Source organism: Rutidosis leptorrhynchoides, chromosome 6 (assembly GCF_046630445.1).
Source record: "Rutidosis leptorrhynchoides isolate AG116_Rl617_1_P2 chromosome 6, CSIRO_AGI_Rlap_v1, whole genome shotgun sequence".
NCBI lineage: Eukaryota > Viridiplantae > Streptophyta > Magnoliopsida > Asterales > Asteraceae > Rutidosis > Rutidosis leptorrhynchoides.
The window spans coordinates 180,882,082-180,954,170 of NC_092338.1; the positions used below are offsets into that span (position 1 = coordinate 180,882,082).

At 31.8% G+C, this 72,089-nt stretch overlaps 1 protein-coding gene across 1 annotated transcript; it reads right to left on the minus strand.

The window, feature by feature from the left end:
* Positions 1-49,083: 49,083 nt before the first annotated feature.
* LOC139854280 (ethylene-responsive transcription factor ERF107-like) lies at positions 49,084-59,835 on the minus strand. Its single transcript, XM_071843592.1, has 3 exons — positions 59,259-59,835; positions 49,285-49,382; positions 49,084-49,224 (listed from the first exon to the last, which is right to left on the minus strand). Exons 1-3 carry the CDS (start codon positions 59,833-59,835, stop codon positions 49,084-49,086), a joined length of 816 nt encoding a protein of 271 aa, XP_071699693.1.
* Between the last annotated feature and the right edge of the window lie 12,254 nt (positions 59,836-72,089).

Consider the following 72,089-nt stretch of genomic DNA (forward strand, 5'->3'; position numbering starts at 1 on the left):
AACAAGGAAAAATAAATTTTCCATGTCAGTATGTCATAAAGCAAGCAAATAATAGGCCAACAGTTTAAATCATGTATAACGGTAACTAACATGGCAATAACAGTAATTCGTATAAAAGTAGCATGCAGTCAAAAGCAAGTAGCATCATGCAGTAGTGAAATCATGTAGTAGTATACGGCATATAGCGGAAAAAGTAAGCAGCAGCATGCAGTAAGTTCAGCGGAAACACGTAAACTAGCAAGTTGTAGATTAGTCCTATTAGTGAATCCTACTCGAGTCGGTCTTAGACTCACTAATGCAACCTAATTCCCTACAACCAATGCTCTGATACCAAATGTGATGCCCCGTACAAAACCATCGTGTACGAATCATCAACAACAGGATCATTACAAGGTTAAGTACTATATGCTGTAATTAAAGAAGTTGCATTCACGATAAAAAGGTGATGTCATAACCGACATCAAATGTTTTACATTTCAAAAGCATGCTTCACTAAGTAGAAGCAAATAAATAAGTGTACGTGACCCCAAAGGTCGTTACATAACATAGTTTCAAAAGTAAATAAGTTTGAATGCAAGATAAGTAGTCATGCGATAACAACTCTAAGCAGCGGATTCTACAGCACGACTAGTACACAGCGGAAGCAACCTCAAGCACCTGAGAAATACGTGCTTAAAAACGTCAACACAAAGGTTGGTGAGCTATAGTTTAAGTATAACAGTATGTAAGGTAGGCCACGAGATTTCAGTGCTACAAAGAGCGTTTCAAAACAGTATGATAAAGTATATGTTAACCGTGGGCACTTGGTAACTAACTTAACATTTATACCCCCTGAAAGTACACTTGGCAAGTGCGTATGTCTACAAAGTATTAAACACTCGCTGACTGCTAGCGCGACTAGCCCGAGTGGGGATGTCAAACCCTATGGATCCATATCTAAGATTCGCGTTCACCGGTTCAAAAACCAATGATTAAACGTTACCGCGCTAAAGGGAATGTTTATGCCGTTGTATAACCCACACATATATAAGTTTAAGTACTCGTGCCTAGTATGTAAAACATAAAATCCCCATGTATTCTCAGTTCCCAAAATAAGTTAAAGTAAAAAGGGAATGCTATAACTCACAATGATATGTAGCGGTAAAGTAGTAGTCGGGAAAGGTGTGCAAGTAAATGGTCCGAAGTCCTCAACCTAAGTCAAATAGTACTAAGTCAGTAAATCGTATTAATAGGTTTAAAAGTATTTATTTAAGGTCTTAAGGGTCATCATCAATCATCATTAAACAAAAGGCGTAAAGTAGGTTTCGTTTATGAAAGTAGCTTAAAACAAAGACTGACTTCAGTCAGTCACCATGGCCTCTACCCTTACTGAATTAAGGTGAGACCAGTGGCCATGGCTCCGTCTATGAGTCCCTTAAGTGTGGTAAAATTTACGGAAGCAAACTCGTCTTGGTTTGACCGTGGCGACGGTCTAAGTGCGAGTAGGTCAGAAATTTCTGCACAACGTTAAAGGACATAGTAACGATCGGAGGGCCATAAATCCTAAACCGTAACTCAGATTAAGACGAGTCCTATATGAAAAGTTATCTACTAGAAAAGTTCTATCTAAAAATCAAGGTTAGAACAGCCCAGGTCTAATTCTCTGTTCCAGAAGCATCAGGTCAGTAGGTTTTGGACAGAAGCAGTGAGTTTAAAAGGGTTCCGGTGGTCTTGGTGCTTGATGTTCATCATGGTTCTCATCCTTGATGCATATAGCTTCAAGTGTACAACTCATTTATGTCTCTACATCATCTTAACCAATTCTTGACCATCATAACCCTAGTGCAAGTCTAAGACATGAAGCACAACTCACTTAAGAGTTGTATGAAGTTTGATGAACCAAAGTTGCATCAAAGTCTTAGATCTAACACATACATGGACTTTAAAGCTAATAACAAGTTACAAACTTGAAAGTAAACTAACTAATCAAGATCATAAGATGTAGAACATAGTTCTTTAGTTAGATCTTGAAGATCCAAGACCCAAAAGTCTAGATCAAGCATAAGTATACAAAGTTATTTTTAAAGGAAACTCATTTATACGTTCTTGAACTTTTAAGTTAACTTCAAGTTCCAAGAGATATGAGATCAAGACTAACTTGTAGTACTTGACCAACAAACCAACAAACAAGTAATTTGAAGTGCATAAATGAAGTAGTAAACTTAAATAAACAAGAAAGATTCATGGTTGTTCATACTTTTAAAGATTCAACCAAAGTTGATCTTTAAGTAAAGTAAACTTTAAGTTTACTTCCATGACTTACAAGTATGATTTCAACAACAATGAACTTATAATCTTTTGAAACAAGTAGGGTAGAACATAACTAGATAGATTATGTTCTTGTTGTTCTTGTTATAACAAGATAAAAATGAAGAATCAAACTAGTGAGTTAGATTCTTGGAAGCTAGTAAGTAAATAACAAACAACAAAGTAAGTAAGTAATAATAACAAACAAGTATTCAAGTAACAAAAGATGATGATGATTAATGGGATGTTTGAATTCGGTTTTGTGGCAAGGAAAGAAGAGAAATATTGCTTAAGTTACTTACTAGTTTTAGAGAGAAAGGAGAGCAAATTGCAAGTAAGGTGAAGTGTGAGAAAATGAGAGAGTTATGTGAGTGAGTAAGTAAGCAAATTTGAAAAATAAAACACCCCTTATTGCCATCCCAACCTACGGCCAGCAGCCTCAAAGGGGAGAGGGAAAGAGTTTCATGGTTACTAGTGTGCTAAAGGTTCTAAAGTTGGATAAAAGAGGTGATTACATGGGGATAATGAGCAAACTAGATTCTTATTGATCAAAACAACTAGTTACATGTTCTAAGTACTACTTACACTTTCAAGACATGGGCTAAAGGTCCATTAATAATGTAGGGTGGGCTTGGAAGTCCAATAACATGAGTCCATTACACTAACAAGGCCCAAGTTCAAATAAATTACAAGTTAAACCAATTAAAGCCCAAGTAACTAACTAATAGCCTTAGTTAATTAAAATGATTAATAAAACTTAATCATGAATGCAAATAATACTTGAAAATATTATTCGTGAAGTTTCATGTGTCACAAAGACGTTTCGGGCACTTAAAAGTCAAGTACGGGCAATCATGGTAACATGTAAATGTAATAACATACATTCATTTAATCACACGTATTAATAATAATAATTATTAATAAATAAATGTTGGAAATTCCAGGGTCGTTACAATCGGTACCTCGAGCATCAACGTCACACACACCATAGATACCAAGGAGTACTAACAATAACAAACGATGAAGAATTAATTCATAACTTCATCGGAGAAATATTCTACGGTGATTATGTAATCTCTAAAGTTTTATAGATTATTTATTCTAATCATAGCCGTAAACTAAGATGAATGGATGGATAGAGATGATACAGGGAAGAATAGAAACCCTGACAAGGATGGTGCACGAATTATAAGCTAGACTTGTTTACCAACAGCATCAATAGTACCATCAGCATCATTAGCACCGCCAGTACCGCCAGCATCACTTCAGTATTACCAACACCAGCAATACCAGTAACACTACAAGCTTCATCAGTTACATAACCACCAACGATATCAAAACCACAATCACCTATGCATATAATAACGAGTTATGAAGTATTAACTCATTATTTTCAAGAATTTATATAATATATTTATGTATATAAATTTTGGAAACCATAATATATCTTTTCGTACTAAGCTATTACATGTAAATTTTAACTGGTAGAAACTACTCGGTTAATTCATGTTACTAATATGCTATGATGTACATCTTTCGTTAACAACTTAACCACCGTTAACTACAATCTCTATTTCAATTCAATAAATTCTATGTCATAATAAACCAAGTGTACTATTCAAATACATGTTTGATATTACACTTTCATTTTCACTGTACTCGGAACTTTCTAGACAACATCATTCGTACCTTGCGAAGTTCACAAGAATCCCACAAACACCAACATCATTCACCGATTAAATATCAATAAAAATGAATAATGAAGTATTGATTCATAATTTCATTTACGTTGAAGTGATAATCCACGAAGATTACGAAATCTCTAAAGTTTTAGAGATTATTCATTTCTAGTTCCAGCTAAAAATCAAATGAGCTTAATATGATATTAACTCATTAAGTCTGTATTACATTTGAAGAAAATATATATATTAATATTTTCATAAAAATTGTAATAAAATTCTCTCGTACAAAAGATTAATTGTGAAACTTTTAACGGGTAGGTAATACCCAGGAGATATTTAAATTCACAATTAATATGTTATATTATTCGATTCTGATTCAGCAATCATCAACTATACTCACTACTTTCACAACAATATACATTCTTTCATAGAAATCAAAACAACCGTTCTCATCCAAATTCAATTTCATATTCTAAATTTTGACAGATCAGAATCCAAGTCAAGACTCAACATGAGACATCACTATTAAATCTCTACATCTTTCAAATCTATACTTTGACTTCAAAATTGTGCTAGAACATCACTTCTACCCAGAAAAATATTCGTATCATTCAAAATTCTAGAACATCATATGTATATTAATGATTACAATCTGTGTTCAAACCCTTCGAAATTTCTGAAGACACTTCAAATGATGAACAATCGAGATGATGATCCGATCACATATTATCTACAGTCTTGCACCTGAAAAACTCTCGAAACCAAGGTCATAGTTAACACGTATTCGTGCCAGACCCTTTGGCATTTATTAGAGAAAAAAATTAACTTTTCAATCCCTTTTCAAAGTAGAAAGTTTTGTCACAGCTCCAGCAAATCGACTTCAATTGTTCATTCGAATAAACCTTATTATGATGATTACCCTTTCATCATTGTTACCAGGAAACCTTTTATATCTCGCCACATTAGCAGTAAACTTACCAACAACTTCATTGATCTTTAAGCCTCTCCGAAAAATTTCTATAATTATTCATTGAAACCCTATCATGTACTCATCTGCATCTGGTAATGGTAGTTGCCATACCAAAAATCTTGAATCATTATTCTCAAATTTCGCAGCAATTCTACGTCAACAGTTATATATATACATATAACGTCTATCTCCAAGACTTACATACTTCGAATGTGGAGTTCTGAAAAACACCCTAAACTGCGAACTAGTTCTCAAAATTTTTAAAAATGCTGATGAAGCATCAAAAACTGTAAACGACCTTAACAGTCAAAAGTTTGATGATAAAGAATAGTGCGTTGGCAAAGCTCAGAAAAAGAGAAGGTTTGGAACTGAAAAACGGATTGAGCAAACTATGAAGGAGGCTGTGGACAAATAAGAAAGACTAAATCTGCCTTCAAAGAATCCAAATGATTCAGTGTCTACTGAAGTTATTATCGAATACCTTGCTCCTGACTCTAAGTCGTTAAGGACAAATCTTCATCATCATCCATCGATGTTAGAAATTCCAAGATATCATCGTATCATTCATTATAAATATCCTCGATATTTCTGAAGATATCTTCATAACTATTCTCATCTGAAATCAATTATCTCTTAGCGCTATCTGTATTACATCAGAAAGGAAACTATTTTAGTTTCTAAATTCTGAAGAAATAAAATTCGAACTTAAAATATGAATGTTATTGAAGTAGCGTTGGGAACTGAAGCATGAGTTAGTATAATATAATGACACTTGATCAACGTGATTATATTACAGTAAGTAATGCTGAGTTTTTAAATGGAACGTGATGATTCACAGATCATAACATTATCATGTGCCATGTTACACGACTCTTGTATTCTAACTAACCTCTAAAGATATCAAGGAAATATTTTTCATGATGATTCGGTCTTTTCCAGGATATTCTGGTAATTTGACAAATCAAGATCGTGCCATTACAATTTCCTTCTCAGAACATTAACTATGTTCATTCCGAAATTCATATCTACGAATTTTGGACCATTACATGCGGTGCTTAATGGCAAGAAGAGAAAATAAAAGAATGAAGCTTTGAAATGAAAATTGGAGTATAAATCGCAGCAAATAGGAGAGAGCATTAACTGTGAATGACAATGATTATAGAAGACAGAAGCAGGGACTTTGAAATATAAGGGAAGGTATAAAGCCCAACAACAACCCAGAAATTACAAACCACATATATCGATGCATATAGCAATATAAAGACACGGGAGAATTAAAAACACTATATAACTAAGAGTATAGTAGCAGTAAATAGATTCTTCCAGCGGTAGATGAAAAAGAAGAATGACAGATATGAAATTTATGAGTATATCAAGAATCAGAACTGGATGGAGCATATTGATGAATGCTTTAAAGTTTGAATTGAGGGAGGAAGAATAGAAGGTGTGAGATGTGGAAATAAGGAAATGAAGAGAGTGGATTTATAGTGAAATAGCAGACAGAGCAACCGAGACAGATCATCGCAATTAACCGAAGAGGATTCTAATTTCCTTAATTACCGAAGAATCAAATCTTATTACGAAGATTTTCTCTAAATCCCTTGAACTCCGGAAATTAATCCTATCTACGTCAAAAGATATGACGAATTTACACTTACTCATTTCACTCTTTTGTGATAACTTCACTGGTACTCTTCACAAAAATCAAATTGTTTTATCCAAAGTACTCACTATTGATAAAACTCTAATTTCTAGCTTGTATGTGTCATGCAAACCTACTTATTGTCAGTCATGACCATCCCAATCAAATTTCGGGACAAAATTTCTTTAATGGGTAGGTACTGTGACGACCCAGAAATTTTCGAACAAATTTAAACTTAATCTTTATATGTTTCCGACACGATAAGCAAAGTCTGTAATGTTGAGTCTCAAAATTTTTGAAACTATGTTCATGTAATCAATTACCATTTGACTGTGCTCGATGATTCACGAACATTTATGTGCATATAGATATGTATATATAATATATAGTTATATTAATTGAAAACGTTAACAAACTATTAGATGTATAATACTTTACATGAACGAATTTGATTCAATATATGTTTAATATATTTATCGACGGAATTATAAGATAATATCAAATGATTAAATTATTAGATACATTGTGATATGATTACGGGTCTCTGTTGTGAGGACCACTGTGATTTAAGAAATCTGTTCTTTTTAACGATATTTGAAAAATGGTAAAGTGATTTACATGTAAGAACAAAAGTGTCAATTAACGAGAACTAGACAAAAGTTAGTGGAGATTCCTGCTTAATTTTCAAAGCATGCTTTACAATAATTTACTCATGACTTTTGATAAGGTAACTATTTAACTTTCATATTATTTAATGTAAAGGTGAAATTATGAAATGTAGATAACTTAGAAGATGGATATCGACAAGTTAAGTAAATCGACATTTTATATTAAAATAATTTCATGCACTTAACTATCCATTGAACCTTACCTGTCGATTCACGAACAATTGTTTGTAAATAAATATGTATATATATATATATATAAATGTAAGTATATATAATAATTTGAAATTATAAAATATAATTTAAACATTAGAAATAAATATGTAAAATAAGATACAAAATAATTAAGTGTAATTTAAAATAAAACAATATATAAATATATATGATTTCTATGTATAGTTATTATTATATGTAGATAGTAATATATATAAAATTTGTAAATATTAAATATTAAATATATGTTATTATATAATATATATTATATAATTAGTAAAATAGAATATAATTAATAAAATGTAATACTAATATATTAAATTAAATTACAAGTAAAATATAGTTGTATTAGTAATATTATCATTACATCAGTATTATTATTAATATTAATATTAACATTAGTATTATTAATATTATCATTGTTATAATTATAGTTATTATTATTATGAAAACTTATTATCATTAATAATATTATTATTATCATTTTTATTATCATTATTAGTCATTATTATTATTAATTTAATATAAATATTATTATTAGGATTATTATTATTATTATTATTATTGTTATTATTAATATTAACATATTACTATATTTAATAAATTTATTAATTTTAATATGTTTATTAATTATTATTATTAAACGTTATATATATAGAAACAAATTAGACACGTATATATATATATCACTATCAGCTCTTTTATTTTTTCTGTGTTCTTGCTTTCTCGTGATGCTATGTCGATCAATCATTCCCTTTAATAGTTTCGATCAACTTATAATTTTGATCACACTTTCTATCATCATCCAAATGATTTCCAATCCCTATTTTCAAAATCTAACTCCAATTCATTCATTTTGTTTCGTGTTCTTCACTACCCCTGTTACACACACCGATCTAGCCTCTGGAATAATTCAATCTAGTTCTAGTCCAATTAAAGCTTGTTTCAGGTTCCTAATCATCAACTAAAACTATCTGAAATAATAACTCGGATTGAATAACATCAATTTGGTCTTGAACTCAAAGTCAATCTTCAAACTACTTCGGTCAACGAATCAATTGGAACAGATTGGCGATTTTCAGGTGTTAAATTGGTTAGTCGAATATTCGGTGAATGTTTTCAAGAAACTTTTATATTTTGATTTTGGCCTGAAATGATATAATTAAATAAATCAAATTTGAAGGGTGATTAAACCCATTATTGGAATCTTGGAAATGTGAGATCCTGTTATATTGAATTCAACTGATAAAACTGGTTGATACAGCTATTGTTAGATGTTTCTTTTACTTCTTTTTTGGCTGTGTTCTGCTACTGTCAAACAACTCCCTTCCTGTTACGATTGAATGATGTTGTTGATAAATTTTATAATGATAACCGAAGAATGTAATTAAAGATAGGTTATGTTGATGATAGAAGTAAACAGAAATGATAGGTTATGATGATGAAGAGTATTATAACGATTATGATAGATGGTAAAGGCTTATGACGATAATTAGATTATGATTAGGATTGGTGTTAGACTGTGAAAAATATTGATGATGATATATGAGGGATATGATGATGGTAGTAAAGATGAAGTATATGGTGATAACGTGTATGGTTTGGTGATATGATAAACAATCACGAGCAGTTAATGATAACGGTGATAGTCACGGTTGTGATTATGAATATGATTATGATATAATTATAATTATGTTATGATTATGACCATGATCATGATAATGATAAGATGATACAGTGATGATAATGAAAATGATGATTATGAGAATTAGTTATGATATGATGATGATGTTGTTAGATGTATGATACGTGATTGATGATGATGATGATAATAACAGTTATAATCATGATGATGAGATGATGCTATGATACAGATGATAATGATATTAGACGACGTAGCATGATGATGATTATGAGGCATGATATTATAGATGATGATGTTATGGTATGAGCTCAATGATGATGATGACAGTATATGAACCATGATAATGATACATAATGGTATAATTTCTATTTACAACATTATTATTATTATTATTATTATTATTATTATTATTATTATTATTATTATTATTATTATTATTATTGTTGTTGTTGTTATTATTATTATTATTATTATTATTATTATTATTATTTAGAAAAATTATTACTATTATCATTATTATTAATATAAAAATAAAGATTATAAATAAGGATATTAATATGAAAATGATAAAAATTACAATTAAGTTACAATTTAAATGAATTGTTAATATTATCATTATTATTACTATTATCAAAAGTATCATTATTATTAAAATTATCATTTAGATTATTATTATTATTATCAATATTATTATTATTATTATTATTATTATTATTATTATTATAATTATTATTATTATTATTATTATTATTATTATTATTATTATTATTATTATTATTATTATTATTATTATTATTATTATATCATTATTATCATAAGTATTAGTAGTATTATTAGTAGTATTATTATCATTATTAAAAGTATTATTAACATTATCATTTTTCTTTCTTCCTATCATTATTATTAAAAGTATTATTTTTATAAAAATTATCATTTTTATTATTATTATTACTATTATTATTATATAATGAAACAACTTTTTATTTATTATTATTATCAATATTATTTTATCAAATAACTATTAGTTATATAAAATCATATTTAATAACTATATTATTATTTTTACGATAAATATTCATAAATGTAATTAATTAGGTTATTAATGAAACACGTAATTAAAATAACAATTATATTACTAATAAGATATAAATTTGTTCGATTACAATTATATGTGTTAATATATATATAAATGATATAGGTTTGTGAATTCGAGGCCAACCATACACTTGTTCAATGACGTCATATGTATTTTTAATACGAAATACAGTATGGTGAGTTTCATTACTCCCTTTTTAAATTCTTTCGCAATATATATTTTTGGGATTGAGAATACATGTGCTTTTATAAATGTTTTACGAAATAGACACAAGTAATCGAAATTAAATTCTATGGTTGGATTATCGAAATCGAATATCGCACTTCAAGTCTGGTAACCTAAGAATTAGGGAAATGGCCCCTAATTGACGCGAATCCTAAAGATAGATCTTTTGGGCCCAACAACCCTCATTCATGTTTATGGGTGGCTTTAGTTCTTTGAGATTATTATTATACAGACGTCGATGTCTGTGGGGATATTCTATGCATTAAGGTTAATGTCGGTTACCAGGTGTTCAATCCATATGAATGATTTTTTATGCTGATGGCTATATGCATGCATGATGTTTATTAGAAATGGAAATATGAAATCTTGTGGTCTATTAAAAATGATGGAAATGAATATTGATGATAAACTAATGAACTCACCAACCTTTTGGTTGACACTTTAAAGCATGTTTATTCTCAGGATTGAAAGAAATCTTCCGCGGTACATTTGCTCATTTTAAAGATATTACTTGGAGTCACTCATGACATATTTCAAAAGACATTGCATTCAAGTCGTTGAGTTCAATAAAGATTATGATTAAGCAAATGACAGATTAGGTCATTTATAGTTGGATATTATGAAATGGTATGCATGCCTATCAACTTTCGATGAAATGAAAGTTTGTCTTTTAAAATGAATGTAATGTTTGTAAAATGTATCATATAGAGGTCAAATACCTCGCAATGTAATCATATGTTATTGTATTCATCCTTATGGATTAGGACGGGTCGTCTCAAAATCTGTCAACTAAAACGTTGGTGAAATCATAGGTTTAGTAAGTATGTTGTATTGAACCACAAGATTTAATATAAACTTGATTATCTAAATCGATTGCATTCCATAAGTTGTTGTTCGTTCGCGAGCACTCAATTATCAAGGCTTAACTGTTATACGAACCCGGTTATCATAGTGTTAGAACCTACACTATACCCGAAAATATATTTCATTTGCTAAAGGTAGGGAACCGTCCGAATGAGGGCTCGTCAAGCCCGTATGGATCCACACAACAAAAGTTCTCGCTTACACCCTACAAGTGTAACTAATGATAATCGAATTGAGGCTTTTTGTTCTAACTCGCATGCTGAATGTTTGTTTTCGTACTTGTGTTCAATGCATAAAAGTATAAAACGTAAATGTTTCTCATCCCATGATTTAAAGAATAAAAGTTGTTGAAAAGATGGGACTATGATCTCACCTTGAGTGCACGAGTATAAAGGTACTTTACAAAGTAAACGTGTGCAAGGACGAATGCTAGTCTTGACCTAGATAAGTGGGTTGTATCAATAACGGTAAAACACGGTTGGTCAAAGTTGTTCAATTAGTCCTACTGCTCGTTACGACTTGATTATATAGCATGTAAATCAAGTTGTCAAGTTTCATGCAAGGATCAAGTATAAGAGAAAGGTTATCACGATTAAACAAAGTATTGGTTAAGTTTGAATAAAAGTCAACTTTGGTCAAGTCAAAGTTAACACATTTGGGTCGGGTCTTGGACAATTTTTCTGAGTTATATAATCATATATGAGCATGTTAGAACAAGTTACATGGTAATCGGAGGTGCGTAGCATAGTTAGAATTAAACGTGAAAACGCGAATTTGGACAGCCTACAATCCAGGCATATGCCGCGTCGCGCCAAAGGTTGGTCGCGCCGCGGCACCTCGGTTTACCTGATGCCTCACATCTTGGTTAAAGGTTATATTCGAAACACTCTTTGAGCCATGCCGCGCCAGGATTTGTCGCGCCACGGCAAAGCACCTGGGCAGATTTCTGGGCAGTTTCGTGTGGTCAAGTCTCAAACCAAATTTCACCAAAACACAATTTATGGTCAACAAACATGAAAAACGCTTATTGCATGTCATTTGAAAACACCCATTACTAGTAGTTCAATTTTACTCATAACAATAACTAAACTAAACATTTACAACAACATAATTCACATTAAATATTCCTCATTAATTACATTCAAGTTCATAAATATAATTTGGTGATTCGGGAAATAAATGCACACATATAATACGCCGTTTCGTAGGTAATTATGCATACAATACTACTAAACACTTACAAATAATGTTGCAAAGTATTTAATGCATCAAAATTCACATTTAAGGGTACCAAACCTTAACCAAAATCATAAACTCAACAATCATGTTAATGGAGTCTTTCTAAGTCAACCTACACATCAAATTGAAGCTAATGATGCTAGTAACACATCTAACAATATTTAGTCAGCCAAAACTCAAGATTTAACAAGTCATTTTTCAAGTTTATGCTAGTTACACTAAAATGACAAGAACGAGCAAACAATTCATGTACTCATGTTAGACTTGAGCCATAGACACTAATTAACACTTTTATTAGTTAAGAACATCAAGAACAAAAATCTAGAGTTTTTGAAAAGTTACCCAAAAGAGATGAAGTTGGTATGGAATTGAAGAAGAAGATGCAAGGATTCCAAATATGTAATTTGTTTTGATGTTTGCTTCCTTAAATGATTTAGATGATGATTCTTTGTTGATTGGGTTGAGAGAAAAATGGAAGTATCAAAAAGAAAAAGGGAGGTGAATGAATGGTGGAGAGGAGATGGTTGACTAGTTGACCTAGTTGAAACTTTGGTCCCTTGGCAACATTAGTCCCTCGAGTTTAAAAGCGGGTGCGTGAATTAACTAAACGAATTATTTTAAAAACGCCAATTAACGGGTGATGTTATAATTAAATAACGGACTTTAAAATAATTAAACAGAAAGTAAACGGAAAAAGACGGGTTATTACAATGGGTCATTAAAGTAAATAACTTCAACATCTACATTCACTTAATACCTAAAACATATCACTAAACTGTTTCTTTTAAATAAACACGTGATTTCACGGGTCATTTCATTAGTTGAAAAGAAAAGACTATTAAAGTCAAAACATGACTATTAATAAAGAGGAAGAGTACGTTTTAGACAGGTATCCTAATTAATAAGGTAACTTAAACCTTAAAAGTTTTTTGATAAAAGGGTACAGTACTCTAGAAAATTTTTATTAATAATCAAAAATTATTTACATGAGGCGAATGTTTTGAAATGACCATCCGAAACACTTTAACATAATAGCTATTCTAGGAAAGCAAAAGAAATCTATACATTTCAATTCCCAATAACCAGTAAAACCTATGTCTATACATATGCAATTCCTAATAATCAATACAACATATGTCTCTACATTTACCAATACTACAAAATAAATCTATAAAAGTTATGATGTATATTGAAATGTACTGAAAGGATCCGTCCTAATCCATCTGGACGAAGTCTTCAACAGTTGGTCCCATTGTGAAGTTATGACCTCTATATGCCATGAACGACTCCATGTAATATGAGCAAATGCACAGCGGAAGATTTCTTTCATACCTGAGAATAAACATGCTTTAAAGTGTCAACCAAAAAGTTGGTGAGTTCATAAGTTTATCATAAAACAATAAAATTCATCATTTTGATAGACCACAAGATTTAAATGCTGCATGGTACAAATGGGCCCGAATCCTATACCCACCTGTAATGTACATGCGATATCTTTTAAATACAGTACACCTTTCTCGTGTATGAAATCATCTTTCATAAATCTTAGTAACCGTACACATATCTCGTGAATAAAAATAACATACACATAACCTGTGTATAAAATCATTCTCTAGATACATAACATTCATATCAATTGGTGGCAATTATCATGTCCACATAATTCTATGGTGGCAATTATCATGTCCACATAATTCAATGGTGGCAATTATTATGTCCACATAATTCAATGGTGGCAATTATCATGTCCACATAATTCAATAGTGGAAATTATCATGTCCACATAATTCAATAATAATCCGCAGAACTTCTGTCTACATAATAATTCATTCGAGGAATGTTTTGCTTGTGTCTATCTCGTCAAACATTTATAAAAGCATTTCATGTATTCGCAGTTCAAAATATATTTCAAAAGCATTTAATAAAGCAGTTGTAAAAGTAGCGCATGTATTCTCAGTCCCAAAAATGTAAAGAGTAAAAGGGAATTAAATGAACTCACAATACTGTATTTCGTAGTAATTATGCATATGACGGCACTGAACAAGTGCAGGGTTGGCCTCGGATTCATGAACCTATATCATTTGTATATATATTAAAACATATACTTGTACACGACTAAATCTTTATATTATTTTTTTAATAATATACTTGTTAAATAATTTGTTATATAGATATAGATATATTTGATTTATCTATTTTATTTAACTAGCGTTTATCTTTCATTATCAAATATTAATAGTAATAATTTATATTAGGGTTTATATAAAAAAATATATATGTATATATTAATTTATATATTATATATATAGCTTAGTTATTATATTGTGAATATTAAAATTATAGTGATATGTGATTTTTATATTCTTGTAATGTATTTTTATATAAAATTATTTATTTGTAGCAATATTAATAATAATAACTATGAAGATAACAATTTTATTACTAATTATAATAATGATAATAAGTTTAATTATAACCATACTAATAGTCATATTACCAAAAATAATTATTTTATTGCTATTACTTTTATTGATAATAACAATACTTATAAAAATACTAATGATATTAATGTTTCCAATACTTGTAAATCTAAATATGATAACAATATTAATAATAATTATAATACTAATGACAATATTCTAACATTAGTAATAACAATAATTTTGTTAATTATTTTAATATTAATGATAATATTAATTAATAATAATAATAATAATAATAATAATAATAATAATAATAATAATAATAATAAAAGAAAATGAGACTACCTTAGAAAAAGATTTTAAAAAAAATACTGTCCACGCCTAGAATCGAACCCGAGAACTCCCGCTCACCCTCACCCTGACAACACCTCAACCATTCCGCTGATACTTACTTTCCTGTCTTAATTTACAACTTAAATTTATTTATACCGAAATTCCTTACCTGTATCTAGTACTACCACTGGCCAAACATAATTTTCGGCCCAACAATACAATAAGTCTTTACACGGACCAGCGAGCATTTAATAGTTTACATGAGGGAGTTGGGCTGCTACAGTAACATGAACTAAAAATAATCCTAAAATAATTCACCGTAGCCTGTGATCGAACTCAGAACCAAGCATAACCCAACTAACACCCTGGACCATTCGACCAATTATATCTTTCTGAATTAATCCCCATCCTATATCTATCTATCTAATATATCTTTCTGTACTCATCTCCTTCTTCAATTAAATTGACATAATCAATTATTCATATCATCATCTTTACATCATCATCAATTAACTCGTTTAACATCTACTATCATCTTTTTCATCGTGAATCACCACGGTATCACCATTATCATCATCATCGTCTTCATTGTAAATCGAAACAGACTAGAAACAGAAATCAACTAGCAGCAGTATCAATTGGGTGTGGTTTTCTGGTGGCCCAACAACGCAAAAGGTTATACGGACCTATTTGCCTAGTCCAGCAAGGAACTCCTTCGGCCCATGAATCAAATTACAAGCCCAAGTTGCATTAAAAATAAAGATATTGGTGGTTTGTTTGGGTTTCCACAAGACGCTCGATAGAATGGTCCAAGAGAAAGTGCAGCCACTAGTTTTTAATATCTTTTAAGTGCTTCATTGTGTCGGCCACAAAATAATAAAGATAAAACAAGAGTTGTGTGTATCGATTTTAACCTCAAAACCAATGAACCATCATCTATATCTTAAACTCTTCATTCTCATCACTTCATTATTGTAACAGGAATAGGAGAGTAGTAGTGAAGGTTGTTAGTCTTGGGCCGTTACACAGATTCGAAAAGATAACAATACTATGGTGGTTTCCGGTTTGCAAGTGGTGGATTAAGATGGTTTATCATGGTGAGGTGGTGAGGGATTACAAGTAGAGAGGGAGAGAGAGGAGATTGTAGGGTGATGATCCGTGGTGGTTGAAGTGGTATGGTGGCTCACGGTGGATGATGGGGTGATTGGTGGTGAAAGATTTAAGGTGGTGTTGGAACCATGATGGTTCTTGGTCGTGTTCTTGATGACTTCGAATGTCAATAACAATGACAAAGAAAATGGCTCGATGGGTGTGGCGATGAAAGGTTCGAATTGGAATAAACGGGTTGTTGTTTTGCCTGCCTAAAACAAAACAAATAAGTGGTAGCCAAAATAGTGATGTTGGGTGGCGATGGTTCTTGATGGTTTTTGTTTTGAATTGTTGTAGTTTAACATGAACTTATGAGTTTGATGATAGAGTGTTGGTTGATGGTGGTAGAGATGGAAAGGGTGGTGAGGTTGTGAATTTTATCGTTTAAATCTCTCGATCTGTATATATATATATATATATATATATATATATATATATATATATATATATATATATATATATATATATATATATATATATATATAGTTGAAAATAATATTAGAATACTAGTACCAATTATTAATAATAATTAATAATAATATTATAATAATATTTATATAATTCTATGTGAAGGAATGGTTAACAGAAAGGCATAGTACAATTCACGTGAACTTAATTTGTTTAAATTCTACCGACAGTTTATCCCGGATGGTTATATCATGTCCATTGCTAAACAGTTAACGTATAAAAGTGTCCCTAAAAATCCCAAATTTTTAGATTAAATATATTTAATTATTTCACTCATTAACTGTTTGAAAACTGATCAAAAAGGTTCGATAATTATTTATTTTCTGTTCCAATTTATATGTACGGAGTACTAATATTTAAACTTAAAAAGGTAAAAATATTTTTAACAAATCTAACATCTTCGTAATCGATTTACAGTTTAACTCTTATTTTAGTCCTTCATGAACATGTAATATATCTATAATAAAACTAACGAAACGTCAACCGAGTGTTACCGACGTTTACTAATTAGGCTCGAAATCATTCATTTTCAATATACACATTCTATATATATATATATATATATATATATATATATATATATATATATATATATATATATATATATATATATATATATATATCAAATCTTAATTAACAAGTTTAAGTAAATAAATATATTAATTATATTCTTTTAAACAACTAAATAAAATATTATATATTTACAAGTAATATTTATATATATATATATATATATATATATATATATATATATATATATATATATATATATATATATATATATATATATATATATATATTTTTATATATATATATATATTTAAATATATATGTAACTATTTACAAATAGTTATTCGTGAATCGTCGAGAATGGTCGAAGGTCAATTGAATATATGAAACAGTTCAAAACTTTTGAGATCCAACCTAACAGACTTTGCTTATCGTGTTGAAAATATAATACCGTATCGAGAGTTTTATTTAAAATTAGTCGAAATTTTCCGGGTCACTACAGTACCTACCCGTTAAAGAAATTTCGTCCCGAAATTTGAGTGAGGTCGTCATGGTTAACGATAATAATGTTTTCATGACGGATACAAGTTGATATATAGAGTTTTATCATCATAGAGTAATATGGATAAAACAATTCGATTATTAGAAGAGCGTCAATGAAGCGATCACAAAATATTGAAACAGGAAAAATAAAAATTCGTCTTAACTTTTGATGGAGTCAGGGTTGAATTTAGAAAATAAGGTTCGTCTTTAACTTTTGACGTCGTCTTGGTTGAATTCCGGAATTCAAAGAATTTAAAAGGAAATCTTAGAAATCTATAAGATCTGTTTCTTCGGGATTTAGGGAAATTAAGATCTCTATAATTACATGCGATCATCTGTCTCGATTGCTCTGTCAGGTAATTTCATTATAACTTGACCTCTTCCGTTTTATTATTCTCACCATTCCTATACTTCTTCCCTAATCCATACATCTAAAAATTGTAACAATGCTTAATCCAGTTCTGATCCTTGATATTTTCCTAATTATCATTTCTGTCATCCTTCTTTTCAATCTTCCTCTAGAAGAATCTGTTTACTTCTACTATTACCTTGGGGTGATACTATTTTTAATTATACCGTGTCTTTATATTGCTATACGTATTAATATCCATGGTTTGTAATCTCCGTGTTTTTATTGGGCTTTATATTTTCTCTTATATTTTGGAGCTCTATGCCTTTTTTATTATCTTCTTGACTTATAGTAAAGCGAGTAATGGTCCATAATTCGTAAGTATGGAGTTTCGAATGAACATGACTAATGTTCTAAGAAAGAAACGGTAATAACACGATCTTGATTGGTTAAATTATCAGAATTCAAGAGAAAATATAGAACTATCAAGAAAATATGTTCTTGATATGTGTATAGATTTATATAGAATGTAAGAGTCGTGTAACATGGCACATGATGACGTTATGGTCTGTGAATCATCACGTTTCATTAGAAACTTAGCATGACTTACTGTAATATAATCCCGTTGATCAAGTGTCATTATATTATACTAACTCATGCATCAGTTACCAACATTACTTCAATAACATTCATATTTTAAGCTCGAAAGTTTACAGAATATAGAAACTAACAGTTTCTATATGATGTAACACTGATAGCACGAAGAGATTAATGACTTCAGATAAGAGTAGTTATGAAAATATCTTCAGAAATATGGAGGATATTTATAATGAAAGATACGATGATATCTTGGAATTTCTAATATCGAAGGATGGTAAAGAAAATTTGTCCGCAAGAGTTTGGAGTCAGAAGCAAGGTATTCGCTAAAGATTTCATCAGAAACAGAATCATCAGGATTCTTAATGTACAAGTTTAGTCCTTGTGATTTGTTCAAAGACCCCTTCGTAGTTTGCTCAATCTGTTTTCCAGTTCCAACTTTTCTGAGCTTTTCCAACATACTATTCTTTATCATCAAACTTTCAGCGATTAAGATCGTTTACGGTTGCCTACAGTTTCTGCTGCTTCATTCAGCTTTTTCAAAGTTCAATGTATTAGTTCGTAGGCTGGGTGCTTTTCAAAATTTCAGAATTGAATATCGTAATTCTAGGATATAATTGTTATATGTATACATATAACTATTAATGTAGAAATGCTATTAGATTCAAAATACTGATTGCTGATTCTCGGTAATTGGTATGGCAATTCTCGTTACAAGATGCGGATGAGTACATGATGAGACTTCAATAGGTAAATATAGTGATTTGTCGGAGAGATTTACACCAAGGAGCGACGAGGTTAATGGTACATCTGCTGATAATATGGTGGAATATAAAAGGTTCCCCGGTAACAATAAAAGAACACGCATATATATCAAGGTTATAGTAAGGCTAATTCGAATGGAAGTCGGAGTTGATTTGTTGAAGCTGTGACAAAATTGGCTAATTTGAAAAAGAGTTGCAATGTTATTTTCGGTAATAACAATGCCAAAGGAGCTAGCACAGATATGTGTTAAACGTTTACTCGGGTTCTGAGTGTTTTCAGGTGCATTACTATATGTATTAATCTTTTCTTCCGTAGATGAAATGCGGTTGATTCATCCTCTCGATTGAGGTGTTTTCAAGAATTATGAATGGTTTGAACGCAGATTGTAATCGTCAAGATACAAGTGAGGTTTAAGATGAAATCAAGTGGCAAACTTGAAGAAATGTTTAGTTTCATATGTTATATTCAATATTTTAATTCATTTTAATTGTCCAATGTTATTAGTCTACAGTCGATAGTCCACAGTTGACTGTCCAATAATTCATATATAATTTAATATATAATATTCGAATTAATTAATACGTGTCGTGACCCGTATACGTCTCAGACTCGATCACAACTCAAACTATATACATTATTGTAGAATCAACCTCAACCATGTATAGCTAACTCTATATAGAGTGTCTATGGTTATTCCAAATATGTCAAAACCTTGTATACATGTCCCGGTATTTAAAGTGCGTAAAATAAATAACAGAAATTAAATGACGATAAATAAAATTGCGAGAATTAAAATTGAAATAAATAAAATGCGATGAATAAATTGCGATAAATAAATTGCAATAAATAAAATGTAATAAGGAATTAACAGTTAGCTAGGAACAGTTAGCGTGGATTATTATCAAAATTCTTCTCATAATTAAATTGTTTGTTTTTAACAAGTTTTATTTTTGTCCAATGTTTTCTGTAGAGACCCGTCCTAATCCATCCGGACGAAGTCCATATCGATTATAAACGATTCACAATAGTTGATTACATCGCGAGGTACTTGACCTCTATATGATACATTTTACAAACATTGCATTCGTTTTTGAAAAGACAATATTTCATTACATCGAAAGTTGACGGCATGCATACCATTTCATAATACATCCAACTATAATTGACTTAATATTAATCTTGATGAACTCGACGACTCAAATGCAACGTCTTTTGAAATATGTCAAGAATGACTCCAAGTAATATCTCTAATATGAGCAAATGCACAGCGGAAGATTTCTTTCGTACCTAAGAATAAACATGCTTTAAAGTGTCAACCAAAAGGTTGGTGAGTTCATTAGTTTAACATAAATAATCATTTCATAATTTTAATAGACCACAAGATTTCATATTTCCATTTCTCATAAACATACGTCCCATGCATAGAGACAAAAATATCATTCATATGGATTGAACACCTGGTAACCGACATTCACATATGCATATAAGAATATCCCCATCATTCCGGGATCCTCCTTTGGACATGATATAAATTTCGAAGTACTAAAGCATCCGGTGCTTTGGATGGGGCTTGTTGGGCCCGATAGATCTATCTTTAGGATTCGCGTCAATTAGGGTGTCTGTTCCCTAATTCTTAGATTACCAGACTTAATAAAAAGGGGCATATTCGATTTCGATAATTCAACCATAGAATGTAGTTTCACGTACTTGTGTCTATTTCGTAAAACAGTTATAAAAATAGCGCATGTATTCTCAGTCCCAAAAATATATATTGCAAAAGCATTTAAAAAGGGAGCAAATAAAACTCACAATACTGTATTTTGTAGTAAAAATACATATGACGACATTGAACAATGCAGGGTTTGGCCTCGGATTCACGAACCTATATCATTTGTATATATATTAAAACATATACTCATATTCGAATAAATCTATATATTATTTTTAATAATATACTTGTTAAATTATTTGTTATATAGGTATAGATATAGATATATTTGATTTATCTATTTGATTTAATTAGTGTTTATCTTTCATTATAACGTATTAATAATAATATTTTATATTAGGGTTTATATATATAAAAAAACTATATATATGTATATATTAATTGATATATTTCATATATATAGCTTAGTTACTATCTTGTTAATAATAAATTTATAGTGATATGTGATTTTAACGTTCTAGTAATGTATTTTTATATAAACATAATTATTTGTATTAATAATAATAATAATAATAATAATAATAATAATAATAATAATAATAATAATAATAATAATAATAATAATAATAATAATAATAATAATAATAATAATAATAATAATAATAATAATAATAATAATGATAATAATAATAACAATATTCTTAATTATAACTATAATCATACTAATAATAATGATAATATCCACAATACTTGATAATGTTAATAAATGATAACTTTTATAAATACACTTATATTAGTAATAATAATAGTAGTAGTACTAGTTGTATTAACACTAATAATAATTCCTTTTCTAATATTACAAATAACCATAACTAATGATATCAATGATAATAATGGTAATAATAATAAAATGAAAAGAAAGGTATACCCTCATGAAAAGCTTTTCTAAAAAGAATAGCCTTGGACCGGACTCAAACCCAAGACCTCTCGATAACACGCCTTCCTCTCAAACCATTTGCGCCATTTATTTTTCTGTTTTTATTACCCGAATAATTCTTTTTATCATGTATCTCTTGACTCAACTAGAAGCCTAACTCAACGTTTAAACCTCACGGCCCAACAGAAATAAATTCTCGGCCCAACAGCAATTCTGGTTCTTCTTTTATAAAAAAAATGTGGCACAGCAGGGATTGAACCTGTAACCATCAGTTCACCCAACCACACTCTAAACCAATACTCCAAATCTGTCTTTCTGTTTATAGTTATACCCCGATTATATTTAACCCGCCAATTTAGTTTCACCTCCTTCATGTACATCGAACCAAAATCAAACTATCATAATTCTTTCAATCTTAATGCTTACCAAAATGATTTAAGAACATATTATCTCGTACAGAAACAATCTATTTGTGATTAATTAAAAAAATAAAAAAAATAAAAAAAAAATAAAAACAAGACTGCTCGTTGCTGTTGTTTTAAAAAAAATTACTTTTTGATTTTAAGGAAGTTTTAGAATATATATATAACATGAAACTTGCTCTAATTCGTATATATAAACTTTTTGGATCGTTAATTTCAACAAAAACATTAACACAGATTCGATTTTGATGTTGAACACAAAGTTGACTTTTTAGAAAAATTACCTTTGACTCACAAATTAAAGCTTGATAATTGGATTTGGATCTTGAAACTTTGTGGAAACATTACATAAAAGATTCCTAACACAATGGCATTTTTACATTTTGCAAATACGTTCGAATTTGGATTATGAACTAAAAGGGTAGCGAACATGGGTTTTCATGGTTTTCGTTTTCTGTTTGGGTTTCTTTTTGGAACTACAGCAAATAACATATGTATGTGATTATGTAGTAACACTAATTGATAGGTGGTTGTTTGTATCTATAATTATTCAACAACTCCTCACAAGCTAAACAGAACGTAGGAAATTAAGGAAAGAAAGTTGATTGTGATATAAATCCTTCGCATATGTACTCGAATATATCTGTTTTCTCTTTTTTTTATTAGCATTTTCTTTATTTATATTCGTATTTATATGTCTAAATTTGATATATCCCTGCATTTATATATCTGTGTTTTTGTTTAGGTTTATACAATTAATTATAATCTATTTATATTTCAATATTCAAGTATCTATATTTGTATCCAAATTTGTATATCTCTTTTACTTATATAATTGTATTTATAAATTATAACTTATCTTGTTAATAAATATACCTATACTAAAATTACTCTTAATATTATAAATAATAGTAATACTAATGATAATAATTCCTATAATACTTTATAGGTATAATGATAATAATTTTCAATACAAATAATAACAATAGTAATCATAATACTAACAATAATAATTTTTAATCATGATAACTTATACATATCAAACTCTATATAATTTACATGGTAATATTAATAATACAAATATTAGCATTCATAATGAAAATAAGGTTAGTAATATACTTTTAATATTTTAACTTGTACTGAGTCTTTATTATTAATATAATATAATAACATATATAGAATATTTATACATTTTATATATATTATAATATACATACAACATTAATTATGTATAGATTCATGTATATATAGATATTTATTTTAATAGCAACTTCATTATTTTATACACTACTTTACCTATTCCGCTCAGTTGATTAAATTGTATTTTATTTTATATACTTAATTCTAATGTTTCAGTTATATTTTACTATCTCAAATTAATATATACTTTCGTTATATTATATTATATTTACACATTTATTTACATACAATTGTTCGTGAATCGTCGAGCACAGTCTAAAGGTAAAATGTATACATGAAATAGTTCTAACTTTCCGAGACTCATCATTAGAGACTTTGCTTATCGTGTCGAAATATATAATAATATTAAGTTTAAATTTGGTCAAAAATTTCCGGGTCGTCACATTTTGTTCATTATGCCACTTGTTGGATTCTGATAGGTCAAAATCCAAATATGAAATTGAATGAAAATGGTTATTATGCGGTGAACGGATACGTATATCTGTGGGTGTAAGTAGGATAGTAATTGACTGTTGAATTAGGTTTGAAAGAATGTACAGTGTACTTATTAATGTAAAATCTAAATATTCCTCGGGTATTACCTACCCGTTAAAATATTTTTACCATTAACAGTTTGTACAAAAGATTTTATAATTACAATCTTTATGAAAATATACTTACATATATATTCTCTTCAGATGTAATCATGGATTTAATGAGTTAATATGATATCAAACTCATTTGATTTACCCTTAGAACAAGAATATCTAATCTCTAAAATATTAGAGATTACATAATCGCCTTGTCGAACGAAGATAAAATAGATAGAACGATACGTAGTACGATGATTATACTCAAGGTACAGAATGAGATGTTAAGGCATGGATTGTTGATGGTACTGGTGCTGTTATTGATGGTACTGTTGGTGCCGGTGATGTTGCTGAAGCTGGTAAATTTTGCAACATATTCTCCAATTTGCTTACTCGAGCGCGAAGTTCGTTGACTTCTTCTATTATTCCGGGATGATTGCCAGTCGGAACGAGCAGACGAATAAGATTTAGAATTTTAGATAGAATATAATCGTGGTGAAATATTCGAGAAATGAGAGTGACAATGGTATTACGAACAGGTTCGCCGGTAAGTGCTTCAGGTTCTTTGCCAAGAGGAAAATTCGATTGGTGAAAAGGATCGCCTTCTTCGCGTCTCCATTGATTAAGTCGACTACGAACTCATCAGATAAATTGGGGATGGATGATTGGTTGATTCATTCTGGTGACACTGCTTTCGGAGCTTAGGTGAAACTCCATATCGGAATAGCTGTCGGAATTCGAGGAATTCGAACTGGTTGAGGGATTCTTCTTGTACGATTAGATGAAGGATTTTCGATAAGAAATAGATTATAGGATGTAGATTAGTACCCTGCAATACATAATTTACATATGCATATATAGTACAAAAATCCCATAAGTTACGGAGGAATCTATGGGAGCTGTCAGGCAAAGGTAACAATTACAGATACGCTAAGATATGAATTTATCTATACACTGTCTATACAATAGAGGCAGTAAGACGTGTCAATACTTTAAGGATGATAAGCAAATAATTTATCAACGTTAAATGATAAGCAAAACTTTTGACGTGCAGACACGGTCGAAGTCCAGACTCACTAATGTATCTAAACAACTATCAGTTAGACACACTAATGCAAGACCTGGTTCGCTAAGACCACCGCTCTGATACCAAATGAAAGAACCCGTCCTAATCCATCTGGATGAAGTCTTCAACAATTGGTCCCATTGCGAGGTTATGACCTCTATATGCCATGAACGACTACATGTAATATGAGCAAATGCACAGCGGAAGATTTCTTTCATACTTGAGAATAAACATGCTTTAAAGTGTCAACCAAAAGGTTGGTGAGTTCATAAGTTTATCATAAAACAATAAAATTCATCATTTTGATAGACCACAAGATTTAAATGCTGCATGGTACAAATGGGCCCGAATCCTATACCCACCTGTAATGTACATGCGATATCTTTTAAATACAGTACACCTTTCTCGTGTACGAAATCATCTTTCATAAATCTTAGTAACCGTACACATATCTCGTGCACAAAAATAACATACACATAACCTGTGTATAAAATCATTCTCTCGATACATAACATTCATATCAATTGGTGGCAATTATCATGTCCACATAATTCAATGGTGGCAATTATCATGTCCACATAATTCAATGGTGGCAATTATCATGTCCACATAATTCAATGGTGGCAATTATCATGTCCACATAATTCAATGGTGGCAATTATCATGTCTACATAATTCAATGGTGGCAATTATCATGTCCACATAATTCAATAATAATCCGCAGAACTTCTGTCTGCATAATAATTCATTCAAGGAATGTTTTGCTTGTGTCTATCTCGTCAAACATTTATAAAAGCATTTCATGTATTCGCAGTTCAAAATATATTTCAAAAGCATTTAATAAAGCAGTTGTAAAAGTAGCGCATGTATTCTCAGTCCCAAAAATGTAAAGAGTAAAAGGGAATCAAATGAACTCTCAATACTGTGTTTCGTAGTAATTATGCATATGACGGCACTGAACAAGTGCAGGGTTGGCCTCGAATTCACGAACCTATATCATTTGTATATATATTAAAACATATACTTGTACACGACTAAATCTTTATATTATTTGTAACACCCCGTTTTCCCCGTATATGATTTATAGGTGAATTGGGTATGTACGATAGGCGTATGAAGGGTTCGAGACATTTTCTAGTGTTAAGTCTTGTGTGAGGAGAAGATGACTCAGATCGTGCCTTGTGTCGTGGCGCGACAAAGGAGGCTGCGGCGCGGCATTTAACTGGAATCCAGATCAGAAGCTTGACAAAAAATGATCCCAGACCTAGGCAAATGTCGCGGCGCGACATTTAAGGCCGCGGCGCGGCAATGTGGGCGAACTGGTTCCTGTTTTCGCAATATTTAGGTAAAGTGATGGGCATTTTGGTCTTTTCGCGTTTGAGCCAGATTTGAGGCTTTAACCTCATCCATTCATTTCATTTCCTAATTTCATTTTCCTTTTCATTTCATTTTCCTCTCAAAAACTCATACACCCATTTGATTTCAAACGGATTTTGGAAAGGAAGAAACGGGATTTGATCTTTGGCGTAGTTGACAAGTTTGTTCTCCTCGTTCTTAGCTACACAGTGATACTAGTGGTAAGCTCTAACTCCGAATTTCTTTCTTGTGTTCATCATTCAATTTTGGGGCTTTTGATTGTATGATTCATAGATAGAACCCATTTAGTTGTTAATTGAAGGTTAACACCAAGATGCGAGTTTTGAGTTGGTTAATGATTTAACCATGTTTAAGACTTGTAAATGGTGTACAATCACTAGCATTAGTGATTATTGGTGTTTTGGAGACTTTTAGGGTTTTCGTGGTTGACTAATTTTGACTAGAGTCAAAATTAGGGTTCGTTGAGGATTATGACCCGAATGTCGATTCGATGCAGTTTGTAAACTTAAAATGGATTAAGTTGAAGTATAAAACCGAGTTAAACATGTTTTGGTGTCAAAACTTGTAAATGGTGAGATTTTGACCTTATGGGTCAAAATTAGGGTTTATGGGCGATTTTGAGAACGATAAGTGTTTAACACTTGTGTTCAAGTTTAATTGGCATATTAGGACCATTATCACTTGTGTTAGTGATTATTGGGTAGTTTGGGCGCGGTTTGTCCTTGGAAGTGCATTTGGGTCGAATTTGCACTAAGTGTCAAATTGGGTTGGTTTATAGATCCAATCTAAGTGTGTTGTTGAATTTGTGATAATGGAATAGGTACTTTCAATTGACAAGTTGCGGATTACTTGGAAGCATTCTTCATGGCGACAAGGTGAGTGTTAATATCCTATGTGCATATGTATGTGTAGGATAGGTGCGGGTCGGGTGAATGATTCTCGGCTATAGAGCTCACTTCACATGTAGGTGGATCTGATGGACTTGTGTATGGGTCCAATTGGCACGGTTGTGTGTTTTGGTTGACCACCTTTGGCGAAGTACACACTTTGGGTGTACGTTATCACACGTGGTTGTGAGTGGAATAAGTATACATGTATGTATATAATGTATTTATTTGTAGGAACGGATATGTGCTGTCCAAGTTAGTGATATATGTCGTTGTACACTAACGGCCTTTATGAACGAATGTATGTTGTCCGAGTTAGCGATATATGCATTGTATGCTAACGGTTTATTGTATGGATATGTGTTGTCCAAGTTAGTGATATATGCGTTGTACACTAACGGTTTTATGAATGGATATTTGTTGTCCAATTTAGTGTTATATGTGTTGTACACTAATGATTTATGAATTTATATGTGTTGTCCAATTTAGTGTTATATGTGTTGTACACTAATGATTTTATAAACGGATATGTGTTGTCCATGGGTTAGTGATATATGTGTTGTACACTAACGGTTGTTATGAACACCGATGGGAAATTCGAGTACCATTCCTTTGTACGATTGGTTAACCTTAGGCGGTTTTACGCTCTGTTATATATGTATATTAATGTATTGTTGTGATGTAGCTAACCCTCCGGGTGTAGATTATTGGCGTTGTTCACATCGTCGTTGGTGACTTACTTTATGGTTGTTGTTACTAGCTTGTTGCTTAGTGATTATACGGTATGCTTAGCTTAGCTTTCCTTTATGCTTGGATGCTCCGGTATGCGGTATTTAATTATTTATGTGGCGTGTCCATTTTATGCATATATATGTATGTAGTGTATTCTCACTCACTAAGCGTTAGCTTACCCTCTCGTTGTTTATATTTTTATAGATTTGCATGGAGGCGGTGGCTCGGGTAAACGTGGGGACTAGTGGACTCGCGTAGTTTGCTTTAGAAGATGTGCTTTTGGATTTATTAGGATTGGGTAGCATATCCCCAATCACCATGCTCGGTTTTGTGGAAACTAAATTAGTCGGGTCGTGTATGCCCGTTTGGATAATTAACTCACGTATTAAATGTTTTAAGGTTATTAAACCTTCTATTGTATTAAAGATGTTTATGGAAACACAATTGGGACCTAAAGTGTTATTTAAAGCGTATTAAAAGGAAAAAATTTATGGGCCGGTTTTAATACGGGTTGGGTCGTTTCAAGTGGTATCAGAGCCTGTTCTAAGGGATTTAGGTGACTTGAGATAGGTGCCTAGACTTAGACTTTTGTGTGTGCTTAATTTGTTGCGGGACTTGTAGGATTACGGGTCGAAATGGGTTTAGTTAGTGCCTTGTTTATAGGTTGACTAACGTTTATATTAGTAATGCGGATATTATTAATATATGATTGTGTTGTGATTATAACTCTCGCGTGTGTTTATATCGCGTAGAATTTTGTTTGTGTTTGTTTATATCATCGAGCGAGACGGTCGTTGTACTAGCAAGTGGATACAGCGTGTGTGCGTAATAAGGACTTGCAAACCTTATTACGGGTGCAATTCGTGTCTAACAAGTGATGTACGACGAGTGTTTAGCAAGATGGGGCGGTGTTGTGTGTATAATTTTATACGTTCGTGATCTAATCGCATTGCATTCCTTAGAATGGCAACGGGAAATGGGATCGAGACGAACGATTTGGAGTTTAACGCTAGAGTTGCGGCCGCCGTTGCGGAGCAAATGAGTGCGTTTCGAGAAGAAATGGATAGGAAGTATTCCGAATTTCGGGGTAGTACTGAAATGGAGCGTTGTCTTAAGAGCTTCATAAGGATTAAACCCCCAATGTATGACGGGAAACCGGATCCTTTGATAAGCACAACTTGGATCTCGGATGTCGAAGGGTGTTTTCGTACTATTGATTGCCCTCCCGAGAAAAAGACGAGACTCGCTACTAGTCTGTTGCGGGGCAGGGCAAGGGATTGATTGGATGGTAAGATCGATCTTGTCGATGGCGAAACGTTTATGGCCTTATCGTGGAACGAGTTTAAGGAGGAATTCTTCGAGGAGTTCCGGACTTTGGCTGATTTGTGGGAATTGCGTAATGAGTTACGAAATTTGCGACAAGGATCTATGGATTTGAATACTCTCAAGACGACCTTTATGGCGAAGGCTCATTTTTGCCCGGAGTATTTGGGGAATGATCGTTTGTTAATGGGGGATTTCTATCAGACCATGAATGATGACTTGAAAAGTAAAATTAGTCGGGGTCAAGAGAAATCGTTTGCGGAATTATTCAACTTGGCTAGAGGTTTCGAGTCGTATACGCGATCAAAGATGTGTGAACCTTTAAGTAAGAGGAGGGTTGATTCGTACGGCGCCCCGGGTAAGAAAAATAAGGGTGCAAGTGTGAGTACGGGTAATGTGGGAAAAGGCACGGTGGATTCTCGTACACCTAGATGTTTCAATTGTGGTGTTAGGGGCCACAAGTTGTGGGAGTGCACAATGCCGAGAAGTGATGACGGGATGTGCTACTATTGTCATAAGGAGGGGCATCGCAAGCCGGATTGTCTCGAGTTGGCGGCGAATGCCGCAAGGAGACATTGAGGTACATTTCGTTTTAATAAATATGTCATTTGAATATTTATTTATGTGGATTTTAAGCTCGGATTTGTTAAATGCATTGTGTTGTGCATAGTGTTGTTATGGGTGACGTTCCTAATGGAAGTACCCTATGGTGATGTTGATTTTTGGACGAAGGGCATAAGACTTGGTGCAACCAAGCATTCCTTAGTATTTGGGAAATGTTTCTACCAAGCCATGGAAATGGGTTTTGGTGTTCAATTGTTAAGCGCGTGTTTGCTTGTATGTTGGAGTTGATGAACCATGAGGTTCGACAGGTGGGATGAAACCCTTGAAATCGAGTGTTTTGGATCTCGATGTACATTGGTAAAGGAGTCTACGTGACGCGACATTAGGTGCCTCTTTTATACCTACTAGCATGGTGTTCGACTCCGATTGTGTGGTGGTTACATTGTACTTAGAGTACCGGAGTGAAACCCTTAGGTACATGAGTGACTAGGTGAAAATTGACAAACTAGAGCAATTGGATGATTGCGAGGGTGTGGTTTGTGTAATTGTGGTACACTTTTTGTTCGAAGTGTTTAAGGATTGATTGAAATCCTTCGTGTGCTTAAGGCTGGAGCAAGATATGGTGATGGGTCGTGTGAGCCCAATCGTTTGTAAAGTCTACCTTTGGTAGCATTGTACGATTGTACAAGTTGTGGAGATGGAACGTAGTTCCAAGTGGGGGAGTTACACTCCCGCACGAGGAGGCTTTAGTGTGAGATTTCGGATAATGCTTTTGGTAGATCCGGAAAATGTTGTCGAGATCTGGTTTTGGTCAATTTGTGGTAGATTACAATTTCGGATAAATTGTACTTATGGTTTGGATTCGAATTATCACTGAGGTGGTAATGTGGTCAATCTCGTTGAGAGATAATGGACGTGTTTGGTGAGCAAGGTGAAATCCTTCGGTTAAGGGAGGTGTGTGTCGGATTCTCTTCTAGAGAATTATTGTTTTGTGCCTATGTTTGATATAGGTGGTTCTTGCTCGAGTGTGTGAATGGTTAGTGGTATCCGTTAGGATTCACTATGGTGTAGCAGTGCGCGATGTTACGCTACTCGTTGTTCGAGGCCAAAAGGGCGTTGATTGATGAAGCATGACTTTTGGAGTTCGCTGACTTCATCATGGTATTGGTGATTGATGAAGCATGACCTTTAGGGTCCGCTGACTTCATCATGGGAGTATGCGATTGGTGGAGCATGACCTTCGGGGTCCGCTGACTTCATCATGAGCGAGGTGTTATATCGGTGAAGCATGACCGTTGACGGAGTCCGCTGACTTCATCCGGTGTTGAGATTGGTGAAGCATGATCTTCGGCCCCGCTGACTTCATCATGGTAGTGGATCGCATGTGGTTTCGGATTCACGATGACGCGTGTGGTTTCGGTCATTGTATTGAGGAGTGAGTCTCGTGTAGTTCAGATTCACAAATGACTCGTGTAGTTCGTTCATTCGTCCGGGATAGTGACTCTCGTGTAGTTCGGATTCACTAAGGCGCGTGTAGTTCGGCCAATCCCGATTGTTGTTGTGATGAAGGTAGTGAGTCGCGTGTAGTTCGGATTCACTAAGGCGCATGTGTTTTCGGCCAGCCTTCGTGTTGTGTGAACTATCGGTTGTTTTATACGCTGATGGAGGGGTCGTGAGGACCGTGTTGTCTGATTAGTGATGCGATAGCCGTGTTTCGCTCACGTGTTGTTACGGGTGTGACAATAGTCGATTTTGTACACCTTGAGATTTGCATTTCCATAGTCGTTTTGGGCACTATCAGTTTTAGCCGTTGGATTATGATGTTACAGTAGTTGCGTATTGGTCGTATTGCGCACTACAAGGGATGTTTAGTGATTGGTGTTATCCGTCAAGATTCGTTTGGTTCGGTCTTCATCGTTTCGGATTGTTGACCTTAGGTTGAGACTTGGTGGCTTTTAGTGTTGTACTCGGTAAGGGTAAGCTAAGGGGTTGATATCTCGGTACGAGATTGGTTGAGTTTTCCCGATGTTAGGGAATGAGCATGGTTTTAGTGCTCGGATTGTGGATTTGATAAATCGCGGGTGACGATTTAGTTGTTAAAGGAAATTCAGTGGGAAGAATTGCTTAGGAAGGTCGGTTGGGACTTATGTTTGAGGACCGTGAAGTGTGGTCCGTTTGGTTAAGTGATGAGGATCACGAGGACGTGATCGAGTCTAAGTGGGGGAGAGTTGTAACACCCCGTTTTTCCCCGTATATGATTTATAGGTGAATTGGGTATGTACGATAGGCGTATGAAGGGTTCGGGACATTTTTTAGTGTTAAGTCTTGTGTGAGGAGAAGATGACTCGGATCGTGCCTTGTGTCGCGGTGCGACAAAGGAGGCCGCGGCGCGGCATTTAACTGGAATCCAGATCAGAAGCTTGACAAAAAATGATCCCAGACCTAGGCAAATGTCGCGGCGTGACATTTAAGGCCGCGGCGCCGCAATGTGGGCGAACTGGTTCCTGTTTTCGCCATATTTAGGTAAAGTGAGGGGCATTTTGGTCTTTTCGCATTTGAGCCAGATTTGTGGCTTTAACCTCATCCATTCATTTCATTCCCTAATTTCATTTTCCTTTTCATTTCATTTTCCTCTCAAAAACTCAAACACCCATTTGATTTCAAACGGATTTTTGGAAAGGAAGAAACGGGATTTGATCTTTGGCGTAGTTGACAAGTTTGTTCTCCTCGTTCTTAACTACACGGTGATACTAGTGGTAAGCTCTAACTCCGAATTTATTTCTTGTGTTCATCATTCAATTTTGGGGCTTTTGATTGTATGATTCATAGATAGAACCCATTTAGTTGTTAATTGAAGGTTAACACCAAGATGCGGGTTTTGGGTTGGTTAATGATTTAACCATGTTTAAGACTTGTAAATGGTGTACAATCACTAGCATTAGTGATTATTGGTGTTTTGGAGACTTTTAGGGTTTTCGTGATTGACTAATTTTGACTAGAGTCAAAATTAGGGTTTGTTGAGGATTATGACCCGAATGTTGATTCGATGCGGTTTGTAAAATTAAAATGGATTAATTTGAAGTATAAAACCGAGTTAAATATGTTTTGGTGTCAAAACTTGTAAATGGTGAGATTTTGACCTTATGGGTCAAAATTAGGGTTTATGGGCGATTTTGAGAACGATAAGTGTTTAACACTTGTGTTCGGGTTTAATTGGCATATTAGGACCATTATCACTTGTGTTAGTGATTATTGGGTAGTTTGGGCGCGGTTTGTCCTTGGAAGTGCATTTGGGTCGAATTTGCACTAAGTGTCAAATTGGGTTGGTTTGTAGATCCAATCTAAGTGTGTTGTTGAATTTGTGATAATTGAATAGGTACTTTCCATTGACGAGTTGCGGATTACTTGGAAGCATTCTTCAAGGCGAAAAGGTGAGTGTTAATATCCTATGTGCATATGTATGTGTAGGATGGGTGTGGGTCGGGTGAAGTGATTCTCGGCTATAGAGCTCACTTCACATGTAGGTGGATCTGATGGACTTGTATATGGGTCCAATTAGCACGGTTGTGCATTTTGGTTGACCACCTTTGGCTAAGTACACACTTTGGGTGTACGTTATCACACGTAGTTGTGAGTGGAATAAGTATACATGTATGTATATAATGTAATTATTTGTAGGAACGGATATGTGCTGTCCAAGTTAGTGATATATGTCGTTGTACACTAACGGCCTTTATGAACGAATGTATGTTGTCCGAGTTAGCGATATATACATTGTATGCTAACGGTTTATTGTATGGATATGTGTTGTCCAAGTTAGTGATATATGCGTTGTACACTAACGGTTTTATGAATGGATATATGTTGTCCAATTTAGTGTTATATGTGTTGTACACTAATAATTTATGAATGGATATGTGTTGTTCAATTTAGTGTTATATGTGTTGTACACTAATGATTTTATAAATGGATATGTGTTGTCCAAGGGTTAGTGATATATGTGTTGTACACTAACGATTGTTATGAACACCGATGGGAAATTCGAGTACCATTCCTTTGTACGATTGGTTAACCTTAGGCGGTTTTACGCTCTGTTATATATATATTAATGTATTGTTGTGATGTAGCTAACCCTCCGGGCGTAGATTATTGGCGTTGTTCACATCTTCGTTGGTGACTTACTTTATGGTTGTTGGTACTAGCTTGTTGCTTAATGATTATACGGTATGCTTAGCTTAGCTTGCCTTTATGCTTGGATGCTCCGGTATGCGGTATTTAATTATTTGTGTGGCATGTCCATTTTTTGCATATATATGTATGTAGTGTATTCTCACTCACTAAGCATTAGCTTACCCTCTCGTTGTTTATATTTTTATAGATTTGCATGGAGGCGGTGGCTCGGGTAAACGTGGGGACTAGTGGACTCACGTAGTTTGCTTTAGAAGATGTGCTTTTGGATTTATTAGGATTGGTTAGCGTACCCCCAATCACCATGCTCGGTTTTGTGGAAACTAAATTAGTCGGGTCGTGTATGCCCGTTTGGATAATTAACTCACGTATTAAATGTTTTAAGGTTATTAAACCTTCTATTGTATTAAAGATGTTTATGGAAACACAATTGGGACCTAAAGTGTTATTTAAAGCGTATTAAAAGGAAAAAATTTTGTGGGCCGGTTTTAATACGGGTTAGGTCGTTTCATTATTTTTTTAATAATATACTTGTTAAATTATTTGTTATATAGATATAGATATATTTGATTTATCTATTTTATTTAACTAGCGTTTCTCTTTCATTATCACATATTAATAGTAATAATTTATATTAGGGTTTATATAAAAAATATATATATGTATATATTAATTTATATATTATATATATAGCTTAGTTATTATATTTTGAATATTAAAATTATAGTGATATGTGATTTTTATATTCTTGTAATGTATTTTTATATAAAATTATTTATTTGTAGCAATATTAATAATAATAACTATGAAGATAACAATTTTTATTACTAATGATAATAATGATAATAAGTTTAATTATAACCATACTAATAGTCATATTACCAAAAATAATTATTTTATTGCTATTACTTTTGTTGATAATAACAATACTTATAAAAATACTAATGATATTAATGTTTCCAATACTTGTAAATCTAAATATGATAACAATATTAATAATAATTTTAATACTAATAACAATATTCTAACATTAGTAATAACAATAATTTTGTTAATTATTTTAATATTAATGATAATAATAATTAATAATAATAATAATAATAATAAAAGAAAATGAGACTACCTTAGAAGAAGCTTTTAAAAAAAATACTGTCCACGCCTAGAATCGAACCCGAGACCTCTCGCTCACCCTCACCCTGATAACACCTCAACCATTCCGCTGATACTTACTTTCCTGACTTAATTTACAACTTAAATTTATTTAAACCGAAATTCCTTATCTGTATCTAGTCCTACTACTGGCCCAACATAATTTTCGGCCCAACAATACAATAAGTGTTTACATGGACCAGCGAGCATTTAATAGTTTACATGAGGGAGTTGGGCTGCTACAGTAACATGAACTAAAAATAATCCTAAAAATAATTCGCCGTAGCCTGGGATCGAACTCAGAACCAAGCGTAACCCAACTAACACCCTGGACCATTCGACCAATTATATCTTTCTGAATTAATCCCCATCCTATATCTATCTATCTAATATATCTTTCTGTACTCATCTCCTTCTTCAATTAAATTGACATAATCAATTATTCATATCATCATCTTTACATCATCATCAATTAACTCGTTTAACATCTACTATCATCTTTTTCATCGTGAATCACCACGGTATCACCATTATCATCATCATTGTCTTCGTTGTAAACTGAAACAGACTAGAAACAGAAATCAACTAGCAGCAGTATCAATTGAGTGTGGTTTTCTGGTGGCCCAACAACGCAAAAGGTTATACGGACCTATTTTCCTAGTACAGCAAGGAATTCCTTCGGCCCATGAATCAAATTACAAGCCCAAGTTGCATTAAAAATAAAGATATTGGTGGTTTGTTTGGGTTTCCACAAGACGCTCGACAGAATGGTCCAAGAGAAAGTGCAGCCACTAGTTTTTAATATCTTTTAAGTGCTTCATTGTATCTGCCACAAAATAATAAAGATAAAGCAAGAGTTGTGTGTATCGATTTTATCCTCAAAAACATTGAACCATCATCTATATCTTAAACTCTTCATTCTCATCACTTCATTATTGTAACAGGAATAGGATAGTAGTAGTGGAGGTTGTTAGTCTTGGGCCGTTACACAGATTCGAAAAGATAATAATACTATGGTGGTTTCCGGTTTGCAAGTGGTGGATTAAGATGGTTTATCATGGTGAGGTGGTGAGGGATTACAAGTAGAGAGGGAGAGAGAGGAGATTGTAGGGTGATGATACGTGGTGGTTGAAGTGGTATGGTGGCTCACGGTGGATGATGGGGTGATTGGTGGTGAAAGATTTAAGGTGGTGTTGGAACAATGATGGTTCTTGGTCGTGTTCTTAATGACTTCGAATGTCAATAATGATGACAAAGAAAATGGCTCAATGGGTGTGGCGTTGAAAGGTTCGAATAGGAATAAACGGGTTGTTGTTTTGCCTGCCTAAAACAAAACAAATAAGTGGTAGCCGAAATAGTGATGTTGGGTGGCGATGGTTCTTGATGGTTTTTTGTTTGAATTGTTGTAGTTGAACATGAACTTATGAGTTTGATGATGGAGTGTTAGTTGATGGTGGTAGAGATGGAAAGGGTGGCGAGGTTGTGAATTTTATCGTTTAAATCTCTCGATCTATATATATATATATATATATATATATATATATATATATATATATATATATATATATATATATATATATATATATATATAGTTGATAATAATAATAGAATACTAGTACCAATTATTAATAATAATTAATAATAATATTATAATAATGTTTATATAATTCTATGTGACGGAATGTGTAATGACCCGGAATTTTCCGACCAAATTATACTTATGAGATTAATATTTACATAAATTAAATCATACCAACATGATAAGCAATCCAAATTGTTGAGACTTGTGTTTTTGAAAAGATTTTTACACAACGTTTGACCGTCCAATATGACCGATGATATCACGAACTATATAACATACGATAATTATACGTTTGTGTATATATATGTATTTATATATATTTAACATGATCTAAGGATGGTTTAACATCTCATTGTGTACTAATGACAATGAGTTATAAGTATATTTTGAAACTACTAACTTAAGTTTTCAAAACGATAACTATACGTAACATTCTTTGATATATATACTTATAATCTATAATGCTTATACATGTATTGTATATATAATGTATTTAATCACTTTTTAAGGACTTAAATACATAAAACAATATAAGTATATAAGTATATTCACAAAAGATAGCTATATTTGAATTCTCGTTCCGTTTCCTCAAGATTTCTATACATATATCTAGGGTATATGTACCCGTATCATACCCAGCTTCTATACGTATTTACTATTGGTATATACACATAAAATCAACATCCTAATCAACATTATTACTGCCCTAGATATGAGGTAACTAGGATTTGTCAATTAGTATGAATTATTAGTAAGAAAACAAAATTAGGAATCCTTTTCTTTCTTTATAAACTAAAAACGTTTTTTATAAATGAACACCATTTTTCACTCCAATTTCTCATACCTACACCCTCATTTCTCTCTCAAAATACTCCTAACTTCATACTTGATCATCTCCAAGCATTTTCCCCATCATTTAGCTTCAATTATAAGCCTTAAACACCATAAGAAAACTCTTTCAAGAACATATCAAAATAACCACCCATTTGAAGAAGTTTACTTCCAACCTTTTGATCTAACTCCACCACTATTTGATTTCAAGATTATTTCTTATCTTTTGCAGTAACTTTTTCCAAGTAACTTGAGGTAGTAACCTTGTTCATAATCTTATTCAATTCATATTCATATAGCTATCTTATTTTGTGGTATAAAATTTTAACAACAAGAACATAGTTTGAATGATTTCAAACTTGTTTGCAAACTAAATAGATCCTTCTAACTTGACTTTTAAAATACTTCAAGACCTGTAATATATCATAATGATATGCTAACCTAACAAGATATAACTTGGTTTTACAAAGAATATCTTAAAAACTGAATCTACGTCGTCGGAGTGCAACCGGGGGCTGTTTTGGGTTGGATAATTAAAAACCATCTTGAACTTTGAATTGGAAGTTTATGTTCTGAAAAAATGATATTTATTATGAATATGTTAACACATAAAAATTTCATGGTTTAAGTCAATGTGTAAGTATTTTTAGAAAAATGATCATTAAATGTTGTTTTTATGATGGAAAATGATCACTTTCATAAGTTTCACCAAAGTTTGACCTATAAACTATGATTTCGAATACAAACTAAGGTATTTTCAGTTCATATTCTTAAAATTTGACTCGATCCAAGGAAGTGGCAAGTTGAACCAACAAAAACGGAGTTGTAATGAAGAAACTACGACTAAAACAAGATTGGGTATCCGAAGCTAGTTTAGCTACGAAAATATTTGGAGAAAATGTAAATTAATCATATCTTTTCTAATTAATATGATATTTTATATATAATTACTTATGATTTGATTTTATATATTTCAGGACCACCCGTAAATAACACGAGAAGATTAATCATAAGACTTCATGATTGTACGCAACACGTCATTTGACAACACGGTACTTTATGTAGGCAACACGTCATTTGACAACATGGTACCATGGGTCGAGATTAATTCTGATCAATACGAATACGATGGGGTCTTTATTTATTTTATTTAAGCAACTAATTGTGGACCACTAACATCGGACTGCTAACTACGGACTAAGAAAATATTAAAAGTATTAAAAGTATATATATATGTAACGATTACTTAAAAAGAAAATATGTTGATATATTATATATATGGTTGGGTTCGTGATATCTATCGGAGACCAAGTCGAATTAAATACCTTCAAGGCAAAAGTGAGTTTCATTTGCTCCCTTTTTAATTGCTTTTGCAATATATATTTTTGGGCTGAGAATACATGCGCTGCTTTTATAAATGTTTACAAAATAGACACAAGTACTTAAAAATATATTCTACGTTGAGTTGTACCACTGGAATATTTCCCTGTAGCTTGGTAACTACTATTTACATGGGTATTGTAAACGCGAATCCTGTTGATAGATCTATCGGGCCTGACAACCCCAACCGGACTGGACAACCAGTATTCAACGGTTGCACAGTACTTCGTTTTGGTGACTACACTTGGTACGGTGTAGTGAGATTTCATAATAAAGGGAATATGCGACGTTGATTAAATGTTAAGTATGGTTACCAAGTGCTCAACCACTTAGAATGCTTTACATACACTTGCGAGTGTATTATGTTTATGTTTATGATTATGAAATCTTGTGGTCTATTAACATATTGAAATGATTGTTATGATAAACCTATGAACTCACCAACCATTTAGTTGACACTTTAAAGCATGTTTATTCTCAGGTACGAATTAAGTCTTCCGCTGTGCATTTGCTCAATATAAGGACATTACTTGGAGCCGATCATCGCAATGGGACTAAATGTTGATGACTTCGTCCAGGTGGATTAGGACGGGTCCTTTCAGTTGGTATCAGAGCGGTGTTCGTAGCGAACCAGGTCTTGCATTAGTGTGTCTAACTAGTAGTTGTTAGGATGCATTAATGAGTCTGGACTTCGACCGTGTCTACATGTCAAAAGTTTTGCTTATCATTTCTAGTCGAAAATCATCTGCTTATCATCCTTAGGAAATTACCTGCTTATCATTCATAAGTCTAGACACATTTTACTGCATTTACTGCATTGATAGTGTATAGACGAATTCTTATCTTAGCATATCTGTTATTGCGAACTTTGACTGATACCTTTTCAAAGATTCTTCGTAATTTACGGGATTTTGGTATTATATATACATATGTAAATTATGTATTGAAGAGTACCAATTCTAACTCCTATAATCTATTCCATACCAAAAATTCATTTTCCCCATTATACAAGATGGATTCCGCATCTAGTTCGAATTCTTCAGATTCCGACAGTTATGCCGATATGGATTTCCATTCGGGCTCCGAAAGCAGCGTCACCGGAATGAATCAACCAATTTCCCATCATCTATTCTGGATGAATTTGGGATGGGTTCGTAATATACTAAATCACTGGAGACAAGAAGAAGGTGATCCATTCCATCCACCAAATTGCCCTCTTGGCGATGAACCAGAAGCACTTACCGGCGAACCTATTCGAAACACCATTTTCTCTCTCATTTCTAGAGTATCTCGTCACGATTATATACTATCCCATATTACAAATCTTGTTCATTCGCTCGCTCCAACCGCCAATCATCCCGGTGTACTAGCAGAAGTTAACGAACTTCGCGCTCGTGTGACGGCTTTGGAGAACATGGTGCGAAGGTTGCAAACACCAGCAGCAGCACCAGCAGCATAATCAGCACCACCATCAATAACATCAACAATACCATCATCACCACTAACAAAAAACATCCGCATCACACGTCTCGACATCATAATCTGTCCCACAAACATCAACATCATACGCACCATAGATACCAAGGAGTACCAACAATAATGAACGATGAAGTATTGATCCATAACTTCATTGATATTCTGCGAAGAATATGTGGTTTCAAAAAGTTTTAGAGATTTCTTATTCTAGCTCAAACTGAAAAGCAAATGAGATTAATATCATATTAACTCATTAAATTCATGATTTCATCTGAAGAAAATATATATGTATATATGTTTTCATAAAGATTGTAATTAAAAGTTCTTTTGTACAAAATATTAATGGTGAAATTTTTTTTTAACGGGTAGGTAATACCCGAGGAATAATTAGATTTCATCTTAATAAGTTACATTGTACATTCGTCGAAGCTGATTCAACAGTCATTTACTATCCTACTTACAACCACCGATATACGTATCAGTTCACCGCAGAATAACCATTTTCATTCAATTTCATATTTGGATTTTGACTTCCCAGAATCCAACAAGTGGCATATGAAGAAAACATATGACAAAATAAAATCTGTTAGAAACAAACAAATTAACTATGAAAAATTTTGTTAAGAATCCAGCTAACTGTTCCAGCTAACTGTTCCTAGCTAACTGATTACATTTTATTTATCGCTGTTTATTTATCGCAATTTAATTATCGCACTTTTATTTATCGTCATTTAATTTCTGTAATTATTTTACGCACTTTAAATATCGGGACACGTATACAATGTTTTGACATATCATATCGACGCATCTATATATATTATTTGGAATCACCATAGACACTCTGTATGCAGTAATGATCGAGTTCTCTATACAGGGTTGAGGTTGATTCTACAATAATATATATAGTTTGAGTTGTGATCGAGTCTGAGACGTATACGGGTCACGACACGTATTAATTAATTCGTATATTATATATTAAACTATATATGAATTATTGGACTATCGACTGTGGACTAATGACATTGGACAATTAAAATGAATTAAAATATTGATTATAACATATGAAACTAAACATTTCTTCAAGATTGCCACTTGATTTCATCATAAACCTCATTGTATCTCGACGATTACAATCAGCGTTCAAATCTATCATGATTCTTAAAAACACCTCAATCGAGAGGATAAACCAACCGCACTTCATCTATGGAAGAAAAGATTGATGCATATAGTTATGCACCTGAAAAACCCTCGGAAACTGAGTAAACGTTTGACACGTATCTGTTCTAGTTCCTTTGACATTGTTATTACCGAAGATCATTTTGCAATCCCTTTCCAAAGTAGCTAATTTTGTCACAGCTCCAGCAAGTTAACTCCGACTTTTCATCCGAAACAACTTTATCATAACCGCGATATATATGCGTACTCTTTATTGTTACTGGAGAACCTTTTATATTCCACAATATTACCATCAGCGATTAATCATTCTAAAAAAAACACAATTCTCCTGAAACTACCTCGGTTTGATAACCGATGACCCAGATCAGTTAACTTTGAAAATGCTGATGAAGCAGCATGTTGTAGATGATCTTAATGGCCAAAAGTTTGATGATAAAGAAAGGAGTGTTAGGAACGCTCGATAGAAAATTTAGTACCGAAAAGCGGATTATGCGAAACTATGAAGAAAGCCGTGGACAAATCACAAAGAATAAGTTTGCCTTCAAAGAATCCAAATGATTCTGTGCCTGCTGAAATCGTTAGCAAACATCTTATTTCTCATTCTAAACCTTCACAGACAAATCTTCTTCATCATCCATTGATATTAGAAATTCTAAGATATTCTCGTATGTTCTATTATAAATATCCTCCATATTTCTGGCGATATTTTCACAACTATTCTTATCTGAGATCATTTATCTCTCCGTAATATCTGCAACATAAAAGAAACTGTGTTAGTTTCTAAATTCTGAAACCTTCGAGTTTAAAATATGAATGTTTTGAAGTAGTGTTGGGAACTGAAGCATGGATTAGTATAATATAATGACACTTGATCAACGTCATTATATTACAGTAAGTCATGCTGAGTTTCTAATGAAGCATGATGATTCACAGTACCGTCATCATGTGCTATTTACACGACTCTTACATTCTATCTAATCTCTAAACATATCAAGAGAATATTTTTCTGGATGACTCGGTCTTCTCCAGGGTATTCTGGTAATTTAACAAATCAAAATCGTTCTATTACCATTTTCTTCTTAGAGCATTAGCTATGTTCATTCTGAATTTCATATCTACGAATTCCGGACCATTACTCGCTTGACTCGAAGTCGGGAAGAGAAAACGAAAGCATGAAGCTCCGAAAAATAATGAAGAATATAAACTCCGATAATAACCCCGAAATTACAAACCGTGTATATCGATGCAGATAGCAATATAGAGACACGGGAGAATTAGAAACACTATAAACACAAGAGTATAGTAGAAGTAAATAGATTCTTCTGGTGGTAGATGAAAAAGAAGAATGACAGATATAAAAGTTAGGAGTATATCAAGAATCAGGACTGAATGGAGCATATTGATGAATGCTTTAAAGTAAGAATCAAGGGAGAAAGAATAGAAGGTGTGAGTCGTGGAAAATAAGGAAACGAAGGGGTGAATTTATAGTGAAATATTCGACAGAGCAATCGAAACAGATTATTGCATATAATCAAAGAAGATCCTGATTTCCTTAATCACCAAAGAACCAAATCTTATTACGTAAGATTCTCTTTAAATCCCTTAAATCCCGAAAATCAATCATAACTACGTCATCGGTTAAGAAGAATATATTTTACTCATCTCACTCTTTTACGATAGTCTCATTTATATTCTTCGCATAATCGAATCGTTTTATCTACATTACTCAATGATGATAAAACTCCATTATCACCTTATATTTGTCATGAAAACCTTCTTATTGTTATCCATAACAACCTCTATCAAATTTCGGGGACGAAATTTCTTTAACGGGTAGGTACTGTAATGACCCGGAATTTTCTGACCAAATTATACTTATGAGATTAATATTTACATAAATTAAATCATACCAACATGATAAGCAATCCAAATTGTTGAGACTTGTGTTTTTGAAAAGAGTTTTACACAACGTTTGACCGTCCAATATGACCGATGATATCACGAACTATATAACATACGATAATTATACGTTTGTGTATATATATGTATTTATATATATTTAACATGATCTAAGGATAGTTTAACATCTCATTGTGTACTAATGACAATGAGTTATAAGTATATTTTGAAACTACTAACTTAAGTTTTCAAAACGATAACTATACGTAACATTCTTTGATATATATACTTATAATCTATAATGCTTATACATGTATCGTATATATAATGTATTTAATCACTTTTTAAGGACTTAAATACATAAAACAATATAAGTATATAATTATATTCACAAAAGATAGCTATATTTGAATTCTCGTTCCGTTTCCTCAAGATTTCTATACGTATATCTAGGGTATATGTACCCGTATCATACCCAGCTTCTATACGTATTTACTATTGGTATATACACATCAAATCAACATCCTAATCAATATTATTACTGCCCTAGATATGAGGTAACTAGGATTTGTCAAGTAGTATGAATTATTAGTAAGAAAAAAAATTAGGAATCCTTTTCTTTCTTTATAAACTAAAAACGTTTTTATAAATGAACACCATTTCTTCACTCCAATTTCTCATACCTACACCCTCATTTCTCTCTCAAAATACTCCTAACTTCATACTTGATCATCTCCAAGCATTTTCCCCATCATTTAGCTTCAATTATAAGTCTTAAACACCATAAGAAAACTCTTTCAAGAACATATCAAAATAACCACCCATTTGAAGAAGTTTACTTCCAACCTTTTGATCTAACTCCACCACTCTTTGATTTCAAGATTATTTCTTATCTTTTGCAGTAACTTTGTCCAAGTAACTTGAGGTAGTAACCTTGTTCATAATCTTATTCAATTCATATTCATATAGCTATCTTATTTTGTGGTATAAAATTTTAACAACAAGAACATAGTTTGAATGATTTCAAACTTGTTTGCAAACTAAATAGATTCTTCTAACTTGACTTTTAAAATACTTCAAGACCTGTAATGATATGCTAACCTAACAAGATATAACTTGGTTTTACAAAGAACATCTTAAAAACTGAATCTACGTCGTCGGAGTGCAACCGGGGGCTGTTTTGGGTTGGATAATTAAAAACCATCTTGAACTTTGAATTGGAAGTTTATGTTCTGGAAAAATGATATTTCTTATGAATATGTTAACACATAAAAATTTCATGGTTTAACTCAAAGTGTAAGTATTTTTAGAAAAATGATCATTAAATGTTGTTTTTATGATGAAAAATGATCACTTTCATAAGTTTCACCAAAGTTTGACCTATAACCTATGATTTTGAATACAAACTAAGGTATTTTCAGTTCATATTCTTAAAATTTGACTCGATCCAAGGAAGTGGCAAGTTGAACCAACAAAAACGGAGTTGTAATGAAGAAACTACGACTAAAACAAGATTGGGTATCCGAAGCTAGTTTAGCTACGAAAATATTTGGAGAAAAAGTAAATTAATCATATCTTTTCTAATTAATATGATATTTTATATATAATTACTTATGATTTGATTTTATATATTTCAGGACCACCCGTAAACAACACGAGAAGATTAATCATAAGACCTCATGATTGTACGCAACACGTCATTTGACAACACGGTACTTTATGTACGCAACACCTCATTTGACAACATGGTACCATGGGTCGAGATTAATTCTGATCAATACGAATACGATGGGGTCTTTATTTATTTTATTTAAGCAACTAATTGTGGACCACTAACATCGGACTGCTAACTACGGACTAAGAAAATATTAAAAGTATTAAAAGTATACATATATGTAACGATTACTTAAAAAGAAAATATGTTGATATATTATATATATGGTTAGGTTCGTGATATCTATCGGAGACCAAGTCGAATTAAATACCTTCAAGGCAAAAGTGAGTTTCATTTGCTCCCTTTTTAATTGCTTTTGCAATATATATTTTTGGGCTGAGAATACATGCGCTGCTTTTATAAATGTTTACAAAATAGGCACAAGTACCTAAAAATATATTCTACGTTGAGTTGTACCACTGGCATATTTCCCTGTAGCTTGGTAACTACTATTTACATGGGTATTGTAAACGCCAATCCTGTTGATAGATCTATCGGGCCTGACAACCCCAACCGGACTTGACGACCAGTATTCAACGGTTGCACAGTACTTCGTTTTCGTGACTACACTTGGTACGGTGTAGTGAGATTTCATAATAAAGGGAATATGCGACGTTGATTAAATGTTAAGTATGGTTACCAAGTGCTCAACCACTTATAATGCTTTACATACACTTGCGAGTGTATTATGTTTATGTTTATGATTATGAAATCTTGTGGTCTATTAACATATTGAAATGATTGTTATGATAAACCTATGAACTCACCAACCTTTTAGTTGACACTTTAAAGCATGTTTATTCTCATATACGAATTAAGTCTTCCGCTGTGCATTTGCTCAACATAAGGACATTACTTGGAGCCGATCATCGCAATGGGACCAAATGTTGATGACTTCGTCCAGGTGGATTAGGACGGGTCCTTTCAGAATGGTTAACAGAAAGGCATAGTATAATTCACGTGAACTTAATTTGTTTAATTTCTACCGACAGTTTATCCCGGATGGTTATATCGTGTCCATTGCTAAACAGTTAACGTATAAAAGTGTCCCTAAAAATCCCAAATTTTTAGATTAAATATATTTAATTATTTCACTCATTTACTGTTTGAAAACTGATCAAAAAGGTTCGATAAGTATTTATTTTCTGTTCCAATTTATATATACGGAGTACTAATATTTAAACTTAAAAAGGTAAAAATATTTTTAACAAATCTAACATCTTCGTAATCGATTTACAGTTTAACTTTTATTTTAGTCCTTCATGAACATGTAATATATCTATATTAAAACTAACGAAACGTCAACCGAATGTTGCTGACGTTTACTAGTTAGGCTCGAAATCATTCATTTTCAATATACACATTCTATATATATATATATATATATATATATATATATATATATATATATATATATATATATATATATATATATATATATATATATATATATATCAAATCTTAATTAACAAGTTTAAGTAAATAAATATATTAATTATATTCTTTTAAACAACTAAATAAAATATTATATATTTACAAGTAATATTTATATATATATATATATATATATATATATATATATATATATATATTTAAATATATATGTAACTATTTACAAATAGTTGTTCGTGAATCGTCGAGAATGGTCGAAGGTCAATTGAATATATGAAACAGTTCAAAATTTTTGAGATCCAACCTAACAGACTTTGCTGCTTGGTGGTAGGATGCTTGGAAAGTTCCAAAGGGACCCAAGTTCAATCCTCACTTGCTACACTTTGGGGGGCTTGCCTTTCAAAAAAAAAAAAAAAAAAAAAAAAAAAAAAAAAAAAAAAAACAGACTTTGCTTATCGTGTTGAAAATATAATACAATATCGAGAGTTTGATTTAAAATTAGTCGAAATTTTCCGGGTCACTACATGTACCTGCGAAATAATAACACAATATAAGATGATAAGACAAATTATACTTTGTTCTTCATCCATTTGACACTTGACTTCAGATGCCTTACATTACTCTTCAAATTCTTCAAAAAATGTCTACAACCAGCTGCCATATCTTTCCTGCACTTGACCTTGCTTGCCTTTGTATCTTGAATTTTCAAACCATTAACAACAACAAGCTTTACTTCATTAAACTTTAAATCATCATATCCTTGAATCCTGTCACAACATAAGACCACAAAAACTATACACATCCAGGTCACACTAAATCTGTTTTTTCCTTTCCTTGTTTCTTTTCTTTTTTCTATACTTTTTTCTTTTCTATTTTCAAAACTACTTACACTATATCTTACCAAACATTCTCTCTATAACCGTAGAATAAACCACCACGAAACCTCCTGCCACCAAATCATGCTAAGCATCATAAGGGCCACTAAGGACACCAAATGATTAACTATAGCCCCTGGATAATTGGAGCCAAGCCAACTATCCATCAAACCGCCTCCTGTCCATATAAAAATCCTAGTCAACTCAAAGCTAAAACAGACAGAAAGATGGAAAAGTGTACTACATCTCCAACATAAGACCAAGATCTGATGTTTTATCCTTAAGTCAACCATCAAGTCATACAGTATTCTGGCAATTAAGAATACCAAAACATACCATATAACATCTACCATGCAAATGACCAAATCATAACTTTTACCCAAGAAAGTCAAATTATGACCAAATAGCACAATAACTATTTTATAACTACTACTATACAAAAAAAAATAAGTAGTAGTAATAACTATTATTCCACCACTCCATTTTATGCCACAAGTGGGTTTAGTAAAAAAGGTTTAAAGCTAAACCTCCATATAGAAGCTGCTTCTTTGAGTTTAGAAGAGTCAACCAAGGTCAAACCACTCAACCTTAGCCGTATTACCTCAAAAATATCCTTGGAAAGAGCATCATAAAATCTACTATTTTGCTGAAATAATCTACAATTTCTTTCTTGCCAAATTGAGTATATAATACCAGCAAACACAAGTCTTCTTATAATATTCCATATAAACTTATTACATGGCATTCTAGCAACAAGATTAGCCACATCACCCCGTAAAATATTACCACTCAAAATCAACTTAATCATATCCAGATGAGTTTTCCCCTTAAATTCCAACCATACCATCTTGGTATATGCACAGTGAATAAACAAATGGTCATGTGAATCTTTTATAGAAGAGCAAAGAGGGCAAACCTGATCAACCTGAACACCCATCTTTATAATCTATCTTGTGTAGGTAATCTACCATATATAGCAATCCACAGAATAAAAGCATGTCTTGGTATATTTTAAGAAAACCAAACAGTTTTAAACCAAGGAACAACATTTTGAACAACATTAAGATCTCTCCGAGCTATACCCACAGAATACTCAACAAAACTACCATCACTGTTTCTCCATTTGACAGCACCAGCTTTATTAAAAACCAACTACGGAACATAGTATGATAACATAACATCATATCTATCTAACAGATCCCAAAGCCATACCCAAATATCACCAAGTTTACAACTATTGACTATACAATGTCTACCAAGCCTTGATGTAAAAATATCAATTAATCTTACAAATAAAGTAGAAAGTGGACCTGATAAATGCCAAAAGTCAAATCAAAATGAAGTCCAATCTCCATCACCCAAACCGCTAAAGAACTTCAATTTCAAAGCGCCCCTAATATTCAAAATACATCTCCAATTATATGAAGCTTTAGGCTCAACATGTACATGCCAAAAGTTTCATACATTCACTTTATAAAGTTTGACCCATTTTACCCAAATAGAACTTTTATAGAACTTAAACCTTAAAAGTTTCCAATAAAAGGAATATCACTTTTTCGCTCGTAAAGAAATTAATTATAATTTAGTGTTTAAAAGAGTCTCTAATTGTAAAATGGTTACAATAGAAAAAAAAGTGACATGTGATTTTTTTTTTATCTTTTATAACTAGGAGATCGATATCTGAATGGAAGTGATGGTGTTTGATTCAGAGGTGACGGAGTTAATCAGGGCCGTCTAGTCAATATTAAGGGCCTTGTACGAAAAAATAAAAGTGGACCCTTTTATATACATGTAACTATAATTTTAAATTATTACCTATAAATTTATGGAATCGATGTTGAAGTTTAGAGCGGGGCATTATATTATGGAGTATTCGACATTGATTATGTAATTTTATTCTTAATAATTTAGATTATTAATTGAAAAATGGGCCTATGTATGTAAAATGGGCCTATGTATGTAATATTAAGATATTGTTTTGAGCACTTATAGTCAATATTGGGTCTTGTGCGACCGCACGTCTTGTACGTCCCACTCTAGAGAGTTTAATAGTTTTGACACTAATTTCAAGAGGTGATGAAGGTATTCGATTGGAGGTGATGAACAAAAATAAGCGTTATATAAAGAGATGAAACCCAATAACTGATGTAATTTAATTTTATTCAATAATAATTTTGAGCATATGTAATGTTCATTTTACCGGAGTACCTGGTTATGCTTTGAAGGTAATGGAACTCAGCAAATGGATTGAGTATGGATCAACTGTAATTTTAATTGTAGTTTATTTAATGATGTGTATAGTGGCATGCTCCATATACACGCATCATACGTGATCGTCTAACAATATATAACTAACAAATTATTAAGCAAAAATGTGAATGTAAAATAAGTAGGACGTGCCCATAATTCATTAGACCATTTGTAGCGGTACTCAAGAAACAACATGGGATCCGATTGGGCACTAAAGCCACACCCACAAATGGCCTAACAAGGCATTAATTTCCAAGAAATTGTGAGCGTTGGTTTCTTTCTAACGCATGAAGCAACGGGTGTGGATTCTGATTTTGTACATGCGGCAATTAAGGATTGGTGACAAATTTCATGATTGTTGCATATAATTTAAATAAAAAAATTAATCCAATATTATTTTTCTATATATACCTTCATATTGTAGTGACCCGAACTTTTCCATGTTTATATATATATATATATATATATATTAAATGAAATTGTTATTTACATGATTAAGTGTTTCCAACATGTTAAGCAATCAAACTTGTTAAGACTTGATTAATTGAAATAGGTTTCATATAGACAATTGACCACCCAAGTTGACCGGTGATTCACGAACGTTAAAACTTGTAAAAACTATACGATGAAATATATATGGTTATATATATAGTTAACATGATTTTATTATAAGTATGTATCTCATTAGGTATTTTAACAATGAGTTATATACATAAAAATGAGACTATTAATTTAAGAAACTCGAAAACTATATATATAACGATTATCGTTATAACAACGTCTTACTAGGTACATATGAATCATATTAAGATATTGATACACTTGGTTAATTATGTTAAATGATAAGTAAATATATTATTAAGTGTATTAACAATGAAATACATATGTAAAAAATAAGACTACTAACTTAATGATTTCGAAACGAGACATATATGTAACGATTATGTTTGTAACGACATTTAACTGTATATACATCATACTAAGATATATTATATATCATAATATCATGATAATATAACAATTTAACATCTCATTTGTTATAATAAACAATGGGTTAACAACATTCAACAAGATCGTTAACCTAAAGGTTTCAAAACAATATTTACATGTAATGACTAACGATGACTTAACGACTCAGTTAAAATGTATATACATGTAGTGTTTTAATATGTATTCATACACTTTTGAAAGACTTCAAGACACTTATCAAAATACTTCTACTTAACAAAAATGCTTACAATTACATCCTCGTTCAGTTTCATCAACAATTCTACTCGTATGCACCCGTATTCGTACTCGTACAATACACAGCTTTTAGATGTATGTACTATTGGTATATACACTCCAATGATCAGCTCTTAGCAGCCCATGTGAGTCACCTAACACATGTGGGAACCATTATTTGGCAACTAGCATGAAATATCTCATAAAATTACAAAAATATGAGTAATCATTCATGACTTATTTACATGAAAACAAAATTACATATCCTTTATATCTAATCCATACACCAACGACCAAAAACACCTACAAACACTTTCATTCTTCAATTTTCTTCATCTAATTGATCTCTCTCAAGTTCTATCTTCAAGTTCTAAGTGTTCTTCATAAATTCCAAAAGTTCTAGTTTCATAAAATCAAGAATACTTCCAAGATTGCAAGTTTACTTCCAAGTTTTCTAAATCCATTCTAAGTAATCATCCAAGATCAAGAAACCTTTGTTACTTACAGTAGGTTATCTTTCTAATACAAGGTAATAATCATATTCAAACTTTAATTCAATTTCTATAACTATAACAATCTTATTTCGAGTGGAAATCTTACTTGAAATTGTTTTCGTGTCATGATTCTGCTTCAAGAACTTTCAAGCCATCCAAGGATCCTTTGAAGCTAGATCCATTTTTCTCATTTCCAGTAGGTTTATTCAAGGAACTTGAGGTAGTAATGATGTTCATAACATCATTCGATTCATACATATAAAGCTATCTTAGTCGAAGGTTTAAACTTGTAATCATTAGAACATAGTTTAGTTAATTCTAAACTTGTTCGCAAATAAAAGTTAATCCTTCTAAATTGACTTTTAAAATCAACTAAACACATGTTCTATATCTATATGATATGCTAACTTAATGATTTAAAACCTGGAAACACGAAAAACACCGTAAAACCGGATTTACGCCGTCGTAGTAACACCGCGGGCTGTTTTGGGTTAGTTAATTAAAAACTATGATAAACTTTGATTTAAAAGTTGTTATTCTGGGAAAATTATTTTTATTATGAAAATGAAACTATATCCAGAAATTATGGTTAGACTCAAAGTGGAAGTATGTTTTCTAAAATGGTCATCTAGACGTCGTTCTTTCAACTGAAATGACTACCTTTACAAAAATGACTTGTAACTTATTTTTCCGACTATAAACCTATACTTTTTCTGTTTAGATTCATAAAATAGAGTTCAATATGAAACCATAGCAATTTGATTCACTCAAAACGGATTTAAAATGAAGAAGTTATGGGTAAAACAAGATTGGATAAATTTTCTCATTTTAGCTACGTGAAAATTGGTAACAAATCTATTCCAACCATAACTTAATCAACTTGTATTGTATATTATGTAATCTTGAGATACCATAGACACGTATACAATGTTTCGACCTATCATGTCGACACATCTATATATATTTCGGAACAACCATAGACACTCTATATGTGAATGTTGGAGTTAGCTATACAGGGTTGAGGTTGATTCCAAAATATATATAGTTTGAGTTGTGATCAATACTGAGATACGTATACACTGGGTCGTGGATTGATTCAAGATAATATTTATCGATTTATTTCTGTACATCTAACTGTGGACAACTAGTTGTAGGTTACTAACGAGGACAGCTGACTTAATAAACTTAAAACATCAAAATATATTAAAAGTGTTGTAAATATATTTTGAACATACTTTGATATATATGTATATATTGTTATAGGTTCGTGAATCAACCAGTGGCCAAGTCTTACTTCCCGACGAAGTAAAAATCTGTGAAAGTGAGTTATAGTCCCACTTTTAAAATCTAATATTTTTGGGATGAGAATACATGCAGGTTTTATAAATGATTTACAAAATAGACACAAGTACGTGAAACTACATTCTATGGTTGAATTATCGAAATCGAATATGCCCCTTTTTATTAAGTCTGGTAATCTAAGAATTAGGGAACAGACACCCTAATTGACGCGAATCCTAAAGATAGATCTATTGGGCCTAACAAACCCCATCCAAAGTACCGGATGCTTTAGTACTTCGAAATTTATATCATATCCGAAGGGTGTCCCGGAGTGATGGGGATATTCTTATATATGCATCTTGTTAATGTCGGTTACCAGGTGCATCTTATCTCTATGTATGGGATGTGTATTGAAATATGAAATCTTGTGGTCTATTGTTACGATTTGATATATATAGGTTAAACCTATAACTCACCAACATTTTTATTGACGTTTAAAGCATGTTTATTCTCAGGTGAATATTAAGAGCTTCCGCTGTTGCATACTAAAATAAGGACAAGATTTGGAGTCCATGTTTGTATGATATTGTGTAAAAAATGCATTCAAGAAACTGATTTCGATGTAACATATTTGTATTGTAAACCATTATGTAATGGTCGTGTGTAAACAGGATATTTTAGATTATCATTATTTGATAATCTATGTAAAGCTTTTTAAACCTTTATTTATGAAATAGAGGTTATGGTTTGTTTTAAAAATGAATGCAGTCTTTGAAAAACGTCTCATATAGAGGTCAAAACCTCGCAACGAAATCAATTAATATGGAACGTTTTTAATCAATAAGAACGGGACATTTCACATATATTCACCATTTTTTACACAAAAAAATTCATCATCTTCATTTTTCTCTCAAATTACATACGTACTTAATTTTTGCATTGGATAAAATGTACAAAATGCTCGAGTTTCTTATTAATTTCGATTCCGACGACGAAAAAATTGTTTAGTTTGTCAATCAAGTCACGGAAGAGGCTAGTAAATCACGAATCTCTCGAACCCGACTGTATATTCCAAAGGATCGCGAAGTCGCAACGCAACAATTTCACGACGATTAGTTTTCGGAAACACCAAAGTACGTGCCTTACAAATTTAAACGACGTTATGGAATGAGTCGTCAATTATTTCTCCAAATCATCGAAGGTCTATCGAACTTTTCTAGTAGTAATACTCCCTAGTATTCATTTTATTTTAGAGAACGTCCCGATACAATTGATCGTCAAAGTTTGACAATATTACAAAAGTGCACATCCGCCATACCTCAAATGGAATATAGAACTACTCCGGATTTGAAGATTGGAACACATGTAAATATGATCCCAAGGTATGTGTTCGGACCTACAAGATAAACTTAATAGTTTTCTTGAATAATTGCATTGTAGGAGCAAGATTGAAGAAAACTACCTATTTGGACATGAAGCTTTTTCGCTTCAAGAAAGCTTGGACTTGGATTTTCATATGTTCAAGAGAGGATTAGAACACATGGCTTGTAAAGTGTCGGGTTTAATTGTACAAGGTATGAAACCGATGTGTATATTATCTTCTAGTATTCAAATGGATTGATGGATTCAAACGTTACGAGCATCCTGATTTTTGAATTCTTGAAATGTGTAATATACTAGGTGGAAATTTAATCCTTAGAACATTTCCATTGATGCATTGGTTTGACTGTTTGTTTACATTTTAGTAAATCATGGACACACTAAAAATGGGGGGGGGGGGGGGAATTTGCTGATGATTTTAGTGTGATCCAATGAATCATTTTGGTGTATTGGATTTGCTAGGTTGAAAGTGAAGTCATCTCTAATGCTCTAGAACAGGTTTGGAGAGTGTGGAGTACATGTCCGTCAAATAGCTAAAAGAGATAGCTTGAGCTAGGTATGGTTTGAGTTGAATCAAACTATGATTTGGATGTCCAGGCTTACGGTACGCCGCACCATCTTGGTGGTGTGCCACACCATATAACGCGAAAGGACCACATAAAGTCAGTAAGTTTTGGGGTGTTAAGGTGCTCTACAATCGTTACTATATGCGCTGCACCATTGGTGCGCCGCACCTCTTATATAGTGCGCCACACCACAATGTTGTCGGTGCAGAAAAGGTGCAATCTTTGGGACATGTTTTGAAAATTTTTTGGTGCGCCGCACCTCTTATATGGTGCTCCGTAATCATTTTGCAACGTTTCACAAATGGTTGGTTATTATACCTGAATGTTTTAGGAATTGTTTAAGTGGTTTATTAGTGTTCTAAAGCACCCATTCAAACATGTCTATTGTCAAGGCTTGTGACTTTTGATCATAGGTTGGAATACTTCATTGCACCTTTTGACCCATTATAAATATATATCTTCGTCCATTGAAGAAAGGTTCCAGAAATTTGTCATTTCTAACACACTTTCAACAATCAAACTTTCAGATTATACTTTTTATAATTTCAAGGAACAATTTTCTTTTGGTCAAGACAAATGTTCATGCTAGTCATATCCTAATCGTGATTTCTTGATGCCCTTTGCCAAGTGGATCAAAATACTCGATTAAGAAAGTGACACCACGATTCTAGTATCAATCCGGTTACAGATTCTGAACCCACTAAATACACACTTGTATAACCAAAGGGAGAAGAGTAGGCATTTTGAATCTTTAAGTTACAAATTTAATTTATTTCGATTCAAGATACAGTGGTGGAGAATGTTTCACCTAAAGTGTTTATGGAGGTTTGGAGAGGGGCTACGTTTGATGGCGTTCAAGTATCAAGAAGGGGAAGATCGGGTGACTTAGTTTCATGTTGGAGAGTTGATTGCAAGCTAAGGATCATTTTCAATGTCGAAATTGGTTATCAAATGATCTTACATATTTCCCTAATAATGTAGATATTTGTTTTCAATTGTGTACGCCCTGGAATGGTCCAAGTTGATTCGAAAATTTGGCATATTATTGCTAAGATGATTCGGAAATGGATTGGTCCAAGCTACTTTTTGGAAGATTTCAGCTCTACACTTAGTTCTAATGAGTGATATAGTGAAGAGGTGTATGTGGTTTATATGGCTAATTTTAATAGTTTAGTTTCAATAGCAAGTCTCATCGGTCAAGTTATTCAAAATGAGATGTTTTCTTGAGATGGTCCGGATGGTAAAAATCTAGGATTGATCGGGTGATTGTCAATATCAAGTGGTTAAACTTGTTGCCGGGTTCGATTTTAATATCGGGAGATAATAATCACAAACCATTAATTTGGGGGATAAAGCGCTTTTTTTGGGACCGAAATCGTTCCGGTTCTTCATTGGTTGGTTTGCATTTCTAAGGTTTATTGAGGTGTGCAAAATTTATTGGTGTTCGTTTGAGGCTATTAGGCTCACATTGTTTTCACCAAATGCAAAATGTTAATAAAGGTTTTTAAAAGCATGGAGTGATACTAATTTGATCAAAAACAAGTCCGAGCTTGCCACTTTGGATTGTCAAATTTACAACCTCAAGAAAGTGAAGGAATCTAGAAACTTTTTGTCAACTGAGATCATCAATCAATTTTATTGATTATAAGTTGAGAAGAAATGTATTGATGAGCCGCCACAGTTGAGAGTATAAAACTTAAAGTCTTTCAATGGCTAGTGAATGCCAATATATGCGAGAGTTTTCAGCTTCATGTATTGTACAATTCTCCAGCAATGCTACTGAGATCGGAAGGAGTTCATGTGTGACTTTTTATGTCCCCTTAGAGATTTAGGCTACCGAGAGTTTTTTATATGCTTTCTATTTTGATTGCCTTTCCATTGTACCTTTGCAAGTGGGTTGTATTATGTTAGTCCAGCTTGCCTTTTGCTGTAATTTTAATTTTTTACTTGTTGTGAAAGATTATTTTAATATATTCCATGTTTTTTGAAAGAAAAAAAAAAAAGATGAAGATAATTCATAAGATAAATGAAATTGCATAAATTAATCTCTCAATCGATTGATAGAAATGCGTTAGCAATAAATCTCCCTTTAATAATACCAGTGTTGTAAAAAACTCGATTACTCGCCGATTAATCCCCGATTAATCATTTTTAAGAGAAATCCGTTCTGATTTACAAAAGCCCGTTTAATTAAACGGTCAACGTCAATTGATGAGTCAAAATCGAATTTGGTAATCAAAGTCGTTAAAGTAAAAAATAGTTAACATTTTAACATGAATTTAAAGTAGCACTTTATAGTTTTTCAGCAAAATGAATAATTTTGGACAATTACATTAAAGTTTGTATTTATATTTATGATTTTTTCTATATATACACATATAATTTTTAAAATTTAATATTTAAATATATAAAGTACAATCCAATTAATCTCCGATTAATCCCCGAATTACCGATTAATCCTTCTAAAGTTCCGACCTATTAATCCTCGAATGATGAATTTTGCAACCTTTGCATGAATAATACTACTCCGTAATTATTTTCAAAAGATCCGTAAAGATAACTACGGAAATCTCTACGTCTCACTTTTGTCTAGGTCAAAATATATGACCATTGGAACCAATTGAGATTATTACTTTTCTTTTCAAAGCAAAATAAACTTTTATTAATCGTAGATGGGTCCTATTTCTATGTTAATTCAAGTGAATGTTATACGTGCGATCGATTGATAGGATACAGATCTATTTCATGGCTTAAAAATATAAAATAAACTAGTGAAATGACCTGTGGAATCACGGATTTGTGTAAACGAAACAATTTAATTACATGTTTAGGTATTAAGTGAATGTAGATGCTAAAGTTATTTATTTTAATAACCCGTTCGACTAAGAAACTTGTCGTTGTTTTTACAATATATAGAGACTTGTATACATATGTATCGTAATTAATCTCGTAAAGAGAATCCATATTTAAATATTAATAATATAATTATTATAATTATTATAATAAAAATAAATAATAATAATAATAAAGTTTACTCAAAATTGAGTATTTATATTTTTTAATAATAATTATTAGTAGTAATAAATTACTTTTAAAATTTTTTTAAAACAATTTAGAAGAGATTTTTATTTCCTATTTATAAAGATTTTCAATTATTTTTTTAATTAAATTAATATAAAATAATGATATCATCAAAGATGTTTTAAAATATTTCTTTTTTATTTTGAATTATTTTTATGCTTAAAAAATGTTTATTTATGACATTATAATTTTAGAGATTTAATAGATATAGGCATTAATTAATGTTTATACTCCCTCCGTCCCAAAATAATTGTCCTGTTGGACTTTTCAAAGTCAATTTACTAAGTTTTGACTTTAAATATTTTTTGGTTTTTGCTATAGAATATTTGATGAAATTTATATGAATAGATTTATTTTCGAATGTTTTTTTATTTAGTATAACTTTCATTCGATATTATATAACACAAAAAAGATATTTAAGGTCAAAGTTGAAGAAAAAAGACTCAAAAAGTCAAAACAGGACAATTATTTTGGGACGGAGGGAGTAATAAACACTCCAATTATCTGCACATATAGCCCCCATCAGGCCAGATATTGATAAATACATCAAAAGCAATCATTAATTAGATATATTCTACAATAAACTCCTATTAATTCATATTTATGAAGGATTTGTCAATTTAGACGGTGAAAATAAGTAAATATCACCACTTCACGTGAGTGATGATCCTTAGAGTCTATGTTATAACTTGTAACTTAATCATCATGAAGATAACTTTTCCTAATTTTCTTAAAACTTAATCTTCATAAAAATAACTTTTCCTAATTTTCTTAAGACTATTTTTAAAAAAATCCGAGGACAAAGAGTCTGAGGATGAAGATGTTATTGAGCGTTTTCTCGTCAAGTCCTTGCCATGATTCTCGCTGTGACAGTCGATCAAATGAGGGAAATTAAGCAAAGCATGAGAACCTCGGTGTTTAAAAGCGGCTCGATCATAAGCCAAAGCTGCTTCCTCTTGCGTGTCATACGTTCCTAGCCATAATCTGGCTCCTTTCTTTTCGGGATTTCTCATTTCGGCTGTGAACTTTCCCCACGGTCGTCGTCTCACTCCTCTAAATTTCCTATCAGGAATTGATGGTAACACTAGAGTTTCGTTATTCACAATCGCATCAAATGATTCATTGTTCGTAATATCATGTGAATTTTGAGGTAATATTTGTGTGATTTGATCAACAAGATTGTTTTGTGTATCAATAGGATTTAATGGAAAGATATTGTCATTATAGTTGTGTAACAAGGTAGAGATTTCATAATCGTCAAGATTTGGCAACGGCCATATTGGATCGTTCATAAAAATGGGCCATATTCCTTGATCAAAATTTATGGCGGATTCATCAAAAACTGAAGAAAAACTCAAATAATGAGAATCTAACATGGGATAAACAACTTGATTAAGATCGTCAGAGACATTTTCAGAATGATCATCAAGAAGGTAACTACGAATGGAATCAATGAGTGAAAAATCAAAGTCGAGTTGTTGAGACATGGTGATGTTTGATGTTTCACTGTTTTGATTTGGTGTGGATTATAGAAAAAATCTGACAATAAAATGATGAGGTCGTGATGGGATATATATAGGTGGAAAAAGTTATCGTATGGGGTTAGTTATGTTCTTTTTTAAGATTTAATATGTTAAAAATTTAAATAATAATGGAGCGAGTGGCCTTATGAGAAAATAATTTTGGGATTTTGTGTATTGACCGATGATGCTATAAAGCTATTTGTTCTTATTTTTTTAATTAAATTAAATTAATTTAATATAACATTCACGGTTCATATCATCAAGGTTACAAAACTCGCTATTCGGGAAATTAATTGGCAGGGATAAAGCTTGAAGATTAATACGAAGAGGTTCGAGTTATGTTACCAGAGTATCTCTTGTAAAAAATACAATTATTTATCTGTTATAACCTTTTTACCTAGTAAAAAATATTGGGAGGTGATTCGTACACCACCTTATTTTTGACATACACCACCAAAATAATTATTTGGACATTTTTACCCTTCCTTTTATTCACCACCAACTCCCCTTAACTTCTCAAAGGAAGGGTAGAAGTGTCCAAATAATTGTTTTGGTGGTGTATGGCACAAATAAGGTGGCGTACGGATCAACTCCCAAAAATATTAGTACATAGGTATTCTGCTAGTAGTTCAATTAATCATTCCATTAATCACAAAATACATAATTATTAATTTAAAACATTATTATGTACCGAAATATAATATAAAGATTAAGATTAATTCAATTAATAGATGAATACTGAATTACGAATTACGAGTTACGAAATACTAGGTTGTATTTTTTAATTGAAAAGTACGGCACCAGAAGACAACAAAGTCGAGTATTGTACTCGTATTTGATGTTTATAATATTATATAAATCTATATAATAATGATATCATAAATAAGAATTATCTAAATTTATAAAAAATCAAAAATAAAGAAAAAAAGTTCTAAACCCCTCATGATGATGTCATTAAAATAATTAATCATATTTAATAAAAATATTAAAATGTTTATCATATAATATTTGAAGCATTATGTATAACCTTATCATAAAACACTCCCATGATTATATGTACAATATTTAAAGTATAATATACAACTTTATGGTAAAACATCTCCATAATTATATGTACAATATTTGAAGCATTATGTATAACCTTATAATAAAACATTTTCATGATCATATGTACAAAGTTTAAAACAAATTGTATAATCTTTTACAAAACACCTCATGAACACATATATATACAAACTTTGAAACATATTGTACAACCTTTATATAATAATTGTATATTAAATTTAAAAAAAAAATTAAAGAGACATTTGTTATTACTAATAATTATTATTAAAAATATAAATACTCAATTTTAGAGCAAACTTTATTATTATATTATTTGTATTATTTATATATGGGTTCTCTTTACGGGATTAATTACGTTACATATGTATACGGAATATATGTTTCAATAAAATGTTGTAATGTAGGCTTTTATGACAAAAAAATAGTAATTGTGATGAAAGTTTGAAGAAGGTCGTGGGAGAATAAATGTAGCTTATTTTTTCTGACAAAGTTTAGTATATCAATATGTTTGTAAAAACAACGACAAGTTTCTTAGTCAGAATATGTGGTTCCACGAGTCATTAAACTAAATGATTTTAGTATTTACGTTCACTTAATACCTAAAACATATCATTAAACTGTTTTGTTTAAACAAACCCGCAATTACACGGGTCATTTCACTAGTTAAAATATTAAATTCTGAAACCCTTAGCTTGGGAGTGTTTGAGTCGGTTCATGCATGGGATGACCAATTATCTATATTTCATATTTAACCCTTAAAAATTGAATAATTACCATAAATAACCATATTTTGTGGGGTGGCCGAGGCCCTCCCCTGCCCCATAAATACTCCGTCCTTGTCGATCGGGACTTTGAAATTATAATAGGTAATTGAGAGACTAATCAATGATTAATCAGATTACTTTTTATCAGTGTTGCAAAAATCGGAAAACTCGGCCGATTTCTCGGGGAGAAATCGGTTTGACCTCCCTGCCGAGAACTCGTTTTGGAATCGGCCAAAAAATCGGTCAACGACCAAAAATCAGTTAAATCTCGAAAAAATCGGTTAAATCTCGAAAAAATTCAGTCAAATCTCGGAAAAATCGCTTAAATCTCGAAAAAAATCGGTCAAATCTCGGTAAAATCGGTCAAATTTCGGAAAAAACTCGGTGAAATCTCAAAAGTCAACAAAAGTCAACCACCGATAACTCCCTGAGTTCTCCGAGTTCTCGTTTTAGAGACCCTGCCGAGAACTCTCCGAGAACCGATTTCTGCAACGTTGCTTTTTATACATTGAAATATTAAATTTCAAAATTATATGATTAAATATAGAGGAAAATCATATACAAAAATTTTAACATAATTATTTAAAATCTTCCATCTTGTTCAAAAACTCTAAAAATTCATGTTAAAATATTTTGTAATTTTAAGTTTGACCACCTTTGATAAAAAAAAATCTAATTTTGACCCATTAATCGACGTTGACCGACTAATTAAACGGATTTTGAAAAATCGAAAGTGTAACATCCTCAATCAGGCCTAGATATAAGATTACTAGATTGCCCTTAAGTTTGTATTGCGTTACTATATGCTTTTATTTTTATTTAATGTTTATTATTATTTAATGATGTGGTTAGGACCAGTTTGTGACAAGGGTCACAGAACAGATTTGTTTATTTAATTTGAACTTCGTTTGGGTTGTCAAATGACGTACGAAAGATATCAGATAACTGATAAATACCCGTGTGTCACACAGCATGGGAATTAAACCCACTTTAGATGACTTAGGCAGTTTCTCTCTTGCATTTTCCAGATCCTTCCCAAAATACTCCCGTACTTTCCCTTCCACCTACAATCAAACCCTAATCCTTAAACATTGATCTTGAGCTCAAATTGGTGTTAGAATTGTGTTTGTTATCATTTACTGAGTCTATCAAGGTAAGTAACATGTGTTTTTGTGTTCAATTCGTTGTTAAATTCATAGTTTTGTGTGAGTTTTGTAAAAAGCTTGAATTTGTGTCAAAACAAGTGATTTAAGTGTTGTTATGGTCAAATTGTTGTGGGTTTTGAGTCTATAATAGGTAGTGAACAAGTTGTGGTCGATTTTGGTGTTTAAAACGAGCTTTAGATCGAGATTTGAGGATTTCATCATGAAGTCCGTAGCCTTTGTTCAGTTTCTGATGAAGATGAACACACTCGGCCGACTGTCAGTCGACAGTCGACCGACTGAGGGTTGAACCGGCCGATTGACGAAGACAACCGACTGACTGTTGAGTGAACCGACTGACTGAAATTTACCTTCGGCCGATTGATGTAATACCAAATGAATCGACTGACTGGGAAGGTCAGTCGACCGGTTGTGTCGACAGTCGACCGACTGTAAGAGTCAGTCGACCGACTGAGTGTCCAGGGCAGAATATTTTACCTAAGTGTTGATTTTTAGCCGTTATGCTGCCCGTTTGTATTTTGATGTTCAGGATGTAAACTTTGAAAGTGAATAAGTGTTAAGAAAAAAAAAATTTAGCGGACACTTTTTCTGACAAAAATTTCTGTATTGTGTTATTTGATGTTAACGGACAGAAACTAACTTGTGCATATGTTTTCTCAGGAGAAAAGGAGTCAGAGAAGGTTCAGTGATTAGACAGCTGAATACCTTCTCGGTTGCTGGTAATCGGTGAGTGGGACTAACTGGAGAATATAGTATATAGAAGCATGTTATATTATGATTGCCATGTTTGTTAGATATACTTATTGTTGTGGTTAGTTAGTACTTGTGATGACTGCATGTTAGTTGATGCTTGTCTGCTGGAGCCCAGTGCGTCCCTATTGTGTGGTAGCCTCGGTAGGAGAGATCAACATGCGGGTTGGGTTCCTTTGTGGTAGCCTACACAACCGTGGTGTATATATATGTGAATGACGCGTCCGTCGCGTGTGGATTATGTATATACATACGGTGGTGGAGGAACTTCTGGTAAGTCCCAGTCCGATCAGCTGGTGGTTAATGGTTTGGCCGAGCTGCCAGAGTCTCTGTAGACGGCACTTGGGTGATGTTTGTGTGTTAGACTATTGTGACATGATTAGTATAACACTTATGTATTCTATGGCCTGTAGTTAGTCGTACTCACTTAGCTTCGTGCTAATTCCCCTCCATCTCCTTCCCTGCAGGTTGATAGCTTTTGTAGATAGTGCTTTTTGGGAGAAGTCGGGCATGGTGATGTTATGTTTGACAGGATTAACTCTGATGTGATCTTTTATAGTTTAAACTGTGTTCTTTTGAAAACAGATTGTAACTACATCTTCTCCGTATAAACATGTATTTTGTAATGACACGTGACACTGGTTGTCTTAGTAATAGTTAATGTTTATTTTGTAATTAATAAATAAATGCTTCCGCCACGTATATATATATAAAAAAAAATAGCGGTGTCACAAGTTGGTATCAGAGCTGAGTTTGGCAGCATGTGCATTGTGATCGACATGTCATGTTCCCAAACTTAGAAGAGTCATGTCAAACATAACATGCTGGGGATGGGTTAAGTGAGTATTAGGACAGGATATGTGTTAGTTGTTAGTACTAACAGAGTTTATACTAAGCTTTGGTGTGATTGTTGTGGTAGTGCAGTAATGGCAGATAACGAAGCAAACGCTACTGGCCCTACTTGTAACGACCCGGAAATTTCCGACCAAATTTAAACCCTAATCTCTATATATTTCCGACACGATAAGTAAAAACCCCAATTTTGAGTCTAGAAAGTTTGAAATCTATATTCAGATGATCAGTTACCCTTTGACAATTTTTACGATTCACGAACCTTTATGTAAATATGTAAATTTGTATATATTATATAATATAAGAATATATACTTTAAATAATTGGAATGTAATAATTAGGGTAATAAAATTACTGTTAAAAGAAATATATTTATATAGAGATATATAAATAAATATATGTATATATGTATAATCTGATATGTTTTAGTTGTATTAATATAATTGTGAGAGATTAATATTACTATATATAAAATAAAATAAAAAAAATTATTATTATAAATGAAATAATATATATTACTATTATCACAATTAATATTATTAATATCTTTATAACTATTAAGATTGAAATTATTATTATCTATTATTATATTCAGTATTATTTATTATTATTATCATTTTTTTATTATTAGTATTATTATAATTATTAATGTAATTACATGAAATTATTATTAAAAGTAATAAAAGTTTGATTAAGATTATTAGTATTTTTTTCATTAAAATCATTACTATCATTATGAATAATATTAGAAAATTTTACATTTATTATTATTATTATTTTACTCAATATACTTATTATTAGTATTATTATGGATATCATAAATAATATTATTATTAGTATTATAAACATGAATAATATTATTATTACTATAATGGTTATTATTATTATTAGTATTGTTATATTTTTTTTAATGAATTTGATTTTAATAATATTAATAGAATTATTAAATTTAACATATTATATTATATATTTATTTATTTCCAATTTGTAAGTATAAAATGGATATAGCAGATATATACATATAAAAAAAAACGCGTAAGAATTAATTTTTCCATCACTATCGGTCTTTATTTTTTTCTTGGGTTTCTGTTATGCCCGTGAAGGGCTGTCGATCCCTATCTTCTTTATAAACCAGACCTGGATCAAACGAACGATGATTCTTAATCCCTTGAAAATTTATTGATGCTACTTTATAAAATTTAAACAAAATTTTTAAAAGTAAATACCGATTACCCTCTGTTCTTCTACCTTTTGAGTCTAAAACCTGAATTCGATTGTTTTTCAAAATGTATTATTGCAGTTACGATAGAAACATTTAGTTTAAGCTATCTGTAAGGTTACAGCTCCCAAATGTTACAAAACCAATCTGAATTTTGAGTCAAAGATTGATTTAAAAAAAAAATCAATTTATGTTCATCGATTAAATTAAGAATCTCTGTTACAATTCAAGTTAAATTGAGGATTGAGAAAGTTTTAAGGAAGGATTTGGAATCTATTTCATGTAGAAACTTTGATCTAAAATACTCTTGATTTCAAAATCATATGTTGAGTTGTTCCTCGTGGTTCCACAACCGTTACAGCTCTTTTATTTTTTTTCTTCGGTTTTAATTATTTCCAATCACTTAATTGACTCGTTTCTGTTTTGTTTTTGAATTTTAAAATTAAATTAATACCCTACTGTCGATTTGATAAAATGTCTCTGGTCGATTATATTGTAAGGAAGAAGATGGTGAAACAGAAAAATAGAATAAAACGAATCAGCTTGTATATTAAAACAGATAAATGGTGACAGACGAGTGGTCTTGGGTGTTAGCCGGTGTGCGAGAGGTCTCGGGTTCAAGCCCGGCTTCTTGCATTTTTTTTTAGGGGACTCATTAAGGTAGTTTTCTTTGCTTGTAAATTATTATTTTTATTATTATTATTATTATTATTATTATTATTATTATTATTATTATTATTATTATTATAAATTGTCGTTATAATGTTAAAATTTATGCTATGATTACTACTATTATCGTTTTAGGTATTTTTATGAAATATCACTAAATATCATTATCATCAATATCATTATTAACACTACTATTAATAGTAATTAGTATTATCATTATTATTACCATTTTTGTTATTATTATTAGTATCATTATCTTTAAAATAATATGAAATACATAACCACATTTAATATTTTCATAAACAAAAAGAATACATGAGATATATACATTTAACATTAAAAAATATATATATATATAATTAAAATTATAAATATGAACTTATTCGATTACGATTATGTGTATTAATATATATCCAAATAATATAGGTTCGTGAATCCAAGGCCAACCTTATAATTGATCAATGGTGTTATATGTATTTTTACTACAAAATACATTAGGTGAGTATATAGATCCCTTTTTAAACTTTAAATATTTTTGGGCTGAGAATACATGCGCTGTTTTTATAAATGATTTACGTTATGGACACAAGTGACTAAAATTACGTTCTACATGGGTTTGAATCAAAAATCCCCTAGCTTGGTAACTTTAACTATTGGTTTATGAACTGGTAGGCGCGAATCCTAAAGATAGATCTATCGGGTTTTACACCCCCACCCAGATGTTGTTCTAGTCACTACTGAACTAGAAGAACGGGTGTTTAGTACTTCGAGGTTAACGGAACGCACTTGATTCGGTGCACATATTATTATAACTCAGGGGTACACACTCTTGTTAAGGTTAGTTACCGGGTGCCCATTGCTTGGAATGCTTTTCATACACTTGCGAGTGTATTATTTTTTTTATATATGAAATCTTGTGGTCCATAGTTATAACGCTGCTAGCATCAAACCTATATATCTCACCAACTTTATGTTGACTTTTTGAAGCATGTTATTCTCAGGTACAAATTAAGTCTTCCGCTGTGCATTTGCTCATATTAAAGACATTATTTGGAGTCGATCATCGCGATGGAACCAACTGTTGAAGATTCCGTCCGGGAGGATTAGTTCGGGTTTCTACAGTTGGTATCAGAGCGTTGGTCTTAGTGAACCAGGTCTTGCATTAGTGTGTCTGACTAGTAGTTGTTAGAATACATTAGTGAGTCTGGACTTTGACCGTGTCTACCTGTCAAAAGTTTTGCTTATCATTTCTAGTCGGAAACCATCTGATTATCATCCTTAGGGAATTGTCTGCTTATCATTCTTTAGTCTAGACACGTCTTACTGCATTTAGTGCATCAATAGTGTTTAGACAAAATTCATATCTTAGCGCATCTGTAGACTTGCCTGACATATGCCGTAAATTCCTCCGTAGTCTACGAAATCTTTAGGACTATATATATAGATATTCTATATTGATAGAATATCATCCGATATCTGAAAATCATTTCACCTCAAAGATCCCTTTCATCCACCAAATTACTCTCTTGGAGATGAACCTGAAGCACTTACCGGCGAACTTGTTCGAGAAACCATTTCCTTTCTCATTTCTAGAGTATCTCGTCACGATTATATACTATCCCATATTTCGAACCTTGTTCATTCGCTCGTTCGAACCGACAATCACCCCGGCGTAATAGAGGAAGTTAACGAACTTCGCGCTCGTGTGACGGCCTTGGAGAACATAGTGCGAAGGTTGCAAACACCAGCAGCAGCACCAGCAGCATAATCAGCACCACCATCATCAACATCGACAGTACCCTTATCATCCCTAAACCATAACCGCGCCGTAACTCTCAACATCACAATCTGTACCTCGAATATCAACATCACACGCCTCAATATTACCATCTGTATTTAGAGTACGATCTTCGTTCTACATATCGTTCTACATCGATTAATTTCGTTCTACTTATTGTCCTACCTCATTTACCTTCGTTCGACATGGCAATTATGTAATCTCTAATGTTTTAGAGATCATGTAATCAAGTGCCAACAATAAATCAAATGAGTATAATATTCTATTGACTCATTAAATTCATAATTACATCCGAAGAAAATATATATGCAAATATATTTTTATAAAGATTGTAATTAAAACTTCTATCGTACAAACTGTTAATGATGAGAATATTTTAACGGGTGGGTAGTACCCGAGGAATATTTAGAATTCACATTAATAAGTTACACTGTACATTCTTCGAATCTGATTCAACGGTCATTTATTATCCTACTTACAACCACCGATATTTATATCCGCTCACCCCGGAATAACCATTTTCATTCAAATTTCATATTCTGATTTTGACCTATCGGAATCCAACAAGTGGCATAACGAAGAAAACATTGGACAAAAATAAAAAGTGTTAGAAACAAACGAATTAATTAATTGAAATTATGATAGGATTTCACGCTAACTGTTCCCAGCTAACTGTTCCCAGCTAACTGATTAACATTTAATTTATCGCAATTTACATTCTCGCAATTTTATTTATCGTCATTTAATTTCCGTTATTTACTTTTACGCACCTTAAATAACGGGACACGTATGCAAGGTTTTGACTTATCATATCGACCCATCTATATATATATTTCGGAACAACCGTAGACACTCTATATGTGAAGGTGGGAGTTGGCTATACAGGGTCGGAGTTGATTCCAAAATATATATATACTTTGAGTTGTGATCGACACCGAGACCGGCACACGGGTCACGATACGTATTATTTAATCCGAATATTATATATTAATTTATATATGAATTTATTGAACCATTGGACAACCGGACTGTTAGACTGCTAACTTTGGACAATTAAAATGAATTAAAATGTTGATTATAACATATGAAACTAAACAAATCTTCAAGTTTGCCACTTGATTTTATCCTAAACCTCATGCGTCCTTTGACAATTACAATTCGCGTTCAAACCTTTCATGATTCTTAAAAACACCTCGATCAAGAAGTTGAACCAGCCGCACCTCATCCATGGAAGAAAGATTTATACATTCAGTTATGTACCTGGAAAACTTTCGAAACCGAAGTTATAGTTAAAGCATATTCGCATCAAATTCCTTATCATCCATTAGCAAAAATAACCCTACAATTCCTTTTCAAGAAGCCAATTTTGTCACAGCTCCAGCAATTTGATTTCGATTTTTCATTCAAAACAACCTTGTTATAACCTCGAAATATATACATGTTTATTTATTGTTACCAGAGAACCTTTTATATTCCATCATACTACCATAAGCGTTTAATCATTTAAAAACACAATTCGTCCGAAAACACCTCGGATTGATAATCGACGATTTAGATATGGCTGCATTGAATGCAGAGGAAACAGTAAAATTGTAGATGGCCTAAATGGCCAAAAGTTTGATGATAAAGAAGGGAGTGTTAGGAACGCTCGATAGAAAATTGGTACTGAAAAAAATGGATTGAGCTAACCGTGAAGGAAACAAAGAACAAATACAAGGACTGAACCTGCCCTCAAAGAATCCAAACGATTCAGTATCTGCTGAAACCGTTAGTAAAAACCCTATCCCTTATTCTAAACCTTCTCAAATGGTATTCTTCATCATCATCTTATCTTTAGATATTATAAGATATCTTCAAATCTTCCGTTATACATATTCTCCATATTTCTGGAGATATTTTCACAACTATTCTTATCTGAGATCATGTATCTCTCTGTGATATCTGCGTTACTACATAAAAGAAAATGTGTCAGTTTCTAAATTCGGAACTCTTCGAGTTTAAAATATGAATGCATTGAAGTAGTGTTGGGAACAGATACATGAATTAGTATGATATAATGAAACTTGATCAACTTCATTATATTACAGTAAGTCATGTTAAGTTTCTAATGGAATGTGATGATTCACAGTACCGTCATCATATGCCATGTTACACGGCTCTTATATTCTATCCAATTCTGAAACATGTCATCTTGATAATTCTATTTTCCTGGATATTCTGGTAATTTGACAAATCAAAATCGTGCCATTACCATTTCTTTCTGAGAACATTAGCTATGTTCATTCCAAAACTTATACCTACGAATTCCGAACCATTACTCGCTTGACTTGAGGACGGGAAGAAGAAACGAAAGGACAAAAGCCCCACAATAGAAATTGAGGTAAAAATCACAGCAAATAGGAGGTGAATTTATAGTAGTATATCAGACAGAGAAATCGAAACAGATTATTGCATTAAATCAAAGAAGATCCTGATCGCCGAAGAACTAAATCTTATTACGTAAGATTTCCTTTAAATCCCTTAAAATTCTGGAAATCAATCATAACCACGTCATCAGTTAAAACAATTTCATATTTACCCATTTCACTCTTTTGTGATAGCTTCACTCGTGCGTTTCACTTGATCGAATCGTTTTATCTATATCTCTCAATAATGATAAAACTCTATTATTACCTCATATACGTCATGAAAACATACCTATTGTTATTTATGACGACTTCTATCAAATTTCGGGGACGAAATTTCTTTAACGGGTAGGTACTGTAACGACCCGGAAATTTCCGACCAAATTTAAACCCTAATCTCTATATATTTCCGACACGATAAGTAAAAACCCCAATTTTGAGTCTAGAAAGTTTGAAATCTATATTCAGATGATCAGTTACCCTTTGACAATTTTTACGATTCACGAACCTTTATGTAAATATGTAAATTTGTATATATTATATAATATAAGAATATATACTTTAAATAATTGGAATGTAATAATTAGGGTAATAAAATTACTGTTAAAAGAAATATATTTATATAGAGATATATAAATAAATATATGTATATATGTATAATCTGATATGTTTTAGTTGTATTAATATAATTGTGAGAGATTAATATTACTATATATAAAATAAAATAAAAAAAATTATTATTATAAATGAAATAATATATATTACTATTATCACAATTAATATTATTAATATCTTTATAACTATTAAGATTGAAATTATTATTATCTATTATTATATTCAGTATTATTTATTATTATTATCATTTTTTTATTATTAGTATTATTATAATTATTAATGTAATTACATGAAATTATTATTAAAAGTAATAAAAGTTTGATTAAGATTATTAGTATTTTTTTCATTAAAATCATTACTATCATTATGAATAATATTAGAAAATTTTACATTTATTATTATTATTATTTTACTCAATATACTTATTATTAGTATTATTATGGATATCATAAATAATATTATTATTAGTATTATAAACATGAATAATATTATTATTACTATAATGGTTATTATTATTATTAGTATTGTTATATTTTTTTTAATGAATTTGATTTTAATAATATTAATAGAATTATTAAATTTAACATATTATATTATATATTTATTTATTTCCAATTTGTAAGTATAAAATGGATATAGCAGATATATACATATAAAAAAAAACGCGTAAGAATTAATTTTTCCATCACTATTGGTCTTTATTTTTTTCTTGGGTTTCTGTTATGCCCGTGAAGGGCTGTCGATCCCTATCTTCTTTATAAACCAGACCTGGATCAAACGAACGATGATTCTTAATCCCTTGAAAATTTATTGATGCTACTTTATAAAATTTAAACAAAATTTTTAAAAGTAAATACCGATTACCCTCTGTTCTTCTACCTTTTGAGTCTAAAACCTGAATTCGATTGTTTTTCAAAA

What these genes read in the sequence shown, in the direction of transcription:
- LOC139854280 (XM_071843592.1), bottom strand. Translation starts at nt 59,835, where the DNA reads ATGTCTCAACAACTCGACTTTGATTTTTCACTCATTGATTCCATTCGT. An exon ending in AGCCGCTTTTAAACACCGAG is followed by an intron (nt 49,383 to 59,258) that starts GTTCTCATGCTT and finishes GGCATTTATCAG; the next exon opens with GTCCACTTTCTACTTTATTT. An exon ending in GTAAACTTGGTGATATTTGG is followed by an intron (nt 49,225 to 49,284) that starts GTATGGCTTTGG and finishes TATGTTCCGTAG; the next exon opens with TTGGTTTTTAATAAAGCTGG.